At 34.5% G+C, this 72,089-nt stretch overlaps 2 protein-coding genes across 2 annotated transcripts in view; both read right to left on the bottom strand.

Annotated features, from left to right (window-relative positions):
• Positions 1-33,853: 33,853 nt before the first annotated feature.
• LOC131621151 (F-box protein At3g58530-like) lies at positions 33,854-37,190 on the bottom strand. Its single transcript, XM_058892340.1, has 12 exons — positions 36,911-37,190; positions 36,762-36,821; positions 36,605-36,688; positions 36,389-36,519; positions 36,226-36,301; positions 35,767-35,837; positions 34,823-34,909; positions 34,676-34,748; positions 34,527-34,594; positions 34,379-34,447; positions 34,180-34,285; positions 33,854-34,082 (listed from the first exon to the last, which is right to left on the bottom strand). The coding sequence occupies exons 1-12, from the start codon at positions 37,103-37,105 to the stop codon at positions 34,017-34,019; spliced, it is 1,086 nt and encodes a 361-aa protein (XP_058748323.1). The 5' UTR covers positions 37,106-37,190; the 3' UTR covers positions 33,854-34,016.
• Positions 37,191-69,398: 32,208 nt separating this feature from the next.
• The window catches only part of LOC131644736 (DEAD-box ATP-dependent RNA helicase 37-like), a 5,331-nt gene continuing 2,640 nt past the window's right edge, over positions 69,399-72,089 (bottom strand). Inside the window, exons 4-7 of the mRNA XM_058915310.1 lie at positions 71,757-71,999; positions 70,806-70,973; positions 70,504-70,617; positions 69,399-70,141 (exon numbers count right to left, since the gene is read on the bottom strand). Of these exons, the coding sequence (XP_058771293.1) occupies positions 69,659-70,141; positions 70,504-70,617; positions 70,806-70,973; positions 71,757-71,999 (1,008 nt within the window). The 3' untranslated portion in view covers positions 69,399-69,658. The remainder of the gene's footprint in view (positions 70,142-70,503; positions 70,618-70,805; positions 70,974-71,756; positions 72,000-72,089) is intronic.

The raw sequence follows: 72,089 nt of genomic DNA, 5'->3' as shown, positions 1-72,089 counted from the left end.
TGTACTTTGTGGTACTTCAATTTCATATTTGACTTAGAAGCCAGAAGATTAAACTCATTTTAAAACTGATTGACCACTGTTTAATAGCATTGTTATCTAGCTGAAACTACTTTTTCAAAGCAGCAGTATATCTTCAAAGCACTGTTATCTAGCTGATACTACTTTTTCAAAGCAGCATTATATTTTGCATGAAGAGTTTAAAAGGTAGAATCAATCAATACTAAGTTTGTCCATAATTGATGCAGAAAATGTGACAGGAAAATAACAGAGTTATATAGATGTATAGATGTAACTAAGCATTTGGCAAAGCTGATTAGAAGGTGTTGACAACCATTATATAATAGTAGTTCAATAAAATTCCATGAATTAAATATGGCATAAAGTACAGTAGTTGAAATCCACTAAGAATTATTTGTTTTGAACCATACAGTAGTTGAAATAGAGAAGACTTTTATACAAAAACATCATATTACCAATATTGACTATTAAAGTCAAGTAGTATAAGGATTAACTATACATTACAAAAAAAAATTATATTCAGTTATCGTAGGAGGGATTGTGTGAATCTGCAATATTGAGTTTACATTGTTAGTTGGAATAGTATGACATAAACAAAAGATGAGTAAGCTCAACAACTCAAATACTCTATTTTCAATTGAATCAAATCTTATTTTCTTTAAATCAAATGAAACATATCAACTATATTTTTCTTCATTTTTTCTTATCCCATCTAATTCAAAATACTTCTCACATCTTATTTGCAACAACTAAAAATGATGCTTTGTAAGGATAAACTATAGCATGATACTATGTTAAATAATTGCAGTAGAAAACTATAATTACAACCTTAATATTGAGTTTGGGAGCTCATCATAATTATATCACGGCCATTATGCCAACAGCATTTGTCCACAATTATTTGCATTTTTGGTATTTGCAAAGTAACTACAGTTGCAACTGGAACCTAAAATTTGTTTGAGTTCAGCAACCTAGTCTGGTGTATCTTAACTTATGCCATAGTTTATTTGCATCAAAATAACTTAAGTATATAACCAGAAAAATGGACTTGCATCAAAACAACTTAAGAGTACAACTGAAAACAACTTAACAGCTGGTTCTCAAAACAGTTCCAAAATAGTTCAAAAAAACTGGAGCTGTTATCATAAAACACCAGAAAATTGCAATTTTAGGTACCTGAACATTGATAAGCACTTCATCTTCAAACCCAAAAAGTTCAGTCACTTTTCTGGAGTCGAAGGATTACTTCAATATTCACATTCATCATACAATTTAGCTTTCATTTTGTCCAAAAGCTTATACAAATAAGTGAGAAAAAATGGTGAGATTAGCAGATAGGGAATTATATAAAAAATAACCTAACGATTTTGAAGATGACATTGAATGATGCATCTCTCTATTACATCATCACCACCATCGCTTGGCTGTGTTTGTCCCAACAGATCTCTCTCTGTCCTCAGCAATTTCTCTTCTTTTCTAGTCCATTTCGTTCGATCTCAGGCTTCAAGTTCACAATTTGTATTCATCACACTCTTTTACTCTTTGTATTCATTTTTAGCCCTAGATCTGCAAGATTCAAAGAAATCAAACTTAGCGAAGAAAAGGAAGATACCTAAGACAAGTTGTGGCCCTTTTTTGAAACTGACAAGTTGTAAACGGAAACTTGGCACATACCTAAGACAAGCATGTTTGAAACGGCATAGAAACAACATCAATAAAAAAATGAAAGACTACGACTACAACATAAAGGGTTTCTGGAAAAACAATAGATTACCTTAGTGCAAGGATGTTGAAAGCAGACGAGAAAGCTTGAAGGACAAAGTTTGGTTTCTTGTGGAGAGAGAACGAATAGCTGTGACAAGGAAACGAAAATGATTTTCATGTTTCAATCTCAGTGAAAACATATGCGGACAAGAATAATGAAACGAAAACAAAAACTACAACCATGAGAAAGAAAAACGAAAACGAAATACAAAATATTAGAAGAAGAAGATGAGAGAACTTACCTGTGAATCGTGCGAAACTTCGGAGACGGGAGAGCTAGGTACCGTCGGAGGAGGGAGAAGAGAGAATGAGTAAGAAGTGGAAACAAGTGGGCTGAATAATGAGAGGGAAAGATGAGATATAGTACAAAAAGCATTTGAAAGGAAAACTGAATTGTCTACCGTGTAAAAATGAGTTCCCAAAAGTTTCAATTGAAAATGTATGCCACTTGTATGATTGGATGAATGTCATTGGCCAGACTAAATTGAATTAGCAAATTACATATAAGGGCTTTCTTAAGGGTAATTTAATTTTGACATGAAGGGTAAATTAGGGTGTTAATAGGCATGTTTCAATCTTAGTTAGGTAGTTGATGTTTCTTTTGCTTTCTTGTGCGGGTGTGCTTCCTCATGCATACAAACTTATCTTTTAGCTATTTTTTCAAACAACTGGTACGAGAGCAAATGTTTTAATTAATAGAGGAATGAAGAAAAACAAAAGTTCTTATCAAGGGATGAAGGAAGAGAGACGTAAGTGCTTATCAAATGAAGAAAAGAAATAATGTTTATTGATTTGATTTGTGTCATTCATTTGAAGAGATGTTAACTACCATCTTATTTGTATTTTTCTTTGATAGTATTATGGATACGTTGAATTCAAATATTATTTTGTTTGATGGGACAATAAAATTCTTATGAAGTTATGATAATGTACATGTATAATATTAATGGAAGAGTACTCATTTTACATATGTGGTTAGTCGTGAGAATACTCTTTTATTTTTCGAAGATGAAGCAAAGAAATGTGAGACTTTAGTCGAAGGGAGTATGTGTTGTGCCAAAGTGGAAGTATGTGTGTTTCAATTTGTCAACAGATAAAAAATTAAAATTCCTACCACAGGTTTTACATCTTGATCGATCCTCTAACCACTGTATAATATTACCCTTAGTAGGTTTACGATTGAATGAACGACTTCTATACCTGGTGATAGCCTCAACCCTTATTCGTCTATAATGTTCCCTATAACACCCCAAATCTACCCAACGAATATTTAATAAAATCAGAGTGCGGAAATTCAATATACAATTGGGATGTCAAACAACAAACAACTTAATCACATATATCATAGATACATAGCACATAACTCGGATGAACCGATAAAACCTGTTTACTCTTTTAAAAAATAAAACAACTTTTATTAATAATAATAATAATAATATCAATTATTCAACTTCACTTTACATAATATTTTTATTAAACTAAAACGACTTCACCAACATCATATTACTTCATAAATTCCACTTAAAAGTTAACAACTTATAGTTATAACTACAATTAAAAGACAATCGTTCATCCCCCCGAGTGCTACATACCAGAGCAAGACCCAACTTGAACTAACAGTAACTAAAGACTTCTTAAAGTCACTTCAAACTTCCACCGCTATCTTGAGTACCTGTCCATTTCCCATGGAAGGGAAACATCATTCAGAAGGGTGAGATATCTAACAATATAAACAAGCGTATGATAAATAATATATTAAGATTAGATCATACAATTTCACCACTTCATACTTATTAAAACAACAGTTATAATAACAAATAGCAACAACGGTTATAATAATTATTTACCAACAATAACTATAATAACAATTATCAGCAACAAGTATAACAACAACAACTTATAACAACAACAACAACGTAATAACAACAACCACGTAATAACAGCAACAACTTCAAATGCGACTCAACTGTGCAAATGCATGTGGTACCATTGGAGCAGAACTCCCAACTTAAACATATGCCAAGTTATCGAGGCATTTCAACTTAAACAGGTGCAATCAAGGCCAACTTAAACAGGTGCCGTCAAGGCCAACTTAAACATTTTGCCAATTCAGGCCAACGTAATATGCAAATGTATGCATGAAACAATAACAACAACTACAACGTCACAACACAACAATGCAACAACCGCAAACAACTTAATCAACCTTGGTCATAAGACCTGCAACTTAATCAACGAATCATCAATAACTTAAACAACATTGGTCATAATACCTGCAACTTAATCAGCGTATCAACAACAACAACCAGAACAACAGCAACGAAAACAACAACTTAAATATGCATCAATTACATCAACTTAATCATTACAAAACAACCCCTAAACATCTAGGTACTAATTCTTCAATTTATTAATTAATCTACTACCAACAATTCTTATCATTCTAATTCCAATTCTACTATTCGTTAATTCTATTATTAATTCTAATTATGCTACTAATTCAGCCTGCTACATATATCATCGTTATTACTACTGCTATTTCTTCTTCACACCAATTCCATCTTTATACAACTTAATCCATTAACTACATATCTCATCACTAAGAATCATCACTATAATTTCTACTAATTACATTAATCAATTCCAACGGTAAAATATTCTAATTAATTTAAACCAATTTCTTCACTAATAATAATTATAATTCTTCTCAAGTTAATCCTACTAAGGCTTGATCCCAACAACCAACATAAAACATCAACAGCCAGAAATCAAAACATATTTCTAAAACTCGTATAGCACGCGCCGCGAACCTCTCTTTGCGCCGCGAACACCACAGAAGCCTTCAGTTCACGCCGCGTCCAAACCTTGACGCTTACCTGCGTTGACAGCATCTTCCAACAAAATTAAAACTCAATTTTCTTCCTTCGATTCCAGTACAATTCAATTTCGACCATCACAGGAACATAGCAATATTATAGTTATACTCCACCAACATCTAGCAATTTTCTACAACTAATTCCTCAATAATAATAATTATAAACTCTAAGTTAATTTCCCACAACCATTGATTGAACTTTTATAACCTTATTCACAGACGTCATTCAATTTCAACATTCAACAATACAATCACAACACACAAAACAGAGGCAATCATACAACCATAACCCCACATATCATTCATCATAATCCCGTTTATAGAGCTAGAACCCCACCCTTTTCTTGGATATGAGATTGCTCTACTCTCCCGGTTTCCATAGCTTATGCCGCCGCTTCCAACTTTTCTTCAAAAATCTTTTCAACGTGCAGAGACGCACCAAAAACATGTTCGGAAATCGCTTTGTCAGACGGACTTAAAATCATCAAAACAAAAATCGCTCCGGTCAGAAGTTACCTCTACAAGTCTGGAACGTTGTGTCCAAGAACCGCGACGATCCAACGGTTGAATGGGGAGAAACGTCCGTTTTACTAAGGTGTCTCACTGCAGAAACTTGATGCGAAAATTGGACTTCCTCTAGCTTTTCTCTTCTGTCATGGCTCTCTTCTTCACCTCTCCTCCAAACCCTATTCCTCTTTGTGTTATGATAGCTCTTCCTTTTCCCAATTCTAAATCCAACATAGTAAGGTTATTTTATTTAATCACTTAAATAACTTAATTGGGCCTAAGTGACATACCCCCTCCTTACTTCACAACAACTCAAATTAAACCCAAAGTTATTTTTAAGCTCATTAATAAAATAACACTTCAACTTTATTTCACCAAATTAATCCGATTAATTACCATGCCAACTTAATAAAATAATTCCGACGTCGTCGATAAAATTAGAATTAAATACAAATAGTCCAATATTAATAATAATATTATTTCTACTATTATTTCTTCAAGGAAATCAACTTTATTAATTCTCCGACTAACAGAATAAAATCCGACGTTAACTTAATAATCCAAATACGCTTCCCAAAATAATACCGACACTTCTGATTGATCCACGAACTTCGATTAAATCCAATGATTAAATTCTCAAATAATTTAATTAACTAATTAATTAAATTCGGGGCGTTATATTCCCAACAGGCACTAGAGGAGCCATTTGAAATTTGCCGAAGGTAAACTCCTAACCAACCTTCATCATCTCTATCATATTGGGGGCATGTTCCCTAATGTTTAGGTTAAACAATCTTGGATTTCCAACCTCTAGTTTGGTCACCTCTGATTCAATCACCTCCATCTCAGTTTGAGATGATGCTTCACTAATTTCTATATCACTACTTATAGGAATAATGGAATACATACTTCTGGGTTTCCTGAATGGGGCATTACTGAAGACATAATGAAAATTATAGAAGAATAAGAGATAAGAAATCATGCATCTTTTACTTTAGTGCAAGTTCTGGTGATTCTAGAAGAACGCAACCCGATTTAAGGCAAATGGTGCAAAACCTAGGAAATCTTCAACATAAATGGCAAAAATCAAAAAAACAAAGAAGGAAGTGATATCGCTCAAAAACAAAGAAAATCAAAAAGTAAAACTCGGTCTCAAAACTTCTAATTTATAAGCATTTAAGAGCCCTAAGACCAACAACCACGATTCAACAGAACATCAAAACCCACATCAACAGTCAAGATAGAGCCCTTCTTATTCAACAACACTCAAGTGATCCTAGGCGCATCATCTTCCTACCCTAGGTGTGTAAACATACATGAAAGCCTTCCCAGAGACAACATTTAGGCTACACAGTATACATTAAATGAACAAGTTCTCAATGCCACCGAATCTCACACAACCCAACAATAGAGCTTCTTTCCTACCTGAGACATCTCTTTATCCGACCTACTTCCTCAATGGAACATGTGCTTGGATCGGTCTAAAAAATACCACTTCAACACTCATCACTTCATCCCTGATATTGAAGACTTGAAGGGAAGCTGATATGGATCAATCAAAGGCCTAATAAGACTGGCCCAATACAACACCCAATCCATCCAAAGCTCTATACTAACTAGCGAACTGTGGACCTCCACTTTGGAGCTTTGCATATGAGCACATTTCCCATGCTCACCTCTATCTTTGATTCACATTCAATGATCTGCCGTATCTCATGCCAAATAAACGAGGATGATTCTAACCTTTACCCCTATATAAGTGTGAGTATGAGTCACACTTAATTATTCTTTACATTTGGACTTGCATATTTTGGCTAAATACCTTTATTGTCTTTTATCGTTAGCTCGGGGTCCAGTTTGATCCCTTAATTTTTTAAAAGTGCAAATAGTTCCCTTAACTTTTTAAAATGGAGCACGTTAATCCTTCTGTCAACATCCGTTAGTTGATTTGTGTATTTATTATCCACATGTGTTATTAGGATGATGAAGTGGACATCATGTGTCATAAGACTCAGTTACACTCATAAAACCTCACAACTTAAGATAACACTTTCTACAAACACCACAAAACGCCTAGGGAGGCAAAGATCGAAGATCCAACCAGACAGTGTACATGCGACATTGAAGGAGGTTTCCAGTGAAGATTCACGATTGATTTCACATCTGCTCTCAGGTATGTCAGTTTTAGACCTAGTCCCTCTGATGCTTGAAGTTATGATTTAGGGTTTTTAGATGTTTCTCAGTATTTTTAGGGTTTTTATGATTAAGTTTTATGATTTAGGGTTTTTCAGCATGTTTCTCAGTAATTTTTTGTGATTTAGGGTTTTTATAGTATGTTTCTTATTTAGTTTAGGGTTTCTTATGATTTAGGTGTAATGAACGAGTATCTGAATTTAACAATTCATCGTAGTGGTGAATTTGTTGATGGTGATAATAATGTGTATGAAGGAGGAGATATTTATGACTTGAGAATAGATGCATACACTTGGGGATATTTTGAGTTTGTTGGTGTTCTTAAGGAGTTAGGCTATAGGGAGTTTGAGAAAATCTGGTACAAAGATCCTACATTGAGCATGTCTGAACTGGTTGATGATAAAGGAGCCTTAGAAATAGTTGATATTTATAGGGTGCATCAAGAATGTGACATTTATATTCAACACAAGATAACTGAACCAGTTTATTGTGACTTTCTTATAGAAGCAGAGCCTTATTTGGAACCTGATAATGTTGTAGAAGACAATGTTGAGGAAGATGTTTATGGAGTGAGTGGTAATGTTGTGGCTGACAATGTTGAGGGAGACGTTAATGGAGTGGGTGGTAATGTTGTAAAAGACAATGTTGAGGAAGATGTTAATGGAGTGGGTGATAATGTTGTGGCTGACAATGTTGAGGAAGATGTCAATGTTGAGGAAGATGTTAATTGAGGAATATGCTAAAGGAAAGGCTGCTCAACAACCAACTATAGGAAAGTCAAAGAAGCTGGGAGTCATAAGGTTACCAGCTCCATGGGTACAATCTGGACCTACAACCAGATTAAGTTCATCCAAAAATGTGATTGGCCCAACAACAACGAGCATTACACCAACAAAAAGATCCACACCCAAGAAGAATGCTTAGATTGTGACGTTTATTTGTATTTTGAGTTTATTTTCTCTTGTCTGTTTAATGGACCACTGTTGGCATGTGGGACATCTGATTACTATTTATTTTGTCTTGTCTTTTTAAATGACCACTATTGACATCTTAGATTTGGAACCACTATTGGGTTTAAGTACAATATTTTGAACATGTCAATCAATGTCATTTGCTGTGTTGTTTATGTTGTTTCTAATATCTCAAATATACTGTCTTGTATTATCAATTGCATAACATGTAACGCCCCATATTTTCCATTTATTAATTTAATTAGAATTTAAATTAATTATTTGGATTATTCGGCATTTTATTGGATTTAATTGGATTAAATTGAGAAATAGAGCTATTGGGCCACGTGTGATGTTAGTAGGAAAGGGGTGTTATGTTAGTAAAGCCCTTTACTAACTAGTCGGAGACCCGTGCTTCCGCACGGGTGATTTTTTTCCTGGTGTAGTATTTTTGTAATGATATGAATAATATAAATAAAAGGAATTATAAGCAATATGCATAATTAAAATGAATTGTTTTATTTGAATAGAGTTAGAGTTTTATTGATTGCTCTGTTATACTCTCAATTCTTTGAAAACCTAATATCCATAGGAATCGTTTTGAAATTTGAAAATAAATACTTTAGTTTTCAAATAAAAGTCATTATTGTTTAAAATAAAATAGGCATTGTATTGAAATTTGCCCTTAAGATTAAACATTATTATCTTATTCATGTGCTAATTTTGTGTGTAATAAAGAACCATATAAAAAAGGACATGTGAGTTGGAGAAAAAATAAAATTTTAACAAATGCAAATGTAAAATTTTTAATATAAATGAAAAATATGAAATAATTTACTTAATTGTAAATTTAACAATAATTATATAGAAAACAATGATCCACAAAAAAATGTTTAAGATAGGTTAAGAACACAATAGCAAAATTGGGTCAGATAATTTAATAATTGACGGTCCAACAACAATTAAAAGAAAATGATATAGATCACTATGGTTTAATTATAAATGAAAAATGATCATATAAATTCAATTATATTAAATAATCATTTATATACTATAAGATGGAGATAATATAAATGAAATATTAACATTTAAAAATAAAAATTATCTCTCAATTAATAGTAATTGTTGATTAAAATAAAATAGTTACTATGTTGATAATGACCTGTGAAATAAAAAAATAATTTGATGCGATATAAAATATATTTAAAAACAAATATAAAATAAACAATAATCATGGAAATTTAATTGTATTAAATAATGATAAAAAATCATGAGATGGAGAAAAAATAAAAATAAAGATATTATCTCTCAAATAAAGACAATGATTGATTAAAATAAAATAGACATTATGTTGATAGTGACCCGTGAAATAATAAATAAATAAATAGAGAAAAAAATTAAAATGAAAGTAAGAAAGTGTGAAAAAATGTGAGAGAAATTTGAAATTTTAATTAAGATAGAGAAAATGTGTAATGATCGATTAAAAAAAATTAAATATTGAGTTGATAATGACCCGTGAAATAATTAAATATTTTTGGGTAATAATAATTAAATGATCGATTATTAATATTTTTTGCGATAATAGATAAATGTTGAAAAATTAAAATGAAAGTATGGAAAAATGAAATGCGAAAGAAATTTGAAATTTTTAGTAAGATTAAAATTTAAAAATAGATTATTAATATTTTTTGTGATAATAAATAAATTAAGAAAAATTAAAATGAAAGTAAGAAAGTGTGGGAAAATGAAATGTAAAAGAAATTTAAATATGACTTCCATCATCCATGGCTTACATGTGATGTCATCATTCATGCAATAAAGTTGTAGGGAAAATGTTATTTAATTCGACCAATGAAAAGCTAACACTTGGGGCATCCATTCAATAAAGTTGAAAGAGTGAATACTTAATTTGTTAGTTACAAAAATGACCTTTTATTAGTGCAAATAAATTTTGGTGAAAGGTTAATTTAGGCAATTTGGTCAATCTATTATTAATGAATAGATAGTAGATTATAATGTTATTTTCATAAAATAAGAAGGAAGTTGGAAAAGAGAAAAGAGGAAAGAGGGATTCATTTTGTACGATCAAAGTTCCAGAGAAGAGAAGAGAAAGATACGTGAAAGAGGAGAAGAAGAGGAAGAAGAGAACCTTCAAAAGCTCCGATCAAAGGTAAGGGGGGACTCTTCGGGTTAGTGATTATTATGCAATCAAGGGTAGTAGAATGGATTAGAATTGTTGTTTGGTTCAATTGTATGTTCCGGGTTTTTGGGGTTGTTAGGTTTTGAGTAATCTTATAACTTTTATGTGAATTTGATGAAATTTGATGATAATGTTCATGTCTGTTGTTGATTGATATTTGAAGCATGTTAGAATTGTGTTATAACATGTAATTTGGTGTTATTTTGGTGTAATATCGTAATGGTACGAAATTGGATTAATAGAGAAGCTGAATTGCTGTCAAAAATGGATTTTAGGGTTACGGGTACAACGTAACCGGTTACTGGGGTTTCGGTAATCGGTTACCACAGATGTCTGGGAGGCAGTAACCGGATACTGAAATGGCAGTAACCGGTTACCGCTGTTCGTTTTTGAAAAACAATTATTTTCTAAAGTTCGTATCTTTTAAACCGTTTGTCCGATTTAGGTGCCGTTTTGGGCGTTGCGAAGCTGATTAAGAGCTTTATATGATGAATTGATGAAATGGGCAGTGGCCCTATTTTATTTTAAATGTTGATTTAATTTAGTTGATGGATTGTAGCATTGTGTACATATATGTGTGAATGTAACTATGTGTTGTTATGGTGATGTAACCACTTTGAATTCATTGTGATTGGGTGGTGTTTTGACATGAATATATGTGATATAATTTAATAATGATGATGCTAGAATTGAATACATGTTGATATGATCATGTGTGATATAATTGTGGATGGTGTTGAAACTGAATATATCGTTTGATGTTGCTTTTGGGTGAGTTATTGGTGATGACCTTGTTCATTTTGTTGAGATAATGAATTGTGATGGATGTGTGTTTACGTGATATGGTGATGACATAACTCTTTGTATTGTTGTGTTGGTTTGTTGTACTTGGTACTCGATTGTGGATTGTGTGATTGTCATTATGCTGTGTGATGAGTTGTATTATGACAATGTTATGCATATGATTAAATTGGTGATTTGCATATGATAGATGAGGCATGCATTTGTTTGAATCATATATTGACTGTATCCAGATGGAGAGAGATCAGTGGTAGCTAATTCCCATTGTGTGGAATTAGTGAGAGAAGTAGTCGTATCCTTGATGATGGTGGATCGGTGAGATGGGTTAATCCCATGATTGGTACCACATGCATGTAGTTGCATTGCATTAGGTGTATGATTGATTATAACATGAATGGAAGGTTGTCCAATGTTATAATGTTGTGTGTTTGATTAACTGTTGTGTATCTGAAATACATGTTATAATTGGGTGAATAATAATTGTATGATATTTTTCTGCTGATGAATGTATAATACTTATTAATTTCGAATGAGACTCACCCTTACATGTTTATATTTTCAGATTGAGGAGTAGTGGCCTATTGATCGGTGAGGATAGCTTATAGAGCTCATCCAGTAGTTCAATGTCGTGTCAGTCATGCTCTGATAGTGTAACAATGGGGAACGATTTAGTTAGAGTTTGAGTTGTGTACTTTGTTTTGGTGGTTTTGGTTTTATTCCATTACTTTAATTTGGTGATGTATACTTTTCGCTGTGTTAAACTTGATGTGGTTTAATTGATGAATCGTTTCTAATAAGGCATGAGAATTGACACATGTTTGGTTTAAATTTATTGTGGCACCCTTGATTATATGTTTTTACTCTGATTATTTTATAAATTATCGCGGGGTTTAGAAGGGTGTTACAAAAGTGGTATCAATGCATAATCGGTCGTTGTAACTAGAGTCTTATTGTTAATTATTCCTTTGGTATGTGACATGTGTGCGAAACACTGTCGGTACCCGGGTGTTCCTAGTTGTTTGCCTGCAGAGATGAGCTTGAAAGAAGTGGGGGAGAAGTTCCGCTTCTCGGTTATTTTTTAGTTGTAAGATGATTGGTTCAGAAGGCTGTTGTTGGCAACAGTGCAAGTGTTGTTGGAGTTTGTTGTTTCCCGAATCGAAGGTGACTTGGAATTAAGACTTGACTGGTAATTAAGTTGGAGTATCTTGAGGGAGGATTATTAGATGTAATTGATGATCATTTGTAGGAGAGGGAAATTAGAAGGTTGCAATGTATCAGCTCTGCTGGTGGACTGCAAAGTTGACAGTTGAGTAACCTTGCTTCTCGGAAGAGGTTCAGTTGCAAGTTGCAAGTTGCAAAGAGGAGTGCTGTCGTGATGTTTCAAAAATCGAACTCCGGCGATGGAATGTGTTGCTCAAGTTATAAGAATATTTGGGAGCGAAGAGATATGATAAGAGGCTGTATAGAATGTGATTGATTTGAAGAGGATGAGTTTTGGAGCGAAAATTTTGTAAGTAAAACGCAGGAAAATTGCTGAATTGTTATGAAACTTCGAAAATTCATATATGGAGTTCTGGACATCCGATTTGAGTTTCGTTTGAAGCGTCGGAAAGCTAACAAGATGAAATTTGTTATGAAAATGGTTTCAGCAACTGTAACATATTTAATCGTGAAAGGATGATGTGGGAAAGAGGTGAAGTCGCGGTTACACTTGTTCTTAGGACTAGACTTGTTTGTTGGTACTACACGGATGGCAGTGTCAGAGTTGAACGAATTGAAGGGATAATTAAAAGGTTTGTTGAGAAGCAATTTTAGAAATTAAGTGTACCATTTGAGGGGTTTTGGAGATATCGTTTAGAGTGTCGCGACATGGTGTTGATGTTGCATTTTCGAATAACGATCGGAAAATTCATATCTTGAGTTCCGAGTGTCGGATTACTGTGCTGTTTGAACCTATGAAAAGGAGATATGATGTTCTACCTTACGGGAGAGTTATAAATACAGTATAGTGATCCTATGAGAAGATATTCTGAAGTCGGTTAAGGAAGCGTGAAGCTTGTTGAATAGGAATGGTTACTATCGCGATTGATAAAAAACGAAGCTGAGTAGGACATGTTGTTGATGAATAAGTTGATGAGATGTTCGGTCATGGAGATGATTTGAGTGCCGATGGATTTTTGTGAGGAGTGAATTAGTAGTAAAGGTGAAATACACCTTAGAACATTTGAAGTCGTATTTGTGATGCCAAAGTAATGACAAGTATAAAAGAAGAATTGTAGAGAATTTTAAACACCTATTGATGTGAGCAAGACTTTGTTGAGATTCTGAGTGAAATAATATTGGGATGCGAAAGACGTCATGGGATTGGGAGTAAAACCATGAGTTATGAATGTTGTCATGGTCTTTTGCTACGATGAGTATTTTTATTTGGAACAAGATGAATAGTAATGTACAGGTATATTAGTGATTCTAAAGTTGAGAAGTACTTAATAAGTGTGAGATGCTAAGTGTCTATGAAGCAGATTGTGTAGTATGTTTGGATGTCGGTGTCTCACCGACAAGATCAAAGGAGAGGGAGGTGTGTGAGTTGTAAAGACTCAAAGTGAATTATTGAACTATGACGATGTTAATGAGTTTGGGTGCAAACTCAGAAAGGACACTATTATGTAGTAACGACAGTTTATGCTTAAATATGGTTGTCGGCTATCTATTGACAAATTGAGGACTTGATCACCCTTAATCTCTTGTTGATATTAGACGGAATCATATAGATGGGATGAGCTTGTTTGTTACCTTAATGGTATAAGATATGGTGAATACTAAGCCGTGAGAATAATCACTCACCATGTTGTGGGAACATATGAAGGAGTGAGTATGAAAGAGTGCAACATGATGGACAAATGACTTAAGACGGGTAATCAGATTCGCACAGCAAAAGTGTGATGTGGAGTAGTGTTATGAGTACTACTCGTGGGCAGTGAGGAATTAATATGTCGGAAGCCTACGTAGAGAATATGTGTTGATCTATATGTTGGATTTAGAATCTAGTGGATGTAAGGATGCCGTGCTAGAGAATTAGAACTCTTTTGAATAATTTTCGAGATGATGAGCATGTTATTGTGGTTGTACGTGGTTGACGAGTATGTATTCGGCGAAGTTAAGACGATGAGTTGATACTATATGATGCTATAATAATTTTGTGTTATTGTAAGGTGTTATTATAGATTTCCAGATATAATGAGGAATTATACTCTATGAAGGACGAAGTTGATTTAATTCTTAGAGAAGAGTGAGACTTAGTTTGAGCTATCTTGTAAGCAATTGTATATTGAGGCTGATGAGTGTGATTATAACTACTTGTGTGTACTCGTTCCGATGGTTGGAATGTTTTAATATATGAAGTAAATATGGAATTTGTTTTTGAGTGCGTGTAAGTATTGCTAAGTGGTAAATTAGTACCATGTATGGTAAAGGAGGATTTTAAACGAATGAGTATAGAGAGTCCGAATCGGGTAAAACTAAGAAGCCTATTTGGTGATGATGATTGTAATGAGTAATCAAAATGGTGCAAAAAAAGCGGAATGTAACGTGTTGGATAATTGCTGGTGTGACTTATTCAATGGTATAGGAATATTATTATTGAGTTTCTTGAAGGAAGCAGTTGGTGAAAAGTGTAAGTTTTATTTTATCGCTCAGATGGAAAAGTGTGTCTAAGGTTGGTACGTTCAGTAGATGGAATGCATTACTGCAGTATTGATCAGGTGTGACCATACCATGGATTGTGTAATTATATTATTCAGTAATTGGGCGCATTGTGTAGGTTGTACCTCAATTGTTCCATTGTTGTTAGCCTTTTTGGAGGTATAACGAGTGGTACACCTTTGGATGGTCAAATGAGACGTAAGAGTTGAGATTTTAAATGCATGAGACATGATTTCTATTGGTTACTTCAAATGAAATTTTGAGGACCGGTTGATGGAAGTGTTACCTTGAGACTGGAGAGTCAGATGAAGGACTCCTATTCGGAACTCTTCACTTGAGGCATGTTTTCGAGGACGAAAACTCTTTTAGTGGGGGAGAGTTGTAACGCCCCATATTTTCCATTTATTAATTTAATTAGAATTTAAATTAATTATTTGGATTATTCGGCATTTTATTGGATTAAATTTGATTAAATTGAGAAATAGAGCTATTGGGCCACGTGTGATGTTAGTAGGAAGGGGGTGTTATGTTAGTAAAGCCCTTTACTAATTATAATGTTATTTTCATAAAATAAGAAGGAAGTTGGAAAAGAGAAAAGAGGAAAGAGGGATTCATTTTGTGCGATCAAAGTTCCAGAGAAGAGAAGAGAAAGATATGTGAAAGAGGAGAAGAAGAGGAAGAAGAGAACCTTCAAAAGCTCCGATCAAAGGTAAGGGGGGACTCTTCGGGTTAGTGATTATTATGCAATCAAGGGTAGTAGAATGGATTAGAATTGTTGTTTGATTCAATTGTATGTGTTGGGTTTTTGGGGTTGTTAGGTTTTGAGTAATCTTATAACTTGTATGTGAATTTGATGAAATTGGATGATAATGTTCATGTCTGTTGTTGATTGATATTTGAAGCATGTTAGAATAGTGTTATAACATGTAATTTGGTGTTGTTTTGGTGTAATATCGTAATGGTACGAAATTGGATTAATAGAGAAGCTGAATTGCTGTCAAAAATGGATTTTGGGGTTACATGTACGAAGTAACCGGTTACTGGGGTTTCGGTAATCGGTTACCACAGATGTCTGGGAGGCAGTAACCGGTTACCGCTGTTCGTTTTTAAAAAATAATTATTTTCTAAAGTTCGTATCTTTTAAACCGTTTGTCCGATTTATGTGCTGTTTTAGGCGTTGCGAAGCTGATTAAGAGCTTTATATGATGAATTGATGAAATGGGCAGTGGCCCTATTTTATTTTAAATGTTGATTTAATTTAGTTGATGGATTGTAGCATTGTGTACATATATGTGTGAATGTAACTGTGTGTTGTTATGGTGATGTAACCACTTCGAATTCATTGTGATTGGGTGGTGTTTTGACATGAATATATGTGATATAATTTAATAATGATGATGCTAGAATTGAATACATGTTGATAATGATGAGTTGTATTATGACAATGTTATGCATATGATTAAATTGGTGATTTGCATATGATAGATGAGGCATGCATTTGTTTGAATCATATGTTGACTGTATCCAGATGGAGAGGGATCAGTGGTAGCTAATTCCCATTATGTGGAATTAGTGAGAGAAGTAGCCGTATCCTTGATGATGGTGGACCGGTGAGATGGGTTAATCCCATGATTGGTACCACATGCATGTAGTTGCATTGCATTAGGTGTATGATTGATTATAACATGAATGGAAGGTTGTCCAATGTTATAATGTTGTGTGTTTGATTAACTGTTGTGTATCTGAAATACATGTTATAATTGGGTGAATAATAATTGTATGATGTTTTGCTGCTGATGAATGTATAATACTTATTAATTTCGAATGAGACTCACCCTTACATGTTGATATTTTCAAATTGAGGTGTAGTGGCCTATTGATTGGTGAGGATAGCTTATAGAGCTCATCTAGTAGTTCGATGTCGTGTCAGTCATGCACTGATAGTGTAACAATGGGGAATGATTTAGTTAGAGTTTGAGTTGTGTACTTTGTTTTGGTGGTTTTGGTTTTATTCCATTACTTTAATTTGGTGATGTATACTTTTCGCTGTGTTAAACCTGATGTGGTTTAGTTGATGAATCATTTCTAATAAGGCATGACAATTGACACATGTTTGGTTTAAATTAATTGTGGCACCCTTGATTATATGTTTTTACTCTGATTATTTTATAAATTATCGCGGGGTTTAGAAGGGTGTTACATAACACATTAATCAAACAAGATACTCAAGAAAATGGTGCTCATGATATAACATAATAACTGGTACACAATAATAATTGCATTCAAATGGTACACAATAACTGATACATCATAAATCAATAAAATATTGCATACAAATGGTGAAGAATTACTGATACAACATAATATTCAACATAACTAACACATAACCATGACTAACTCAGAAGAACCTAATAAATGATAAAACCCATAACTAAGAACATTACAAAAATCATCATAATCAAATATTTTTCTAGCTTGATCATCTTGTTCTACTGTCTCTTGCACTGATCTATCTCTCTCCTTGTTTCTTCACATGACACTTTAACATTGAAAAACTCCACCTACAAGTCTTCCATTTTCTTAGCAAGCTTTTCCAACCTAGACATCACAACTTGCCCCTTATTATCTTCAGTTTCCTCATGAAACCATTCGAAAAACCCACATTCGGGTTGCTCAGATCTCTGCAAATCACATAGAATGTTGTTCAACTTCTTAAACCTTACAACTAACTTTCAATGAATAAATAAATTACCTTATAATGCAGACATCCCCAAAAATGTTTCCCAAAACTCTTAACTATCGTCGCCCTTCATAGAATCTCCTTATCTCCATAGTAGCAAACTGGTTTCCATGGCATGTTCAAGCTTTCATGGCTTCTTTGTATCATAGAGGACGAACAACTCGAAGATTACATGGAGATGTCGTTCACTTTCTGGAAATGGATTTTTTTTCCAGAAAACAAACCCTAAATCGATTTCATGTTTGTAGAGAATATGTATGGCTTAACAAGGAAGAAAAACCTAACTGTCCAAGTCATGCGCCATACAAGCTTTAATAAACGTCCGTTTCCATAAAATAGACGGAAAGGACCATCCTGCTCCATTTTAAAAATTTAAGGGAGCTATTTGCATTTTTTAAAAATTAAGGGACCAAAATGGACACCGAGTTAAAGATAAAGGATGAAAAGGAGTATTTAGCCGCATAGTTTTATCTATCTGAAACATTGACTTGTGAGTTAGAGTAATAACCTTGCACATACCCCTTCCAATATGATTATCGGTCAACCACTGTACTAGAAACATTTCCATGATAGTCATCTTCTACATCTCACACATTCTATATTCCAATACAAAATAACAAAAAAATATGAGTTACAAAATGATTGTGTGTCTGGGGAATATCAAATATTTAACAAGATAGAGAAGTGTGTTTGAATTCAAGAGTGGTGTAAGAAGTAATGTTAGTAAAAATTATTGTTGAAGCATATAACTCATAAACATGAAAAATGTCTGTCACTAACAATTAAGCTTGTTATTTTATATTTTTTAAAAATAATAGTATAAGTAAATATAATGGATTATAACTATTATAATTATTTATCATAAAATTAGTATTTTTTTAATATATTTTGTTATCATTTACTTAAGATACATAACATTGAGCTATTCAATTTAAATACGAGGAATTTTCATCACATTCCTTAATTTTTCACAATCTCTGTGAAACTTTGAAAATGTCTTCATTCGAATGTTATATTCAGAACACATATGTTACTCTATTATTAATTTTCCCACTTAGTAAAAGTTACATGGGTGTGTTTGAAAGATAATTTCCGACACAACCCTTCAAACCTAGTTATTTTGCCTCACTTTGTGAAAGTTACAGGGATGTGTTCAAAACATAACATCTGGTCGCACCATTTTTAGATTTTATCCTCCCAAGCGTATGTTAATAATATACGACTCAATTTATCCATCGCTCATTTAGTAAATTAAAAAAACACAAAACACTAGAAACCTCATTTATATACTAAAGAAATAGAAAATGATCCCTTTGGCCACTCTCACACCTTCATCCACCATCTTTATCACTCTCATCCCTTACTCCAATGTCTTTTACTTGCAAATTTAACTCTTCCACGCTCATGTTGCATTCTATTATCTCCATTCCAATCCTTTCTCACATTGTATTGTTGGATTTGACAAATAAGAAATGACCATCCTCACTTATGTTATCTTCGTTGTCTTCCTTATACATGATTAGCAACTAACTCCTATCTTTTTTTAATTTAAATTTATTAGATTTATTTTCTCGGGTAGATTTGTATTGTTAGATTTGGGGTTACGTCTCTCTTAGAACATAAGTTTGGTTCTAATTTTATCTTAGTGTTTTGATGTTAACTATTAAATAAATTTTGTATAAGTAAATATGATACTCTAATTATATATCTCTTGTTTCAGAAGAAGTTATAAACATATGCTGAAGTTCAAGCAAAACAAGTACCATCAGAACTTCGAATACATACAAATGCTGAAAGACAGTCACGCTAAAGTCTAAAGAAGTTCTAATGAAGAAACTTCTTAAAAGCACCAACCGCTGAAGCATAATTCTGATAGACGTTATCTCTACAAAGTCAGAAAGAAGTTTTCTTGAAGAAATACAAAGATAAAATACTCTGACAGAAGAAAGATTACTGTTAGAGACATAATGATTATTAACAACTAAAAGCAGATTTAGTAACAAGTCTCAAGAAGCGTGGAAAGCAAGTTTATCCAAGATAACACACAAACATGAAAGGCTAAGCTAGCCTATTATCCAGGATCGGGCGAAATCTTCAAACGCTATAAATAGAAGATCATTTGAAAAAGAAAAAAAATACAAGAGAGCTCATACATGATATAAACAACACAAGCGAGATACAAATTAGCACGCTCAAAGAAAATATCTCATACTTGAACACTTATACTGAAATAAAATTTTATTGTTCAAAGTATCAGTTTAAAGTTCATCTTCATTGTACTAAACTTAGTGAAAAATCACAGTTGTGATACAGCTTAGATTAAGAAGCACTTAAGATCACTTGTTAGAAAGTTTGTCTGTAATTGTTTCTTGAGTAACCAAGTTGTGGTTAGGATTCTCAAGAAGTCAAAGTGTGTATTCCTTGAGTAACCAAGTTGTGGTTAAGATTCTCAAGAAGACGTTGGTTGTTGCCTTCGTGGATTTTTGTAATCAGTTTTTGATTACTGGATTAAGTCCTCGAATGAGAGAGGCGAAATTGTTAGAACAAGATTGAGAATCTATGTTCAGAATCTAGTTTTGATGATAACAAGCATGTATTTTGTGAGTAACAATTTTATTACTAATGGTTTCATTTAGTGTGTAGATATTATGTTATAAATCTTATACAGGATTCATCAGAAAAAGAGTACAACAACTACATCAGAAACTGTCTCAGATATGAAATCAAACATCCAGAAGACTGACGAAGCCAAACATCATTCATCAGATGTTCCGATTAAGAACGCGTCAAAGAAGCCAAAGACAACAGATCAGAAGCAAGAGAGGCAACAATCAGAGACAAGACTACTCAGAAGAACAAGAAATATCAATGCTTACATACAACAAGTCTTAATCAGAAAGTACATTAGAAGCTGCAAGGAAATGAACAAGAAAGATCATTACAAGAAGCTTTGCAAACATCAGAAGATCAAGCAAGTATGAAGATCATAATTTCCGAAGACACAAGGCAGCGATACTCAAAATGCAAACAACAAAAGAGTCATGTATAAGCCAATGAAGAATCTACAGCTCAACATACAAAATTGAATAAAATACAAAGAGCCTAGAATCAAAGGGAGAGTCGTTAGAAACATCATCACGTGTAAAACGGTTACAACATTTAAAAGGAACAACTCCCAAGGTTGAAAGAAGAATCAAGCTACATGCAACACATTGAAGAAAGAAAAACCAGAATAGTACGCCAACTGACATCAGGATAAGGTTCTGTCATGGACACATGCAGCCAATCAATACGAAGCATTCAAATCCATACTCAACCAGATTATAAAGGCTACATTCCAACGATAACCACTCATCAAGCGATAAATAGAACCAATATTCAAACTTGAAGTGTATGGAGTGACCAAAGCATATGGAATCCATCGATCCTACTCAGAGTGAAAATTCAATTTATCCAGAATGAAGAGTGGAGTGATCATCCATCCCTTGTATGGATCTAGAGAGAAAAAGAGAATATCCAGTGAGGATCATCCATGGATAAAGGATCAAGAGTGCAACCAAAGAAATATTCTGCACAATAGAAGAGAATAAATTTACAGAATGCATCTGTGCATTTGTAGATGAAGCAGCTTAGCATGAACACCTAATTGAAGAAATATGAAGACATGCATCAGAAGATTTACAAGAGGTAACACATACTCTGTATGTGCAGAAATAAGCTATAGCATTGTCATACATTAATCATATGCCTACATAAAGACAGAAAGAGAAAACATGTGCAGACACATCAGAAGTTACACAAGAGGCAACTTACACGAAGTGGATGATGAATCAAATACACATCACATGCCTACGAGAAGTATCTCAGAAGATGAAGAAGAAGAAAATCTGCTGTTAAGCAGTATCCTCCAGTGGAGTTAAAGTATATCCAAGAATACTTGATCATGTGGTTAAATGATCATATTGAAAGACAAATGGAAAAGAAGACACTGAGTTGTTGCTCGTAGAAGTGTTTCATGTTTTCCGACGTTTATCAATGTGTCATCAGCTGTAATGGGCTTTAAGATCAGTATTGAAGAAGGAGAAGCTGAAGATCAATATGAAGAAGAAAATCACTAGTGCTGCTTTCCTAATTGTACTTTCAGAAGATCATTTGAAGAAGCAACTCAAAACAGAGCTGATACTCTGAAGCTGCTTAAGAAGAAGCTAAGGATCAAATCAGAAGCAATCAACAATAGAGCTGTTGCTCTAAATCAGCTTAAGAAGATTTGAAGAAGAAGATCAAGATAGAAACATCCAACATAAGAGCTATTGCTCTTCATCTGCTTTCAGAAGAAGAAGATCTCACACAGAAGTTGAAGACAAGAAGACTACAAGGAAGTTTGGTTCATGTATTTAAATGTAAAAAAATATAGTGTTGTTGCTCGCAATGTGTTATATATTAGGAACTTTTGATAGACTATTTAGGCACCAGAAGTGACTTTAAGTCAGTGTGTCATAAACATATGTATTGAGAATAGGAGACCATCTGCTTAATTAAGAAGCACACCTGTAATCTCCAGAAGATTGATGAACGTTATATCTCGCTGAGATCACTGAACGGTTCATCATCTGCAGTAAGTCAAGAGCAGCTGGCTTGTGCAGGGTACCTGAGTCAATGGACGTTATATCTCGCGGAGATCAGTGAACGGGTCATTATCCAGACGGTTAACCACAGCAGTTGGCTGTGCAAGATGGTTAGTCACGACGGAGGATCGTGCAGTTGTAATCAGGATTGGTTATAGTGGATTAAGACCTTTGTTGAGAGGCAAATCACCTGAAGAAGGTGGACTGGAGGTATCCTTAGTTAGAAGGTGAACCAGGATAAAAATAAACGTGTCTTTTACTTTTTGCACAATTCAATTAACTCTGCTCAAGTCATGCAAACATATTCAGAACTGTACTGAGCTAGTCAGAAGTTCTGATAATATGTAAAGAAGTTAAATTGAATGTCTCATTGGGTATGCAACTTTATTCCAAGCATGCTTCCGCAACATCTAAGCATAATCCAATAGACGACTAAGTGAAAGAAAAGACGTTAAAGAAAAAGAAAGGGAATTTTAATTGATAAAGAACACAATTCAATCCCCCCTTGTATTTTTCTCCACCTTCAGAAATCACCTTGGCGGGTGGACTGGAGTAGTTGAGTTATAACGAACCAGGATAAAAATATTGTGTCATATTTTATTGCAAAAAGAAACCACTTATTCAAACCCCCTCTTTCTAAATGTTTTCATACCCTTCCGTCTCAAACCATAAACCCCAAATTTGCTTGATTTTCATTTAACGAACTAAGGAAGTAACACATATAGTGGTGATTGAGGATGATAATGTGTTATCTGATATTAGAATATTGAGATTTTTATTAGTGCTTGTGCACGTTTGAATGATAAGTTTTAAAGACACCCTCCGGATGCTTACTTTCAGATCATGACAGAACGTTAGATTTTTTTGGTTCTATTCTTGGTTTGCTTGCATATTTGGCACCTAATTAGTTGTTTATTAGCATATAACTATAGAAAAGTGGATGATGAACAAGAAATTTAAATGCATGGCATAATATCATAACATGCCTCAATATCTAGAGAGAAAAGTAATCCGCACAAGGCCTAAAGTAAATAGTTTGATGTCGGGCAGGCATCTGACGCTGCTGAAGGACCTTCATCCCATAATTAGGGTTCAAGGTTTCATGGAAGGCACCTAGCTTATGCTCATCTCCAGACACATGCTCACGCACAAGATCCTGTATCTTCTCCCATGTCTAGAATATTTTTTAGTGGGCCATCTGACATATAATTTCTTCTTCTATATGTAAACCATAATGATCTTCACATATGGAACAGATAGGTAAATATTATATTTAATTACTATTCATCATATATGTATTGATATTAACCACAAATTCATTTTGTAGTTCTGTGAGACACTATAGTATATCACCTATGATAGGAAGATTGTGGGGATGATTCAACTTGATGCTCCATGATTGTATGAAGTATTAGTAGCATCCTAACTAAATGATATTGGCAAGACTTGTTTTAACTTCATCCATCATTGACTACTATTTGCTTTTGTTAAGAGATGAGACTTAGAGGCATCATCCTTTCATCTGCCCATTGATGAGATGAGCATCACTTTGGACAATGTATCTTGTCTTTTCCATCTGCCTACCAGAGACTAATTATTGGACCACTCTTCCATTTAGAGAGTCGAAGCACTACAAATAATGGTTTAACACTTAGAGAGTCCATGCATGATTTGGATATCTGAATACCACATACGAGCTCCAGTTGATTTTCATTGTTTCCTATTCTAGTAATGATGCATTGAATAATTATCACAAACAATGTGCGCTGATGATCCATTTCTCGTGCCTTGTTGGAAAAATAATTATTGTGGATAAAAGTACAACATATGTGGATACTATATATGTTTGTTACTTCAAAGACTTTGAGAGGATTCATGAGTTTAATCGGCAAGTTTCATGTTTGATTTGCTTGTACTTAAAGTTGGATGAAGCAAGTAAGTTTAAGACAAAACAAATGATAGAAAACAATTCTCTCTTTCAGGTAATATAGATGTAGCTTATTAATTTTATATGAATAATTCTTATATAATTACTAATATTTTTATTAGAACTATTTCATTCCTGAGTCCTCCAACATTTTCCTTCTAATGGCTAGTGCAAATTTTTCTTTGATCACAGTGAAGATTTGCCTTGTGTTTGCTTCATTTATCCATATAGGGGGATTCATAAATAAATACTTACATGCATTGTATTGACCATATTCTAGTAAAAGATGTCATTTTTACTTCATACGATGAGCACCATCAGACACAACTTTTAGAAGATATCTGTTGGTACTCTGGGTGGTTGGCACATGTATATCGATTCATGTTCCTTCATATTCGAGGGCGTGTATTGAGGAAGTCCAGGTATATGGAAACTATCTATATGGATCCCACAGTTGGTAAGCCTCCTACAATGTATCTTAAGATATTGATGTTGTCATACCCCAAAATTTGCCCTCCTCTGTTCATCTTCAATGGCTCAAGGTTCAAGGGTTTATTCAAGCAACATTCTCCTAATCGAGGGCCTCTCAAAATTAGGGTTTGCACTTCATCAAAAGAATTTGAATCTCTAAGGCCCCAAATGGATCTGAAGGTGTCTCATATATCTCAAGGTATCCCCATGTCAATTATCAAGGTTCAATCCCAAGGATTTCTCATTCAAATGCTCAGGTGATCCACAGTCGACTAGTTTGACCTAAAAGTCAACTATGATCAAAGTACAGTCCAAACTCCTGATTTTTGGTAAACATCAAGTATTTGAGGCTATATCCATCATTTGATCAAAGGTTGATCATGATCCGTTAGTAAAGACTCGAAAATGAACAAAGTCAAAAGGTTCAAATTAAGGGTTTTTTATAGGAAAAGTCAACTCAACTTTGACTGGTCATAACTTCCACATGGAGTATCATAAATTTCTCACTCAAAGCCTATTCTGAAGGAAATTGGATTCTCTACAACTTTGTCTCTCACAAGCCAAGGCCATAAATGCACCATTTGAGAGATATGGTACAAAAGATTACAGGTCCTTTTCAAAAAGTCAACCGAAAGCAGTTTTTTGTCAAAGGCCATATCATCAGGATAAAATCTCCAAATGAAAAATATGTTCCAAAGTGGCTTATAGAGGACATCTTGAGGTTTCCAGAAAGTCCTAGAACTCTCTCATATCTTAAAAATTGAGGGAGATATGCCTCGTCAAAGTTGGTCGATTTTGGATGGAAAATGTGAAACAAATGAGGTTCAAAATGGATATCTTTACAAATGGGCCTGACTTTTTATAATCCAAACATACTTATGAGGTCACCAAGAATGCCCAAGACCAATGCCACGATTATTTGATGTTTATTATATTTTTAGTGAATTTTATTCATTTAAAATGCCATTTAAATCAAATAATTAAAGAAAAATACAAGAGATTTGATTTGGTTTAACTTTCAATCATAATAAATCCTCAAAATATGCATTATATCATACCAAATTCGTGCACATGAAGATTGGAGAGAAATATACAATAATTGGCCAGGTTTAGTAAGATTTGCATAAAAAATATTCCTCCTTCAATCAAGGAACCAATTAACCAAATCATTGGGTTTTCTTCAAGAATGGTTGACCTAATTTAGCCTCACATATATACTGAACAAGTGGAGATGCCAAGGATAGGTTTTTTTCTGCCTCCAAGAGCCATAGCCGAGCTCTAAAACTTGAAGAAAAAATTAAAAATTGAATTCAGATTTGAGGGCGATTAAAGGAGTTTGAAGGATTCTAATATGTCCCTGGGGGTGTTCTGAAGCAATTCCACACATCACCCACGATCAGAGCGTTCAAAATCACCGCTCAGGAGCCCACGGTTTGACATTTTTATTTTGAATCGATTCGTACAATTTATGAATCATAATCATGTTTTGAACACATATCTTGGTTTGTTATGATGTTCTGAATCTTTCTGGGCCGTTAATTTGTTCGTTGCGTGTGTATGCCGTGATTCACCATATTAGGGTTCATAACTCACATTTTGGGGTTTCTCGATTAAGCCAAAATCAGAGCCTAAAACAGGTGTTATTGAAGTCGTGTGGTTAAGACGAAACCAACCATGGTTTTAATTGTGATTTCTATGCGTATATGAGGAATTTGGCAAGGGGTAGGTGTAATAGGTGTGTGTTTTTACAACTTACCTACAAAAAGCGGTGTAAAAGCAGTGTTGCAGGTTTTTCACGAAGAAGAAGATAACGTGGCATGCTGCTATTCAGTCATTTAAATCCGCGCGCCTTTTTTTCCATTTATTTATCACGTTTCAATATTATAACTCGTTTGCGCATTGTTAACACTTGAAAGGCGCGTTGGCAATGGTAAGGATGCTGGCATATGAAGATAGGGGCATGGGTTCGACCCTTTGCCCAGACATATATTTTTGTTAAATTAACTCACTTGCAGATCCCATGTGCGCTGCCAGAAGGAGCTTACGGTACACTCTCATACAACAACCCTTGGATCCATCAAACAGCAAATCCAACGCATAAGAAACTGAGGGAACACCATGGACCTCTCAAACACAGCTGCACAGGAGTGAAGCCAGGTTCTTCTATATTAATATTTCATTTATTATTTATTTAGATTAAATATTAGATAATTAGGTTTAATTTAACTAATGTCTTTTAGGATTAGGTATAAATTAGGGTTAAGCTTTTAACTAGGGTTTAGGATTTTCTCCCGATTATTTCGATTATGTTGATTTAATTTATTTAATCATTTTAATTGTTAAAAATCATAAAAACCCTAGGAAGGTTATATGCATTAGGGTTTGCCCAATCCTACTGCCCATTTGGCAAAACATTAACTCTTAATTAATTTTCTCCTCGATCCGACTATATCTATTGGTCGCATTGACGAGAAATAAATTTAATCTAATTTAATTAAGTCATTCGTTAATATTATTCTTAATTCAACTAATCCTTATCTAATTCTCTCCTCGACCCGACTAAATCTATCAGTCGCATTGGCGAGAGATAAAATAATAAAACGTAAATAACTGAATTCGTTGTCATGTAATAACTGAACCTATTGGTTATGAGAGGCAATGATAAAACTCATCATTTAATTACAAGATTAAAATACACCTCATTTGCTGTCCGTGACGATCGAATCTATCGATCAGAATAACCAGCAATACCTCAGATAATTCGTTAATCATAATGATCAAATCTATTGATCATCGCACCTAACGGAAACACATCAAACCAAGATTGTACGCCCAAATCTAAAACATTCCAAACACTTCAAATCAAACTACGGATTTTCATCCTTTTCGACAAGGCAACTCAAAATGCCTTTCAGACCACAAAACTCAAAACTACGATAGGCCATTCAAAAAGCCTTCAAACCATATCATATCAAATTCAAAGGCGTACGACCCTGTGCCCGAACTACATTGACTCTGATTCTCCCTAAGGAGATACGTAGGCACTTGGATAACCAAGGCGAGTCCCCTTCCTCAAAATTCTAATCAAGTTTAAATCTTGTCATTTACCCTATTAACTTTCTGTCACCTTTCTTTATGTTTAGCCACAAACCTTTACTTTAAGATGCAAACCTTAGGAAAGGGTTGAGGGTGCCTAACACCTTCCCTCGACCTGATTATAATAATCTTACCCCGAATCTCATAACTGCGTAGGGTTTCCTATTCGCCCTGGTAGAATAGGTGGCGACTCTAAATCTTTTATTTTTAGGGCAGGTTGCTACAGATGTGATGTTTGAGAACTATCTTAAGAATTTGGTACTTGAGAATGCACGGAGTATATCAGTTTATAGGCCATGGACTATTACATACAATTACATCCAATGATATTATAGAGCTTTGCATATTTACATGTCACCACCTCTAGAAGGACATCCCCCTAGGATAGTTCATCAGATCCTAGAGGAGAAACATACTAGGGCGGACCATGTTGTAAATGGCTTTTGTAGATATTGTTGTATTTTCACTTTACTTAAGCTTTCCATCAATAAAGGGGAGTTTTAGGAAGTCATCCCTTCAAGGGAGATGGTACAAGTGATATTATTAGAGACACGAGGTGTAATTCATTATAGAGAAAATACCCTTTTTTTGTCCCTTAACTTTACCTTGGAGTCCATTATGGTCCCTTAATTTTTAAAAAGTTCAAATTAATCCCTTAAGTCTTAAAAATAGAGCACATATGTCTCTTCCGTCCATTTAGTGCAAACGGCCGTTTGAATCTGCAGACGTGGCAGATGACATGGCTCGTCTCTTTCCTTCTCCCTTGTGTATTTGTCCAAAATGTCTTCCCTTGTGCTATTTATACGCATTCCTATTTTGATTTAGGGTTAATATGATTTTATTTCCAAAAATTGAAGACTAGGGTTCATCCTTCATCCTCCATGAAATCATGTTTCCATTCGTCACCCATGAAACATATAAGTCAAGAAAGTATGAACTCCAGTGTGTTCACGATCTCGAATCTTCCATGGAAACCGGGTTGCCACTATGAAGATATATCTATTCTTCGCAGTTCTTCAACGGCGAAGAGTTATGGAAAACATTTTTGGGGTTGTTCTCATTTTAAGGTATGTTTTTTATATGTACAAGCTTTTTATCTCCATTGTTACAGTTTGAATCTTTGAAGCTTTTTATCTCCATTGTTACAGTTTGACGCTTTTTATCTCCTCCATTGTTGCAGGGAACAAGGCAACCTATGTGTGGGTTTTTTGAATGGTTGTATGAGGAAGTTCAAGATGAAAAATGGAAAATCATAATGTCTAGATTGGAAAAGTTATCAAAGAAATTGGATGATCCAACAATGGAGATTGAAAAAGTTAAGTTGACAAATGAAGAATTAAGGAAGGAGATAAACAAGATTCCGAAGTTGAAAAAATACTGGATGATGTTTGTTATTTTAGGTGCACCATTTGTGATTTTGTTTATGATAAATTCAAATGTTTAAGTTGTATTGTAATGGGATCCTATTGTAATGTTTAAGTTCTGATTAAGTTCTAATGAAATGGGAATTTTTGTTAATTTCAGTTGATTTTTATAACATTGTTCAGTTGTTCAATTAAATGAGTTCAATTTTATCAGATCAATTGTTAATTTGTTCAATTGTTGTAACATTGCAACACTTAATTTCAATAAAACACATAAACTTGTAATGAACAGAATTTCAAGATAACACATAATTGGCATTAGCATAAACTTGTTCAACATGACTTTCATATCCAGCATACAAAATGACATTAATTCAAACTAAGATACATAAGCATAACACAAAATAACAGTAGATGGTTCAAAATATCAGTTAATACCATTACACAAAATGATAACAAATTCAAAATGACATCCTACATAGTCCTAAGTTTTTTTCTTGGGTGTTGTCCTCTTTGTTGGTGTTGTCCTCCTTGTAGTTGGGCCAATCACATTCTTGGCAGCACTTAGTCTTATAGTTGGTCCAGGGGGAACAAAAGGTGTTGATGGCCTCCTAATACCCAGCTTACTTAGCTTCATAGCACTTGAAGTTGTCTTCTTTGAACCCTGGGTAGATTTCTTGGACCCTTGTGCAGATGGAGTTGGTTGAGACAGGTTCACAACATGTTGAGAAGATGGTGTTTGTTGAGTAACTCGAGTAGCTGGTGTTTGTTGAGTAAGGCTGACATCATGTTGAGTATCTTGAGTACCTTGGGTACCTTGAATAATCTTACATGTTGATTTGTTGTGTCCCGAATGCTTGCACCTTGAACACCTGATTCCAAAACCTGTTCTCCTCATTTTTTTGTTAGACCCATGTAGCTCCCCTTGCTCCATATTTTTTCTTTTCTTTGGTATTCTAGGCATCCTCCTATACTTAGGAGGTTGGACATCTGGAAATTTAGTTCTGACCCAGAGATTGGATCCATTCACAGGATAAATGACAGATGAATATACCTTCATGTACATTGACTTTCTATAATAAATAGGGATGTAATCCTCAACCTTGAAGTTCCTACTTTTAATGCTAGATAATGCATGAACACAAGGTAGTCCAGTTAATTCCCACTTTCTACAAGAGCACACACATTCCTTTAAATTCACAACAAATTTATCACCAGGATTTTCTATATGATGAACCTCAAATATGTGTTCAGCAGACATCCTACACAATAAAGCTAATATAAGAGACATAATTCAAAGCATATGTTTAAGATGCATATTACAAAGCATAATGCATACCTCACAATCCATGAATTTGTGTAAGCACTTATTTTATCAACTTTCTTTCTCATGTTAGGCAAGACATCATCATCATCATCATCCAGTTTCTGAAACCTCATTCTATTTGTTGCCCATTTTTCCATACAATATGTCCTGATCTCCTCCACCATGGTCACTAAAGGTTTGGACTTTGACTCAAGAATAACATTGTTGAAAGACTCAGACATGTTATTCACTACAACATCACATTTATTAGTCCCTCTAAAATAAGATCTACTCCAAAATCTTGGAGGTGTCTTCATCATATGGATATATACTTCTTCATTTATCAGCCTCATTCTCTTCATCTCCCTTTCCCAGGATTGTGCATAAGTAGCCTTAGCAGCCTTCCAAATTATTTCCCTCAGCATCTTCCCAGGATATCTTTTCCTGAAATTGTTGTACAAGTGTCTGACACAGAACCTTTACTCAACATTAGGCAAAAGTTCTCCATGGCTGGTAGTAATCCCTGCAACACAGCAAACCGAATTACATCAATTCAATAGAAACCAATAGAAATTAATAGAAATAAAAGACTTATGTTCACATACCTTTTGCTGATCTGACATGAAGGTATAAGTGAGGCACTCATTTTTTCCACCAAGGTCATCAATCAACAACTCCAAGAATCATGTCCAACTGTCCCTATTTTCTCCTCCTACCATTGCAAATGCTATAGGTAGCATTTGATCATTTGGATCCCTACCTATAGCAACCAGTATTTTCCCTCCACATACCTTAAAAAAACAACCATCCAGCCCTATTACATGCCTAGAAAACTTGAAGCTTTGCTTACATGCTGCAAGGCATATATACAACCTTTTAAAATATGGCATATGAACTTCTGAACCTTCTTGAGATGGTTCAATAACAACCTTCATTGTGGAACCTGGATTTGATCTTAACAACTCATGATAGTAATCCTTGATTCTAGTGTAATCCCCTAGGAATGATTCATCAACCATATCTCTAGCTTTAAACTTTCCCCTAATTGCCTTGGTTTTGTTCACACCAACATTCCATTTCTTTTGTGCTTTTGCCTTTATATCTTTGATTTTCATCCTAGGATTGGTTTGTAAGGAGTTTTATATCCTCTTGCTCAGCCACTTGGTAGTCATCATTTTCACATTATAACCCTTGTTGCAACTATATACATCATCCACCTTCCTTAATTGCCAAGTTGTTTCATTTGAAAATTTGGCACAATAGGCTTCCCAATCACATCCATCCTTACATTTTACCCTCACCCTTACCTTGTCATTTTTGGTGAACTTAAGTTTTCTACCACTATGGACAACATATGATGTGATTGCCTCCTTGAAATCATCTTTTAAACAAAAGTAGGAACCCATCTCCCATTTGAAATCAGCCGTATTCTTTTGGATCTTAAACATAGGGATATTCTTTTTTTTAACACCACAACTATCATCACCGTCACACCCACTCACCAGACCTTCACTTTCACTATCACTCCCATTTTTTCACCCTCATCTCTTTCTTCATGTTGTTCAATTAGATTGTCCAATTCATCTTCATCTATACCTTCATATCCATTAGAAGAATCATTAAAATCTACACCTAGAGTACTGTCATATTTGAACCCACTATCATCACTACTTATGCCATCATTCACCTCACCGCTTTCCATGCCATCTTTCTCATTATCCATACAATCTTTCTCACCACTTTCCATGCCATCTTTCTCATTATCTATACAATTCTCACCACTTTCCATGCCATCTTTCTCATTATCCATACAATCCAACACAACCTTCTCAGCCTCCAACAAAACATGTTCAGCATGTTCAGCCTCCATACCTAATTTCTCAGCCTCCAATACAACCTTCTCAACTTCCAACTCAGCTTCATTAGACTTATCATTATCATTGACCGCTTCTTCATACAACTTAGAAAACATTTCTTCAACTACATCATGCTCATTGACAACATGCTCATCATTGACATCATGCTCCTCATTGACATTGTCAACATTTTCTCACTCTCCATATATAAACCCAGGCTGCCCAATTGTGTGTTTAATATAAATGTCTAGACCTAAGTGAACCTTATAAATATCAGCAATTGCTAATGCTCTTGCATCATCAATCAATATTTGCACCCCAAAAGTTGGGTCTCTGCAATAGATTTTCTCAAAATTCCTATAACCTAAACACTTAATTGAACTTGTCAGCTCAAAGTAACTTCATGTTTCAACATCTGTTTTCGTCTCAACAACTTCCTCTCCTTCATACACCCTAAGATCACCATCAACAAATTCACCACTATGGTGAATTCTATACTATATACTCGTCCATTTCACCTAGTCAATTCAAAACATGCAAAACCCTAATTACTTGGATTAAAAACATAAAAACAAACGATTTACAAGAAAACCATAATTTATCATATGGCAAAACATGGATTTGACGGATTTAGCAAAAAACCCCTCATTTCTAAGACTGAAATCATGCAAAAATCCTAATTTCTACTACAATCAGAACTGATACATTTCATGAAGTTTCTAACCTGTTAGCAAATGCTTCGAGGTTCGCCTTCAATGTTCTTCACTGCACGATGATGTTCGCTTCAATGTTCTCTCACTGCACTAGGTCTTCCTTCACAAAAGATAGTTCTTCACTTATGAATGAGGGCTTTGTTCACAAATGTTAAGGATATAACATTTGAATGCCACATAAGATATCAACCATGCTACATATACATTCAATCTGAACCCTCATTAACGGAGACAGACGGAAGGACAAACGTGCTCCGTTTTTAAGACTTAAGGGATTGATTTGAACTTTTAAAAGTTAAGAGACCAAAATAGACACCGAAGCAAAGTTAAATGACGAAAAAGAGTATTTTCCCTTCATTATAGAAGGACAATGAATGGAAAAACTGTGTGATATATTCAATAGAGACTATTTTACATTATTTGTTAATCATTTGCTTCTTAGACAATTATTGAAAATTTTAATGACTTTATACTTTTTGAGTTGTAAGTTATGACAATTATTTTTCGAGTTTTATTTATGATTTTTAAATTTTTTGACTGCAACATTTATGGCTACAATATATGTACTCCAAATGTTATTATATAGGTTAGTTAACACATTTTTTCAAAAGTGAACATATCTTTGGGACTCCCGCTTTATACCTCGTCATTCAACCTGTGAAATCCCTCTTTAATGGTAGTATTCTTTTTTGAATGGTTTAGCTAATGAGAGCAGTTTTGTTTACTTCACAAATAATATGATTTGAAAAAAAAAATGTATAATTCAATGTAAGTACATGTGTTGTACCGAATGTGTATTCAATCTGAAGTGTCCGTGTTACATAGATTAAAAATAACAGCTTTAGAGATTAACTTGCTCCGTTAAAAAAATAGTCTACTTTTGTTACCAAAGTTTTAGTAACCACAGATTAACTATGCACTTTAAAGCATTTCAAGTATGGAAACAACTGAAGCAACTCTGCGCGGCTTCGTTTCTGCAAGAAGAAAACTGCGAATTGTTAGAAAAATGGTTAAGTTAAAACTTGTTATTGGTTATATATAGTATAGAGCTTCTTTGAAATAGGAATTTGCCTTAATGCCAATACATCCGTTCACATCGAGGGTAGTAATGCTGTTGGAACATGACTTCGAGAGTGCTTCCAGACATTTATCGGTCACGCCAACTATTCCAAATAAGCTGCAAATAAGGCCATCCAATACATCAGGCAAAAAAGTGATTCTAGGATATTAATTATCCAAGCGCCATAAGCTTCTCAAAATATGACATTACCTTAGAAACTCAAGAGAGGTGCAACTATGTGCAAGGGCTATAACCCCCTTGTCGGTCACACGTACACACCTATTGCGTAAAATCAGATAAATCTCGATTAGTTTCATAAAATGAGATAGACGGATATTCAAGTTGATCATGAGTTTACCAAGTCAGATTGAGGGATACAAGGTTCTTGCATTTCGAAATACATTCAAGTCCTTCGTCCGAAAGATTCTGCAAGGCAAACTTATTTCTATTAGCAGTTTGCGTTAGATAGGGTTGTGCAGAGAAATCTTCAACAACTAAAGATTTTACCTGGGCACCACAGAGATCCAAAAACGTGAGACGTGTCAGAAGGCTGATTTTCCTGTAAGCTTCATCTGTGAAACTGAATAAGAGTAACGCGGTGAATTTTCAGGGAAAGTCAAATTGAACTTCCATAGGTTGAGTTTCAATTCCTACCTAGACACTGCATAGAGATTCAAACTCTGAAGGGATAGGCATTTCTGCAACAACTGCTTCAGCCCTTCGTCGGTTAACTTGACGCACCTAGGTGTCAAATTATGAGATGTATATATACATTACGAACCCAGAAGAAATAGATAATTGAAAGAAATGGATATTTCAGGAAAACAATTGCATCTTACATAGGACTAGGAAAAAAAACTAGAAACAATACAATTGATCCACTCCTTTATACTAGTCATAAATAGTAGCATGGCAATCGAACTCTTGAAAAAGGAACTAGAATTGATTTGAATGACTGGAGAGATTAACTCTCAATGTATTTATTTATGCAACTCAATATGTACAATCATATCCCTTGAGTCCTTGACTATGGGTGATCAGCATCAAATCAAATCTAAATCTATAACATAATTTCAAACTTCTCAACACTCCCTCTCAAGTTGGTGAGTATCTGTCGTATACATCTAGCTAGTTCCAACCTCACTTGCGTGGTTACTCATTAGTCCAATGTGACGATCTACCCCGATGTTTTGGACTTCTACTGAAGTTCTAACAAAGGTATCAAAGTATAGTTTGACTCGGTGGGGGTCTGGGAGAGCGGAAGTGGTTCCTGGTGTTGTATCAAGGATACCTACAATCTTTTAAAAGGGACTAGAATTGATTTGAAGGATGATAGCAACCAAAACACAAGACTAAGGAACTAAAGGATCTGAATAAAGGGAAAGTACCGAATAACTCTCATTGTGTTTAATTACACTTTATACTAATTAATATAAACAATCAAATCCCTTGATTAGGGGTTAAGATCAGCATCGAATCATCTAAATCAATAACATAATTTCAGAAATCTCAACACAAACAATTACAGACAGCTAATGCACAAGGGTAAAAAAACGCACATAACTCATCATTTGAGTAATGATATTTACAATCTATACCTTGTCAAGTTTAGTGACTCTAGTTTTGGGTAATTGTCAGCAACAAATTGTACACCTCGGTCTGAAATATTCTGCAATTATCATATCAAACCACTTATTTCAGAAGACACAAGTACCAAATTTTAACAAACAGTTATTTTCTAACAAGATGATTCAGAAACTTGATTTTCTGGTGCATACAACATACTTCCCGGTCACAAACTTGATTTTCAAAATTGATTTTAGTTGAAATGTGCATGCATACACACAAACACAAACACAAACACATACACAGACACACACAGACACAAACACAGACATGGACACAGGCACACACGCAGCGCACACACACGCACACGCTGCAGGCATGCATTTCTTTATGTACGTGCAATAATAATATTAACAATAAAACTTTATAAAATAACAATCAATAGTAATGTGATATAAAATCACAACTCTAAGGTATCATCAATCATGTACCTTACAGCCACTTATATTCAAATCAACAATATGTTGGCAGTTCCTCACTATATGCACGAGTCCAATATCAGTTACCCTGAAATAACACTCAAATTCAAATCCAAACCGATATTCTCAACTCCTAAATCAAACATTGCGCGTTAAGAAAAAAAATTAACCACACCTCACATTCCAGTAAATGGAAAAGTTTTTCAGCCGAGGACAACAACTGGTTATCGCTTCAATTCCAGTATCCGATATTTTTTGGCAGACGTTCAGATTTAAAGTCTCCAAGCTTTGAAGACAATCAAAACACTAGAAAAACGCTTAAAATAATTCAGCCAGAAAATCACATTCAATCAACATTCTACATTTCTACATCATTGTCAAGTATGGTTACCTTTTGTTTAATAAGTATGAGATGTGTGTCTTCAATATCTCTAGCAAATTCAAGGTTAATCTCCTTCACGTGACTATATCTAGGCTACAAGAAGAAACAATCAAACTCCATACCAAAACAGCATCAAATTTCACATAAATTGAATGAAAATTGATACCAGAGAAAGAGCAGCTATGAGGCGATTTCCGGCATTATTCAACTCACGAAAATTGAGTAACTGATAGTTACAAGGAGAAGATGAATTGATTAGTAATGGAAGAATGAAGGGAAAGGGAAAGTGAAGATTGATTGGTGTTGAAGACTTACTTGCCAAAGGGGTTGAGAAGAGAGAAGGGTGCGATAGAGGAAGGGGTTGACGAGGAGGAGAGAAACTAGGTCAGTGTGAGTGAGAGAAGAAGTGGAGGAAGAAACGAGTTTGAAAACCTTGGGGACTGTGTCTTTGGACCAAACATCATCGTCTTTTGTTGTCTCTGTTGCAGTGGATGTTGCTCTTTCCTCCATTGTTTGTTTCCGCCCCCAAAACTTGCTAGGGACCGCTTTTACACTGCTGCCATTTTTCCTCTATATTTTTTCAGTAAAGTTTTAAGTAAATGACTTAATTAAGAGTCAAGACTTGGGGGCTACGTACATATGCTAAAAATAAGTTTTATTGAAAAGATTAAAATTATTATATTGAAATTATTAGAAAAATCTATTTAAATGAACTATTTAAATTGGATACATGTACTTTTAATGCAAACTATTCTAAAATTTTAATTTATTTTAAAATAAAATGAATAAAAAATGAGGTTGCTATAAAATTAACGAAAGATGAAGGAGATAAATTAGTATTCTATTATTTTTTCAATGAGTTCTCTTTACATTGCAAAGTGATATTTATTTATAGGACATTAGTAAGGTGAAAAATCATAACCTTACTATACTACTTAATAGGAAATATGAAGATGAAGATGAAAGATAAGAATATATATGGACATCCACAATAATATTTATTCATAACACTCCCCCTTGGTTGTCCATTGAGGATATGTCTCGCTAAAATCTTACTAGAAAAACCCAATGGAAAAAAACCACGGTGAAGGGAAAAAAAGTGCAGAAAATATTTATTTCTCCCCTCATGCATACATTTATATGTGAGATGATATTCTTTATAGTACTTGCTAAAAATTTCTTCTTCGAAGTTACTTCATGTAGTGCTAATAGTTATGCAGAATTTGATGAAGTTGTTGCCATGATTTGTTTCATAGATCTCCGTAAAATGGTTATACCATCACATGTAAATAAATAACCTCTTTCTGATCTATCATTGTGAGAATCTGACGAGTAACCTGGATCTCTAAGATAACGAAGTATATGTTTGACTTCATTCCAATGTCTTCGTGTAGGTGAATATTTCTATCTTACTTATAAATTGACCGCAAATGATATATCAAGATATGTATAATTAGCAAGGTGCATTAGTACTCCAATTGCACTGAGATATGGCACTTCAGGACCAAGCAATTTTCATCCTTTTCTTGAGGCCTAATAAGATCTTTCTCCACATCTAATGAACTAACAACCATATTGGAGTAGACAACATGTGACATTTGTCCATATAGAAGCATTTCAACACTTTTCTATATAGCCTTCTAGATGTACCAATGTTCCTTTGTCCAAATGCTCAATTTGCAGACCTATATTTTGTCTTTTCTAGGTCATTTATCTCAAACTATTTATTTAAGAAATTTATAGATTTTGGAAGCTCTTCAGGAGTTCAAATAATACTTATGTCATCCACATAGACAACTATTATTGCAAATCCTTTTCCACATCATTTTATTAAAATACAAGGGCAAATTGAGTTATTTGTATATCCATCCTTTAGTAAATATTCACTGGGGGTAATTATACCACATGTGTCCAGATTGTTTCAACCTATAGAGAAACTTGTTCAATTTGATGGAGTAGTTTTCTCGAGATCCAAAATTACGTGTGTAACATCTCGAATTTTATTAGTTATTTTATTAATTATTTTATTTTGTGTTTTATTAATTATTTATTTGTTTAATTATTATATGATATAATTATTTGGTTATGCGTATATTTGTGCTATTTGGGTTAATTATGAGATATGATTAGTTGGGCCTAAATGGTAGAAATAGAATATGAGGTGAGTTTGTGGGTTAAGCCCAATATGAGAGAACACTAATTGATAGGGTTTTAAAGTAGTAAGAGATATACTATCATTTGAGGGAAAAGAAGAAAGGAAGAGAAAAGAGGGATCAAGAGAATGAGAAGGCATTGGGGGAATCTAGAAGAAGAGGGACTTTAATCTAAGGTAAGGGGGAGAATCTTCATTATCTTGAATATATATGTATGCAATGGGTAGTAGCATGATAGGATATTCATCCCTCTATTTTCATAGATTTTACATGTTAGGGTTTATATTAAATCCATGAGATTTTGTGAATTAATCATGTTTAATGATGTTTATATGTTGACCCATGGTTAGAAACATGATTAGTAACCTTATATGTGTGTTAAATTTCTATGTGAATGAGTTTTGGTTGGTTGAAATCGAATTTGGTGTGGATGATTCGAATTGTGCGAATTATTGAGATATGCTTGGATGATTAAGGTTGTGTGATAATCTTAATTGCATATGTTGTGGACATTGTTGTACATGCATTCATGGGGAGATTGTACTCCGGTTGGCTTTGATCCTTGTGTGGAAACATAAGCGGCTTTGTTCCTTTTGTGGATTCGGAAGCGCTGAACTATATGTTCATATTTTGAGGGCTTTGATCTTGTCCGGATCTGAAGCGTGGCTTTGGTTTTTAATCGGGAGCGGTGAGCTTGATACTCACATGGTACCACATGTATGAGTCACATTAATTAGCATTTCGAGTCACTTATTGATATGTGAATGTTTGAATTGATGTACTTGCTTGTGTGATAATTGTATTTGTGATATGTGCAATACTTATGAAACTTGTTCAAATTATGAAGTGTGATGAATGATTATTCTATGGTATGCTATATTCATTGTACATATATTATGTATTCATTATTATGTGAATTCTCACCCTTCTGCTTGAATGATGTTCATTGTGACATCGTGCAGGTTCCGACGAGTAGCGTGCTTGCACGAGGATTTAGCTGAGGAGTCTTTCGGTTTTTATCGTTTTGATTAGGTAGTGAGTCAAATGCTCTGATCATGTAACACTGGGGGTTTTGAACTCATGTTTTTAATGTTTGGATATTGTTATCTTTATGGTGTTTAACTTTATATTTTGGATATAATGCGTAGATGGCTATATTGCCAAATGTTGATTCATATGACATGTATATATATGAGTTGATTATGTTATATGATTTGGTAGATGGATATAGTATGAGATATATTCATTGAAATTACTTGAGATTTGTTATTGCGCGTGCGATATGCATAATGTATGAAAGCATGAAGTTTCAAATTGTGTTATAAGGTGATTAGTGCATGTTTGTATGATTTGTTTTGGATTTTCATTGCTATGGAAACAACATGTGACGCCCTTTGGTTTATGCATTTCATTTACTATGTGAATATATCTATATATATTGAATGATTTTGGGTTAGAAAAGAGGTGTTACAACGTGCCTCTAGTATATTGAACCCTTCAGGAAGTTTCATGTGAATGTCACTGTTGAATGAACCATATAAATAATATGTAATAACATTCATCATGTTCAAATTAAGCCCTTCATGTGCTACAAGGCTAATTAAATATCAAAAATCGATTGAATCCACTACAGGTGGATATGTTTTATCAAAATCAATCTTAGGTCTTTGTGAAAATCATTGAGCAATAAATCAAGGCTTATACCATTCTTATTTTTTTTCACAAAAACTCATTTACATTCAATTGGTTTCACACCTTGGGGTATTCGAACTACAGGTCCAAAAGTGAGTCACTTATAAAGTGAGTTTAATTCTTCTTCAATTGAATATATTCATTTTGGCCAATTTTCACTTAGTCTACAATCTTTAATAGACTTTAACTCGTGATCCTCGTTATCATTGATCACTTTTAGAGCTATATTGTATACAAAGACATTGTCAATATTGACTTTATTTGGTTATCTCAATTTCGGTTCCATTCCATTTCATTCATGACATAATTTATCGAGATCTCTTTATTTCATATTCCAAGTACTTGGTTTTTTCTTCTAGAACTGAAAATAAAATTATGTCAAAGTGCTCTTAGAATTTTCATATCCTCACTTGGGTCATCTTTAACTTTAGTTTCTTTTTTTGGTAGAGGACTTTTAACATTGAAACTGACTTTTCTACCATGCTTCATGCACGATTTCAATTCATTTGCAATATTAGATTATCCAACAGGAGAATTCACTTCAATTGTAGTATTAGCAGCTATAATTAGTTGTATAAAATTTGCAAATGAATAAGATTTCAAATATCTGGTTCATATTGGTTTGTACGAGGATCAAGACATAAAATTGTTCATTGAACTTCTTGTTCATGATTTCAGCTGCTTATTCTCTTCCCCTAATATTGAAAAAAATTAATTTATTAAGTGATAATTAGCCTACTGGGCCGTAATCAAGTATTTTATTATTTGCTCAAATTATATCCTCAAAATTGGGATTCATATCAATTATATTTTTTCAATATTCTTTCATGACTCATCTTAATGTATTATATTGGAGCAATTGGAATATACCCAACACATCCAAAGATTCACTTAGATGAAAAGTATTAAAATAAATTAGGGAGGACTAAGATATAGTATCTTGTTGACTTGATGCAAATAAATATTTTAATGTACTTGATTGCATGTTTCTAAATCATAATTTAGAAGTTATAATCTCATAAGTATCAATCATACAACTAACTTTAGACGTCTAAAGAATGAATCTTCAAGTCCATTTTTTCTTTCATATGAACATATGCTACAAGATTTTCAATACCAATTTTTAACAATATGTGTGATGATACTTATCAAGAAAGTTCTGGAAAGAAAAAATTCAAAAAATGAGATCGTTGTTTGAGAAAACAATTTCACAAATTTCTGGTTGTGAGTAGACAATAAATATTTTGCATGATATTTTAGTCGATGCAACAATTAATGTCATGAAAAATTCAATTTCTCTGATTTTTAATTTCCTTTAGAAACACACAAAAATCTCTGGATTGAAGAAACTTCGGGTTCTTCAATACTAATTATTCGCATCATATTATATCCGAGATGACCCAACCGATTTTACCAACGACATATTTAAGTGTAATTTCTAAACTTCTGGCTTACAATGGTATGTGTTTCAATTGTACTAATATAAGTGTATTACAAGCCCGAGGAAAAAGACGATAGCTTTTTTATTACACATTTTATGTCCAAATTATATTGTGTAATACAAAGATATTCGATACCTCCAATATAATTCAAAACCAATATAATAGTATCTCATGATTAAACACTTTAATCATACACATGCATATGAACATATTATCATATAATTATCAAACAATTATCCCTTATAAAATTAAACATATTTATTCTTACAAAATCATATCACTAAAATTATATCGTCATGTAATTAATTTGTTTTACTATCCTTCAGGCATGCTTGTTAAGTTCTTCAAGAACTATAGAAATAATTTGTTTTGTTATCCTTCAGGGATGCTTGATAAGTTCTTCGGGAACTATATAAATAATTTGTTTTAAATAATTATCTAAAAAATATAATCATCATTATGGGATGCATTAAAATTATGTGTGTCATTCTTCTAGAATGACAATATTTTAATGGGCATATTAAAAACTATAAATTTTTAGGTCAGAACAAAAATTAAGATGAATTACATTAGTGATTTGAAAGTAAAATAATTTCTCTTAGCCAATGACATCTAAATCTTTAACTATGACAATTAGAGCAGCCAAAATTTTCATGTAATATCTATTGGGAGAAAGAGAATATCTAAATAACATAGGGGACGTGACATTTGGGATTTCACAATATAACACAAAATTTTTTATAATCATTGACATGAAAAATATTAAACCATGACATATAAAAATCCAGACAATAATTAAAAAAAGAAATGTTAGACATTATCAATAAGACGAAATATATAGATTTATAATTCTAATTATGAAATAATTTATACTCTAACAAATTTAATAAGTTTTTAACATAGCAAAATGCTAGAAAATTACAATAATTTAAAAATATAGTTATCCTTCTGGGATGTGTTAGAGTCATCATGTCATTCTTCTGAAATGGCAAATATTTTATGAGTATATTACAAGTTTTCTTTTACATGGAAATACAAAAATTTCTTTGTGAAATCCTTCTAGAATACTTCACTAATATTGATCCAATCCATCTAGAATTTGATAATATAGCTGATGCAATCATTTTTCAAATTTTTAACATAACAGGCGCAATCCTTCTGGGATATGTTATTAGTATAGCTGCAATCCTTCTGGGATTCATTAATATCATGATGAAATTCTTCTAATATTATAGATAAAACATTTTAAGGTGTGAGAAATCCTTATTTTAAAACTTTAGCTTCTCGGGAATTCTATATCACAAATGATCTTTGTAGTGATAAAAAGAAACAATTATTTGCACAATCCTTCTAGGAAGCTCGAAAAAAACCCTTCAATGTCATGTTACAAATAGTCAAATCGATTAAGAAAAAAATTATTTAAGCAATCCTCCTGAAATATCTTAACATTAGTCATGTAATCCTTCTGGGATGCACGTTATTCATGCAATTCTTCAGGGATGCATGAAAATTACAATTGATATTTTCATAAAAATTGAACAATCATTCTTTGAGCAATCCTCCAGGGATGCTTCAAGAACTCATCGAGGATAGACAACTTTAAAAATATAATTGCGTTAACTAAAAAAATTTCCAATAGAATTTTATACAAATTGATCATAAAATCGCTCACACAGTAGAGTTTCGTGTTGATAACGTGTTATAAAATTAACGAAAACAACATAGAGATGAAAGAGAGAAAGTATGAAAGAAAGTCGTATTCTATTATCTGAAGGTGGAGAAAAACACAAGAAAGGGGGGGTTGAATTGTGTTCTTCAATATTTATTTCCCTTTCTATAAATCTTTTCCTTCTTCTAATATCTCATCATTTTGGATATGCTTTAGATAATATTGCGGAAGCATAACAATGTATAACCAACGAGATATACATTCATTTAGTTTCTTTTCTTCCCCAGAACTTCTGACTTTGTTAAGCACCATTCTGAATAGGGACTGCGTGGAAATTCTGGGTTAAATGAAAGTTCAGAAAGTAAAAGACACATTCATTTTTATCCTGGTTCACCTTCTCAACAAGGCTACCTCCAGTCCACCCTCCTCAGGTGATTTTTCCTCTTTCCATAGAGGACTTAATCCACTATAATAAATCTTGATTATAACTGCACAACCAACTATCGTGACTAACAATACAACTGCACAAGCTACCCGCAAGTGACTGACCCTAGATGATGAATCGTTTAGTGATCTCAGCAAGATATAACGTTCATCAACCTAGAAACTCCTACACAAGCTATCCGCAAGTGACTAACCCTAAACAATGAATCGTTCAGTGATCTCAGGAAGATATAAAGTTCATTGACCTAGACACCTCCAATAGTCTAACTAGACCTCTTGGACATCTCAAGTATCTGAATCAGAAGGATACTCAAGGAACACCAATTCAAACTAGAATTGTTCTTTTGGAGATTACAAATGTGCTTCTTATCAAGCAGATTTTCTCCTATTCTAATTGCATATTATTTATGACACACTGACTAGAAGTCACTTCTGATGCCTAAACAATTTATCAGAAGATTCCTAAGGAATAACACAATACGAGCAACAACTCTTGTATTTTACATATTATTACAAGAATTAAAAATATCTTGTAGTCTTCTTGGTTTTGTCTTCTGGTTGAGATCTTTTCTTCTTGATAAGAAGAATGTTGGCTTCTCGTGCATTGATCTTCATATTCTTCTTCAAAACTGATCATGGGGCTTTTTACAGCTAGTAACACATTAATGAACTTAAGTACACATGAACCACTATAGAGCAACAACTCAGTGTATTAAATTTTCTTTAGTCATTCAATGTGAAGATTATTTGGACTGATCATGTATTTGTGGATCTCTCTCAGATGTATTTTTAACTCTTATTACTCCATTGGAGCATACAGCATAATATGCATACTTTTCTATTTCTCACTTAAGATTTTCTTCTCATAGGCTTATATTGTGTATGATCGCACACTTTGTGTATGTTGCCTCTTATGGTGCAGGTATTTTTCTTACACTTTCATGCTTTGCACACCCTTACACTCTTTAAGGTTATGGTCTTTATATAGAATTCTGGTATATTACCGTTGGAGCATAACCGTTGGAGCATAACCGTTGAACCATATTTGAACATAGCATTTAATGCTTGGTAGAGTTTGAATCATGAAATACCTATTTCCAAGGCGAATCTTATATTGGTGTTGATGGCGCGTCTTCTTCAATTTTCTTCTTCCAAGATAGTAGACCAAAATAGATGTCATAATTTTGTCCTAATTTTGAGTATCATGATTTCTTGCATGTGACTTGATTGGAGCAATTTACGATGTTCTTAGAAGTTTCTAATCACTAGGTCAGAACATCTTTTGTTGGAATTTGCTTGTGAACGTTGATTCTTCTGAGGAAAGCTTATTTTTCTTTGTAATATCGAGCTTTGTTTCTTTGATGCCCTTCGATCTTCTGACTCTGATTGTTGAACTTGCTTTCAATCAGAACATATGATTATTCAACAATGTTTCATTTCTGTGATCTTCTTGTTATTTTGAGACTTCATGCATTTGATATTTCTGGTTTATTCCTTTGAGCTTTTCTGATACTCTTTTTGATATGTTTCATTCCTCAGTCTTTAAGCTAGTTTCTGATACAGTCAATATGCTTGTTTCTGATGAATGTCGTATAATGGCTTTAGCTTAACATCTGCACACTCAATGAAATCATTAGTAATAAAATTGTTACTAACAAAATATATGTTTGTTATCATCAAAATCAGATTCTGAACATAGATCTCAATCTTGTTCTAACATTATCTTCTTCAAGGAGTTCTCTTTACATTGCTAAGTGATCTTTATTTATAGGACATTGGTAAGGTGAAAAATCATAACCTTACTATACCACTTAATAAGGAATATGAAGATGAAAAGATAAGAATATATATGGACATTCATAATAATATTTATTCATAACACATGTGAAATTATAGGTTTAAATAGTCCTTTAATCTCAATAAATTAGTTTGGTTTTGCTCAAAAGTTACGTTACAAAAAATCTGAGATGGTCGATATTGCTTATATGACCGTCATTTTTTAAATGTTAAAATAGAAAAAGTGGATTTTGGCACTTTATGGTAAGAAAGTATCCTATATTCATTGGGTCAAGCTTTCTATATGTTATTAGAGTATTTCTCAATAGACGTTATAGGTCTCTCACGCACCATCGAATTGGTAAAATTGCTCTCGTGCTTCCGTATATGCATCTCCGGAAGCACATTTTTTTTGTTTAACGTTGTTTTATTCCATAGATGCACATACAGAATCTTCCGTAGATGCATCTACGGAAGCCTTAAATATATTAATTGGGAAAATCTCAAATCAATTAAGTTCATGAAATATTCCGTTGATGTATTTATGGAAGGGGTTGGAAATAGAGTATTATGGAGATGTATCTACGAAACATTCTGATTTTATCAATTAATTGGTAAAATCTCAAGTTCCACTATGTTTTAACGCTCCCGTAAATGCATCTACAGAAAAAACCAATTTTTTTTAAAAAGGCTGCTTTCGAAGATGCATCTACGGAAGTTGGGGGCATTTTTGAAATTTTGCACGGGGGCATTCAGAAACTGTCATGTTATTATATTCCAACAATAATATATATTACATAAATATTTGAGTATTTAATATATTATTTAATATTTCAACTAATAATAATTAATTAGTTTATTAAAAACTAAATAATTATTAGACAAATTTGACATTTTTATTAATTTATTTATGGTTGAAATATTAAATAATTAAAATATTTAATAATATTTAAATTATTTCACCATATTAATAAAATTGAAATTAAAATATAATATGAAATAATTATTAAATAGTATGAAATAAAAATTACTTTATTAAATAATATTAAGTATTTAGTTTATTAAATAATTATATAATTAAATATTTCAACTATTTAATGTTTCAATCATAATTAAATTAAATAGTTTATTTCAATTATTTAGTCTATTAGATTTTTTTTAATATTTCAACTACTTAATACTTCAACTTTAAATAACCATTAATAGTTAAAAAAGATATTTAATAACTATATTCAAATATTTAATAACTATATTTAAATATTTAATATTGAAGCACTGATGTAACATTTATTATTGTTGCAATGTATTAAAAAAATATAAAACTTGGCCTAGTGGATAGAAAATACTTTCTTACCCTAAAGTGCATGGGTTTAACCCTTCATGGCACCAAAATATTAAAAAACAAGTCAGCTTTATTGTAACGAAACTTTGACGTCAATGACCATAATCAACAAAAAAGTGACATATAGGGACTTGGACAAAAAAAATTTAGGGATTAAAATCAAAAATTCGCTAACTTACAGTGACCAAAGATTGATTGAAGATACTAGTACCCAACTAAATTCAAAGGTATTGAAATCTTCACCTTAAAATAATTACTATTAGTTTATTCTTTACAAGTGAAAAACCAAAATTGCTCTTAGAATTCAAAAATGCATCTTTGGGCGCGCCCCAAACACACACAATCCATCCTTTTGTGAGTCACGCCCCAAATATTTGACTGAATTTAATCCATAAATTCAAGAAGGTAAACATTTGTTCTGCTATATGCAAACCATAATGCTTCTCACATATGGAACATAAAGGTAAATATTTTATTTAATTATGGTTTATCATATTTGTATTGATATTAAACATATTTATTAATTACATCCACAAATTCATTTTTGTAGTTCAGTGGGACATTATAGTGTATCACCCATGGTAGGAAGATAATGGGGTTGATGATCCATGGTTGTAGGAAGTATTGGTAGCATTTGAACTAAAAGATATTGGTAGGACTAGTTTTGACTTTATCCACCATGGACTTCAATTTCCTTTATTGAGAGATGAGACTCGGAGTCATCATGCTTTCATCTATCCTTTGATGAAATGAGCATCACTTTGGATAATGTGTCTTGTCTTTTCCATTTTCCTATCAGAGACAAATTATTCGATCACTCTTCCATTAAAAGAGTATAATCACTAACATTAATGGTTCAACACTTAGGAGACGATATTGGAAAGGTCGGTCTTGAGATTTCACAGACGCGAGAAACCCATACATAATTTGGATATCTGAAGACCACATACGAGCTCTATTTTATTGTCGTTGTTTCCTATTCTAGTAATGATGCACAGGATAATTATAAGAAACATTATGTATTTTGGATCCATTTCTCGTGCTTGGTTAGAAAAACCATTTTTGTGGATAAAAATGCAACATATGTGGATATTGTATATGTTTGTTACTTCATAGACTTTCAGAGGATTCATGAATTTAATTGGCAAGTTTCATGTTTGATTTACTTGTACTTAAAGTTTGATGAAACAAGTAAGTTCAAGACAAAACAAATGATAGAAAACAATTGTCTCATTTGGATAATATTAATATACATGTAACTTATTAATTTTATATTGTATTAATTATGAATAATTCTAGTATAATTACTAATATTTGTTATTTGAACTATTTGAGTCCTAGATCCTCCAACATTTTCCTTCTAACAACACATGGAAATTTTTTGTTGACTACAATGAAGAGCCGCCTCATGTTTTGTTCATTTATCCATATAAAAGGGATTCATCAATAGATACTTACATGCAAATACGTCTCATTTTTTAGAGGTCTTGTGTCTGTTAGTCATAGTTTAACCATGACGAAATAATATAGGTCTTGTTTGATCAAAATTTAACCTGGCAAATATTTTATGAGACTCTATTTAGCTATAGTTTAACTCTGATAATTTTGAGGTCTTATGTGGTAGCTCGCCTTCCACACCCTCAAAGAAGGCCCTGCTTACATGCATTACATTGACCATATTCTAGCAGAAGATATCATTTTAAATTCATACGGCAAACACCATCAAAGTTTAAACACAACTTCTAGAGGATATATGTTGGTACTCTAGGAGGTTGTATTGAGGAAGCTCGAATATATGAAGACTATCCATAGGGATCCCACATATTCTCAGCCTCCTACATTGTATCTTAAAGATGTTGATGCAGTGTTTGAGTACTATCTTGAGTATTTTATACTAGAAAATGCACAGAATATGCTAATTGATAGGCCACGGGCTATTGCATACATTTACATTCAATGATATTATAAAGTTTTTCATATTTACATGTCACCACTGCAAGACGGAAATCCCCCTGGGATAATTCATCAGGAGATCCTAAAGGAGGAACAGACTAGGGGGCCATGTTGTGGATGTGTTTTTTAGATATCATTGTATTGTCACTTTACTTAAGGTTTCCATCAATAAAAAAGAGTATTAGGAAGTCACCTCTTTAGAGGACATGATACAATTTAACTATCAGAGACACGAGGTACAATTCATTATAGAAGGCAAATGAAAGGCAAGACTGTGTGATATACTCAATAGATAGACTATTTTAAATTATTTGTTTATCATTTACTTCTTAGACAATTACTTAAATTTTTAACGACTTTGTACTATTTAAGTTGTAAGTTATGACAATTATTTGCCAAGTTTTATTTATGATTTCTAAGTTGTATGATTGCAACATTTATGACTACAATATAGGTAATCTAAATGTTATTATATAGTTAGTAAACACACATTTTTTTCAAAAGTTTCAGGTGTGTGTTTGGGACATATATTTCGGACACCCACTTTATACCTCGTTATTTAACTTGCCTCAATTTGCAAAATTTTCAAGGGCGTGTCCAAAGATATCTTCCAAATACACCATTTTATACCATGTTATTCATTTGGCCTCATTTAGTAAAAGTTTAAGGAGCGTGTCCTGAATGTATCTTTCGAAGACACCCTTTATAGTCATACCTCATTATCCATTTTACCCCATTTTTCAAACACACCACTTTATACCACATATTAGAATGTCTAAAGTTATTATATCTATCATATTCATTAGGCTTTAATTGTATTAATTAGTTATCATTATATTTATTAACCATTATTAGTATCCATATAAGATTTGACAAGAATTGTATATAATTCACAAATTGTATCAATGAAAGGCAGAAAATTATATTCTTACATGGTATCAACTTTCTGATTCCTAAAATTTTAAACCCTTAGCACCTCCCCCTACTCACCACCTCCATGGTGGAAATATATTTCCCCCATAAACCACGTTGATGACACTTCGTCAACGACAAATCAAAATCCACTAACGATGAAAACTAAATTTCATCATGCTTTCATTATCAACAATGTAAAAACCATCATTCAGGTAGCGTTGGAAAATGACTCTAATATTTATCGCTTGTGATCGGCTGTATTTAATTATTAATGTTGCCAAAATGTTCCTTCTTTCACTAATTAATAAAAGTCTATCAAATTAAATAAGAATTAAGCTCAATTGTATTCACTAATTACTCTATTTGTCCCAACTGACAAGTAATAGAGCATATAGGAATTCAGTTGGTCTCAACTGACTAAGGTATGAGTGCTTAAGAGGATACGAGATATTACATCCTCCCCCTTAAATAAAAATTTGTCCTCAAATTTTAAAGATTGCCTGAAAGAGACGAGGATAAGCGTATGCATCTCAAACTTTAGTTTCCAAGTAGCTTTGCCAGGACATGATTCATCCCACAAAACTTTAATAAGAGAAATCTCCTTGTGTAACACCCCGATAATTAGATTTAGTTATTTAATCTATTATTTGATGTTTTGACGTGAGTATATGAGACAATACGAATTACCTGTGATGTTGTGTGGCGTATGATGCTGAGTGTGATGGGTGTGAGGTAGTAGAATTAAGATGTTAGTTAGAATAATAAAATAATATAGTTTTAATTATCATTATTATTTAATTAAAAGAAAATAAGGAGATAATATGAGAAGAGTTAGTAAGGGCATATTAGGAAGTTCATAATAAAGGTACTAAGGCTAACTAAGTAAATAGAAGAAAGAAGGAGAATTTTCATTATCGTGGAATTTAGAGAAAACGTGAAAGAAAAGGAGAGCCAGGGCAAGAAGAGGAAGAGAGGAATCGACCATAGAATTCGAGAAGGGAATCAGGCTAGCTACCAATCTAAGGTAAGGGGGTTACCCTAATTATTATATTTAATTTAAGGGGTTGATAATTGTATGTTGGGGTTTTGTGATACCTTTGATGATTTCGATGGGATTATAATGATGGTTTATGTGGATTGTATTGTTTATATGATGTATGTTGTTGATAATGTTGTATTGATGGATAATAACTTAATCTAGAGTCAAAGCTACCATTCTTATGAATTTGAAGGTTTAGGGTTTGACAAAGATTATTGGAATTGTGATGCATATTTGTGATATGATGTTTAAAATAAAGTATGCATGTTAGAACAAGGTTAGTAGACCTTAAATCGCAGAAAAATTGTGATTAAAACATGGTTTTGGGTGAAATATTCGGACTAGTTTGATGCAGATCGCGCAGGGTTTTCTGCAGACCCCGCTTAGCGCGCTTTTGGAAATAAGACAAGACTCATTACATTAGGTATCGCGCTTACTGCAACATGGAGCCCGCTTAGCGCAGAAGTCTGGGACGAAAATTTATATTTTTGAAAAATGATTTCAGAATATGGAAGCTTATATTTTACTCTAAATTTTGAGAATTTTCTGGAATTTTCTGTGCACGTTTGGGTAGGTTCATAGGGCAATTTGTACAGAACTTGATTTTTTGAATCATTGTATTTCTATACTTGATTGTGAGGAATGTTGTTGTGTTGATTGATGACAACATAATTGATGATTATGTGTTGAGTTGACCAAGATGTTTATGAAGTTTGTGTGTATGAATAATGATGTGATTTTGATGAATAAATGAATGATGATGCCATTTTGACTACCGTGGTCGTTGATTTTGTGACGTTGACCATCATGCATTCATAGCATATTTGTAGGATGATAGTCCAGTGATGTTTGTAAGACCATTGGTCCAGTGAAGGCCCTTATTCCCACTGTGCGGATTGAGTGCAATATTGTGAAGTGCTCCGGGTTCCAAGCGGGAATCAATCCTATGATGAAGATATTTGGAGAACGATGATTGAGTCATCAGTGAAGTGTTGGTACCACATGCATGAGTCCATTGGTGTTACATTGCATTGATTGTGATAATGCATGATTGAGAGATGTTTTATTATTCATGACGTCAATGATTTAAATGATGGTTGTGATTTAATTGTGTGATGATGTTATGAATATACGATGATGTGCAGGTGTGAGTAAGTATGTGACGCATGAGGTTATGTTGTATCGATATATGTGTGGTTGTTGATTATTTGAATACCACTACTATATTTATTCCTTATATCTTATATAATAATTATGAGATACTCACCCTTTTTGTTTGAATGTTGCCTCCACGTGGGTAACGAGCAAGTATTCAGGAGTAGTCCACTGAAGTTAGAGGATAGCTTCGTGGAGTCCTTTTTATCGTTTATTTATAATAAAGGGAGTCTTGCTCTGATACGTAACATCAGGGTCGGGATCATTGTGTTTGGAACTATTATGTTCACTTTTTTATTTGAATTTGATGAATTACCTTTCATGGGATTATGATGTTTTGAGTTATGACTCATGAAGTACGAAGTTCGATTGATGTTTTATGCATTTTAATGAAGATGTTTTAAATTATGAAATTCTGATGCAAAATATCATGGTTTGTTTTATGATGTTAATGAATTATAGTTTTAAATAAATTTTGAGAACCCGTGTTACGGAGCAGAACATTCAATTGTAAAGTTTTTATGAGGATGTGGCACCCTTGTCGGTGGTTTTAAATTGATTTAATTCGTATTATATTACGAATATTCCTTATGGGTTAGAAGGATGTTACACCTTGTTCCTTAATATCTTAGCCTCACAAGCTACAATACGACTCAGCTGAGGTTTGGAAGAAAGATCTGCTTCTAGTTCACCTAGCGTTTTGTTGTCTCAGAACCCTAAAATTAGTCTTTCAGTTTTGAGTTCCCCTTGTTCATTTACAATCCTAAGGAATTCCTTTTCATAGATCCCCTTACTCATCTCTTTCTTTTTAGATGATCCTCTGATGATTGATGAAATGACAAGGTTTACTAAAAAAATTGAGATTGAAGTTTGAATGACAATTCTTGTGATGGGATCAGAGGTCTCCATCATCCAAGAATGATATTGTCTCTAAAATGGCATGACGTTAGGGATTTTACCAATTTGATGTGGAAGTTTGTGATAACAAAAGTTGTCTCCCACAGATTGTCCTAATGTTTGGTTGTGGAACGAGAGATCGATAATGCGATAGAAATAATCCTATCTAGTGCGGTGGTATGAGCCTCTGGTACAATGGAGGGGGGGTGGACTTGCAAAATTATCACTCCATCGTCCAACTCAGTGAGGTCAAAAAGATGTAACTTGTTAGAGTGAGAATAAATGAATATTTGTTATAAAGCACGACATGTTTATATATGGTGAGTCATTAAAAGTGTTCTCGTTTGATCCGATGTGGGTTGCAAAAAACTGGGTGATCATATCTCACGGTGTCTCATGAACCAGTAACTAGGATCTAGTATGGGGCTTTCTTAAGAGACATCACATGTTCGTCTTCTTTTAGCAAAGATACTTTGAGTTGGGCCTTTAGAGTTTGGCCAGTCTTGTTGGGCCTTTGATTGGCCTAGAACAAAACCCATAAGAAGGACATGATAAAATTACATTAATATATACCGAGTTTCAAAGAAAAGAAATCAAGACAAAGAAGAAGAACGAAACTTGTATATTCCATGCTCTAGCATGATAATCCTACATGGAGTGTTGGTGGAAGCCATAAAATGCATCTACGATCAATTAAATATATTAAATTTAAGGTTAATTAGGTGGCTATGATTTTTTATATGATCCAACCACCAAGGATCACTCCTTCAGCCAACACCAATGCCAACTCCATTCTAACCAACGCCAACCACCATTGCGACCACCACCAATCACCACTGCCAACCATCATTACAATCACATATAATCACCAGATCCATATAAAATATCCAATCTAACCACCACTCTAACCACATCGACCACCACATATTATCACTCCGATCACATTGTCCACTACTTTGACAATTGTTGATCACCCTTCATACATATATGATCATCAATCTGACCATGAGACTCTCACTAACTACACTACAAGTATAATCACTATTCTGACAATTGTAAAGTACCACTATGAACATCATCGATCACCACGACTATTACTCTAACCACTGAAAACCACCACTCTCAACCGCTATTTTTAACCAACATTATTCAAATTACTATAAAACAAAGATATTATATATTTATAAGGGTTAAGTATGTTTTTGGTCCCTATAAATATCTCAAATTTCATTTTTAGTCCCTATTAAAAAAATGATATATTTTGGTCCTCACAAAATTATTATGCATGTAGTTTTAGTCCCTACTGTTAAAGTATTTTTGATTGATTATTTTACCGACATGTTTAGAACGTTGTAAAAAGTTTCTCGAAAAAAAACTTAAAATTTAATTTTTAAGTCAAGATTCGCATTACTTTTATCATTATCTTTTGAAATTTAAAAAATTCATATTTAATTCTTCTCATTTTAAAAAATTCTATAATTTGGTAAAGAAATATTTTATTATATTCTAAACACGTATGAAAATAATTATTCAAAAATTTAAAATTTTAAAGGTAATTAAACAGTTTTCAAAATTTTAAAAAATAGCAGGGACTAAAACTGCATGCATAAAAATTTTATAGGGACTAAAATATATTATTTTTTAATAGGGACTAAAAATGAAATTTGAGATATTTATAGGGACCAAAAATATACTTAACCCTATTTATAATAATAATTTTTAATTATTTTGAAATTTTAATGATACAAATTATTTAATTTGAAATATGTTCTGGTCTGGGCCGAGCAGGCCCAACACTTGTGTCAGTACCGAGTAGGTCCAATCCATGAGCTAGGGCCGAACAGGCCTGATCCTGTTCCAGGCCCAATAAGCGCATATGCTAGCCGTTATAGCGTCAAACCCACGTGCCTGCTAAAGAGCACGTGATCCAATCCACTAGCGAAGGATTCTGGCAACTCACTCCGAACCCCACGCTCTATCCACTCAAAATGTGAGTCATTTGCTGACTCAGCCTTACCCCGTAAGATTCTGGCAGTTTCCTAGCACGTGGGCCTCCAATGGATTTGGCCCAATTAGGAAATCTTGGTCCAGCGTCAGAGGCGATAAATGCCCTCTTTCACTAGATGGTCAGATATTCCATATTCATTCGCTTCACCTTTTTTGGACTTGCTCTCCTTGCTCTCAAACTTACTTTGGCACCGAAGTACCTTACAGGTACACCCCCCGTTCATAGAAGTCCAACACGTTGCAGACCTTGACGATCATTCTGATCATATGATAAATATTTATTTTTATATCATATTTAAAACTCATTTTACTTTTTTTTTTTAATTTTAAAACATAAAACAAAAAACAAACCTAAGCGTGATCTTATTTTAAAAAATTTACTAAAATTGAAATTATAAAGTCTAATATTTTTATATTAAAACAAAGTACCCACCAACATTTCACATATTTAATATGTTGGACATTACTGTTTAGTGATGGATGTTAGATTTTTTATAATAAAAATTTATAAATAGTTTTTGGTGAGATTATAAGATATCTTGAAAAGTTGATATTATCAAATGATTAAAATGTTGTTTTTAATACACTATGAAAAACATTTCCCTAAATATTTAGTATCATTAAAAACAGTTTTTACAAATAACGATGGGTTTAAATCAATTTCTTTTGAGAATTTCTTTATTGACCCCCTATGGGGGTGACTCCCGCGAAATTCCCAAGTTGCCTCTGCTTTGGAGATGTATCTCCGAAGTATTTTTTTTTAAATTTTTCCAGACTTCGGAAGTGCACTTCGAAAACACCAAATGGGGGATGTTTTCGGAAATGCACTTCCAAAGATACCTTTTTCACATTTTTGGGGGTTTTCGGAAATGCACTTCCGAATTATGCAGAAATTGTATTTTTTTTTAATGTTTTTCTTAACAGTCACATATTTTTAATTAAACGAAAACGCCGAATAAAATAAATGATATATCAACATAAAATACTAATATAGTAAATACAATCCGAATAATATATACAAGCCGAATACAATAGTAATAGTGTGCGAAATACAAGCCGAATACAAGAAAAATAATCCGAAACCCCTATTGTGTATGCCTAACCCTCTCTCCCTGGGACCTCCTCTGCCTCCTATATACCGCCGCATCACCGACCATCCTCTCCACCACGGCGACTGCCTCTGGACCGCCCTGATCAATGATACCTCGCTCCAACGCGTCCCGCCCAAGCATCTCTATCCGTTGGCATATCGGCAGGAGATCAAGGGCATGGTCATCCTTGGCCTGCTGGTTTTCTAGGAGCTCCTCGTATGCTGGCCTAGGAGCGTCGGGAGCGTCGGCTATCATCAGAGGATGTGACACCCGATAGAACCATGTGACGTACCCCTCTACACAATGCCAGTCCTGGGTGGCCTGCATGCGACGATACTCCTCCGGGACCACATGACGGTCCTAGTCTACAAAAATGGCAGTGAGCTCCACTCGGGTAACTGTATCGGGAGCAACCTCAAACGGCGACCTCGGTATCATCTGCACATGTCCAAACTGTCGCATGCACCGCTCAGGGAGATACCTCACCATGGTGTTGGTCCCGCATGCCAACCAGCCAGAATATAACGCGATGCGGTCAAAGGCGACAACAACAGTGTAGTCACTGAATGGCCTCCAACGAATGTTATCGTGAACTGTGCGGTCGAGGTACCCACGATATGGTCCCACTGCATTGTTCTCCCTTTGGAGAACGTATCAGGCGGCCCTAGGCATTGCGTCCTCGTACGCAGGATCAATGGTGAAGCCGTGGATGCAAGGGAAGTAGGAGATGATCCAGCCCTGAAACACAAACACGATAATGTATTAAAAATAAATACGAACCATAAATAAATGTGAAACAATCAACACAATGATTTTTATCCTGGTTCGTTGTTAACCAAACTACTCCAGTCCACCCCTTTAGAGTGATTTACCTCAACTGAGGATTTAATCCACTAATCCAACTGATTGCAATGGTTTTCCACTTAGATACCCTCTAAGTCTTCTAGAGTCTACATATCACAACTTGATCACTCTAGGAATCCTTTTACAATCAATGTAAAATAAAGTTTACAAGAGTTTGAATGCTTCTAATAAAGCTGTAATCACAACTGTGATATTTCTCTTAAGTTCTAAACTTAACACTCACTAAATATTACAAGAGTTTGTGAGGTTGAAGATGAAGTTCGGAAGCTTTTTGAATTTGACAAAGTTTCTGTATATCTTTCTCAAGTGTTATATTTAGCTTCTGGACAAAACTTCTATTTATAGGCGCTTAGAAGAAATGACCGTTGGAATGCATTTAATGCTTTGCGTGAATAGTACAACGCTGCATTTAATGTTTCACACTTTTGTCAACTACCTCGAGCCTTGCTTTTGCTGCTTTTACTGACTTTGCCTTTTGTAGCTTCTAACGTTCCTTTTGTCAGTCAGAGATTAGATGTTTCAGCCTTTCATCTTGTACTTTCTTTTTGGACTCAGATTTTGTAGATAACAACGCTTGAATATCAGAGCCATCAACTTTGGTGCAGAGTATCTTCTGTCTTCTGACTTTGAAGAGCTTTGAGCGTGATACCATCAGAACTTTAGAGCTTGTTCTTCTGACTTCCAATCTTCTGATGCTTTCCAGTTCATGTTCTGATTCTGCGTGACCATCTTCTGATGTCTTGCCAGAGCATGTTCTGATGAAGCCATCCAGAACTTTCTGAGTCAGTTGCTTCTGAACGCTGATTTGTGCATACTCTTTATATATTTCCTGAAATGGAAAATGCAAAGGATTAGAGTACCACATTATCTTATACAAAATTCATACATAATGTTATCATCAAAACAAAGAATATTTATCAGAACATTTCTTGTTCTAACAATCTCTCCCTTTTTGATGATGACAAAAACATATATAATTGATATGAATTTGTATCCAGAATATCAGATGTACAAAGACAATTTCACAGTTATAGCATAAGCATATAATCAGAGTGTGTGAATATGGCTCCCTCTGAGATTAACAATCTCCCCCTGAAGTTAATACTAGAAGAATTTATAAATAAAAGACTTCCCTGAGTATTTTTCCATTTCAGTTGAGACTTTCACGTTGAATAGAACTTCAGAACATTCAAAGCTTCTCTTCAGAGCTTCCATTTGACAGCTGCAGAGCTTTGAATTTCTCTTTGTGATCACTTATATCAGAACTCTTATGTCTTGAGTCTTCTATTTATCTGATCCATCAGAACTTTGAGACTTCTTGTATTAGAGCTTCTGGGTTTGATAACAGCATTTCTTGGTTCTGGACTTGAAGCTTCAGAGCACTCAGCTTGCTTCAAATCTTTAAGAGCTTTAGAATTGCTTTTCCCCATGTATTTGCTTCTCATATTGAGTTTTGTCTAGAATATCTCATTCCTGCAAAAAACTATCAAAGATAGAAAACTTGCAATGATTGTTAGGAATGTTGAGACTTAAGCCCAGCAACTGATATTATAAATCAATTCAATTATCACATTTCTCCCCCTTTTTGTCATAACATCAAAAAGCATAAAAGATTCAGATGAAGAGACACACAGAGTGAAGAAAGAAAAAGATATTTCATTGATTAATCATCAGAAGAAAAACAATACAGAAGCAGATGCAAGCAAACAGATGCAGAAACAAGGAAAACAAACTAAGGCACAAGACAGACTACGACTGGCTAAACTTAGAAGCTAAGACGGCCAGAAGGTTCTTAATCTCAGAAGTGTCCGCAACTTGCTTCTTAGTAGCTTCTTCTTGAGTCTTCATCCAAGATCTGATCTCAGCGTTGGTGTTATCTTGCTTGTCCAGACGACTAGCCAAGGTAGCTTGATTCTGTTGGAGCTCCTTCATAGTGTTCATCAGAACAGAAACAAAAGAACCAGTAGAAGCAACATCAAAGTTGTTATCCAGAACAGGATGGCTAGCATCAGCTTCAACCATTTGAACATCTTCATGATTTTCCTCAACAGGAATATCTTCAGCAGGATGCTCTAGTCCTTGAAGAATTTTAGCCAGATTCTTTGGAGCAGTAGGAGTCTCAGGTTCTGGAGGATACTCAACTTCTGGGTATACCATTTTAGGAGCCTTTTCCATAGGATTCTCCCTGAACCAGTTGAACAAAGCCTGAAAATCTCCAGTCAGAACTTTGTATGGATGTGGCTTCCACACAACAATTGCCAAAGGATTTTCTTCTTCAAGTTCATCAACAAACTGCTTCTCTTCCAGAGGCTTCCAGTTGGTGATGGGATGATAGTACTTGCCATCATCATACTGCAAAAAGAATCCAAAAGGACCGGGAGCAGCAGCCAAACACTCTTTTTGAAGATCCAGAAAGTCAGCCTGAATCTCTCTTCCAAAAGCTCTCTAGAGCTTCCCAGCAGCTACATGATCCGGCTTGGAGTCATGAACAACCTTCAGAGCATCCAACCCTGTTCGTACCTTATACTTTAACAATTCAAAACGAATATCAACAGAGGATTTATGAGGGTTGATTTTGAGACGGGTATAAGTTTGCATGAGGTTGGTGAAAGAATCAGAATGAGAGGATTCTGATGAGGTGAAATTGCAGAACACAACAGTGTCTACATGAGCATAGTTGGAATGTGGAGGAGGTTGAGAAGTGGATATAGTGGCGTGAGGAGGAATGATAGTGTTTAGAGGTGTGGCTTCAAAGATAGGTTCAGAAACAGGGATAGGCGATTTGCCTTTAGACTTGGGTGAAGTAGGAGGGGTAGGAACTTTGGTGGTTGGAGGTGGTTTAGCAAGGGCTTTTTCTGGTGGAATTTCTGGGGTAGCTTCTGTTGATACAAAATTTGAATTTAAAACAAGAGCAGAACCAAGTTCAGAAATTACAATACCTGAAGGTCGTTTCTTCTTCCTAGCAGGTCCTTCTCCAACAGTTTTCCTTTTCTTCTCCTTCTGCTTCTCCTTCTGTTCAACAATCTTCTTTCCTTTCAAGTCTTCCTTCTTCTTTTCCATTTCCACTTCTTTCTTCTCTAATTTCTTTTCTTCTTTCTTTTCTTCCTCTTTCTTTTTCTTATCTTCTTTCTTCTCTTGACTCTTATCTTTCTTCTTTTCTTTCTTCTCTTGACTATTTTCTTCACTTATTGCTGGAAGATCTAGCTTTCTTTTTGTTCTTCTTTCTTTCTCTTGAACTTCTTCTGGAACTTGAGTAGCAGTAGTAGCAAGTTTGTGCTTGCTTATCCAAATAGGATCACACATAGAACCTACTTCCTTGTGCATAGCAATGTATTGAACAATCACTTCTGGAAGTTTGTTTCTGAAGAACAGCTCAAAGTCAGCCAGAGCATGACCTCTCTTGGACCTTACTTCAGTGTTCACTTGAGGAGAAGTACCAATAGATTCAATTAATCCCATCTTCTTGAGAGTACGAGCATTTATGGTGCTTCCAAAAATTGTATGAGAAGATGAACCAATTTGAGTCTTTGACGAAGAAGCCACTGAAGCACTACTAAGATTACTAGGTTTCTTTTTAGGGTTTTTGAATAGAGAGAAGAAGAGGCAGAAATGCATAAACAAGAAACTGATGAATGCGTGAAAAGAGGGAAAATGAATATGAGATGTGTTTAAATAGCCACGGACGCGAAACAAAATGCAATTAAATTCTGAGAATGAACAGTTACAGAATGCAAAGAATCAATTGCATTTAATGTTGAATGACGTTAGGAGAGATAACGTGAGATTTGAAATGATTTGCACAGTTACCTAGGGCGGCGTCTCATCAACTGCACGCATGCTTGTCCCTTCAAAATGAACACGTGTTCATCATCTGGAATAGCTGGTGACAGCTGTTTTGCTTTAATAGAAATTCTGAATCAACTTAGACAAATGAAACGTTAGCAATAACAGAATCAGAATATCTAAATGAACAATATATCCAGAACATCTGATAAGAAAATAAATAAGCATTTCAAATCTAATCCATATACCAGATCTTCTCATCCTTTCATTCTGGGCATAAATCCATACTGATATTCTTCAGAATGAACTTAAACCTATCTTCAGCAAGGGGTTTTGTGAAGATATCAGCCCATTGATGTTCTGTATCCACAAAGTTTAAAGAAAGAACACCCTTCTGAACATAGTCCCTAATGAAGTGATGTTTAATCTCAATATGTTTAGCTTTGGAATGTAAGATAGGATTCTTAGATAAACAAATAGCAGAAGTATTATCACAGAATATAGGAATGTTACTCTCATATATCTGATAATCTTCTAGCTGACTCTTCATCCAGAACATCTGTGTACTACATCCAGCAGCAGCAACATATTCTGCTTCTGTTGTAGAGAGGGCAATTATGGTTTTCTTCTTGCTGTACCAAGAGATCAGATGACTTCCTAGAAACTGACAGCTTCCAGAAGTACTTTTCCTTTCAACTCTATCTCCAGCGTAATCAGCATCACAATATCCTACTAAGTTGTATTCTTCAAATCTTCTGTAGACTAAACCAACATTAGTAGTACCTTTCAGATACCTCAGAATTCTCTTAACAGTAGTTAAGTGAGATTCTCTAGGATCTGATTGGAATCTAGCACACAGGCATACAATGAATAAAATACCAGGTCTAGAAGCAGTAAGATATAGAAGAGATCCAATCATACCTCTGTAGAGCTTCTGATCTACCTTTTTACTTACCTCATCCTTACCTAATACACACGTTGGATGCATATGAGTCTTTGCTTCTTTGCTTTCTGAAAGATTAAACTTCTTCAGAAGTTCTTTCACATACTTGGTCTGATGAACATAAGTTCCTTCAGAAGTTTGATTGATCTGGATCCCAGTTCTCCCATCATGCTCATTTCAAACTCTGCCTGCATAGACTTAGCAAACTCCTTTCCAAGTGTAGCATTAGATGTTCCAAATATGATATCATCAACATATATTTGACAACTTAAAATATCCTTTTTAAAAGTTTTACAGAAGAGAGTTGTATCCACTTGTCCTCTAGTGAAACCATTATTCAGAAGGAAAGAACTTAATCTTTCATACCAAGCTCTGGGAGCTTGCTTCAGACCATATAATGATTTCTTTAATTTGAAAACATGTTCTTGAGACTTAGAGTCTTCAAAACCAGGAGGTTGGTGGACATATACTTCTTCATCTATATAACCATTTAAGAAGGCACTCTTATTATCCATCTGATATAGAGTGATGTTATTCTGAGTGGCAAATGAAATTAATAAGCGAATAGATTCTAATCTGGTCACTGGTGCAAAGGTTTCTGTATAGTCAATGCCTTCTTGCTGACTATAGCCCTGAGCAACCAGTCTGGCTTTGTTTCTTACAACTTCTCCTTTCTCGCTTGGCTTGTTTCTGAAGACCCACTTTGTTCCAATGATGTTAAATCCTTTTGGTCTTGGAACCAGATCCCAAACATCATTCCTTGTAAACTGATTTAGTTCTTCTTGCATGGCAATTATCCAGTCAGCATCTTCCAGAGCTTGATCAACAGAAGTTGGCTCGATCAGAGATACTAGACCAAATTGACATTCTGCATTGTTCTTAAGGAATGCTCTTGTTCTGATGGGATCATCTTTCTTTCCAATGATAACATCTTCTGGATGAGCAGAGTTGAGTCTAGAAGATCTTCTGGGTGTTGGCTCTTCAGATATTCTGAGATTCTCCAAAGAGGCTGCAACTTGATCTTCTGAAACTTTGCTTCTGGGTTCTTCTTGATCTGAGTTAGAGATTTCTATATCTGCAAAATTCTCAAACTGCTTTGGCTTTTCAAGACCAAGCTTATCATCAAATCTGATATTGATTGATTCTTCAACTACAAGAGTTTCAGTATTGTATACTCTGTAGCCTTTTGAGCGTTCAGAATACCCAAGTAGAAAACACTTCTGAGCTTTAGAATCAAACTTATGCAGATGATCTTTAATATTCAGAATATAGCATACACATCCAAATGGATGGAAATAAGAAATATTGGGCTTTCTGTTCTTCCACAATTCATAAGGAGTCTTATTTAGAATAGGTCTTATGGAGATTCTATTATGAATATAACATGCAGTGTTAATTGCTTCTGCCCAGAAATGCTTAGCCATATTGGTTTCATTGATCATGGTTCTGGCCATTTCTTGTAGAGTCCTATTCTTTCGTTCTACAACTCCATTTTGCTGTGGAGTTCTATGACAAGAGAAATCATGGGCAATACCATTTTCTTTGAAATAAATTTCAAAGAATCTGTTCTCAAATTCACCCCCATGATCACTTCTAACCTTTATGATTTTGCATTCCTTCTCAGATTGAATCTAAGTGCAGAAGTAAAAGAACACAATATGTGACTCATCCTTGTGTTTCAAGAACTTTACCCATGTCCATCTGCTATAGTCGTCTACGATGACTAATCCATATTTCTTCCCTCTGATTGATGTGTTTTGACTGGGCCAAAAAGATCAATGTGCAGAAGTTCTAGCGGCCTAGAGGAAGACACAACATTTTTAGACTTGAATGCAGGTTTTGAAAACTTCCCTTTCTGACATACTTCGCAAAGAGCATCTGATTTATATTTCAGATTAGGGAGTCCTCTGACCAGATTAAGTTTGTTAATATGAGAAATCTTTCTCAAACTAGCATGACCTAATCTTCTGTGCCAGACCCACTGCTCTTCACTAGCAGACATAAGGCAAGTAACATTTTGATTCTTAAAATCAGAAAGATCAATCTTATAAATGTTGTTCTTTCTCCTGCCTGTAAATAGGATTGAGCCATCCTTCTGACTAATAGCTTTACAAGACTTTTGATTGAAGATAATGTCATAACCATTGTCACTTAATTGACTTATGGAAATAAGTTATGAGCTAATCCATCTACTAAAAGAACATTAGTTATAGAGGGAGAGTTACCAATGCATATGGTTCCAGAGCCAATGATCTTGCCCTTCTGGTTCCCTCCAAACTTAACTTCTCCAGCAGATTTAAGCTCCAGGTCTTGGAACATAAACCTTCTTCCCGTCATGTGTCGTGAGCACCCAGAGTCCAGGTACCATGACATGTTTGCCTTTGTCTTTTGAGCCTTGAAGGAGATTTGCAACAGGAATTATCTTTTCCTTAGGCACCCACATTATTTTGGGTCCTTTTGGGTTAGTCCTTCTCAAGTTCTGATTGAACTGAGATTTAGCATGAGTTTTAACATAAGATTTTCTAGATTGTGTAGCAACCTGTTTCTTGGTGTGTGTTATGTGAAAACTCTTAGCATGTGATGTGTGCCTAATATCATGAGAATGGCCATACTTGAACTGATCATACAGAGGTTTGTACGTGTTAACCATCTCATCAACAGGTTCAAGTTTATATGGGGTTTCACCCTCAAAGCCTATGCCTATTCTCTTGTTTCCACTTACACCATATATCATAGAGGCTAGCTGACTTCTTCCTATACCTCTAGATAGAAATTTTCTGAAACTCAAGTGATATTCCTTAAGAATATTGTTCACACTTGGAATAAACTTTTCTAAACTTGAAGATGATTCAGCATCTTTAGATTGTTTTAAGACTTTTTCTTTCTGTTCAGAATTTTCTAATTCAAGTCTCTTAGTTTCAGATGCAAAGAGCTTTTTCAGCTTTTTGTATTTGATACTAAGTTTAGCCTTGATTTCCAGAAGTTCAGTTAAGCTGGAAACTAACTCATCTCTAGAAAGTTCAGAAAATACCTCTTCAGAATCTAAGTCTGATGTAGATTCTGATTCTTCATCAACGGTGGCCATCAGTGCTATGTTTGCTTGCTCATCTTCAGAGTCTGACTCTGGATCAGAAGAATCCGAGTCATCCCAAGTAGCCATAAGACCTTTCTTCTTTTCAAATCTTTTCTTGGGCTTTTCCCTCTGAAGCTTTGGATATTCATTCTTGTAGTGTCCAGACTCTTTACATTCATAGCACGTTACCTTCTTCTTGTCAAATCTTCTGTGTCCAGAAGATTCTCCTTTTTCAGGCCTTTTGAAGTTCTTGAAGTTCTTGAACTTTCTCTGCTTGCTTTTCCAGAGTTGATTTACTCTTCTGGATATTAGAGATAGTTCATCTTCTTCTTCTTCTTCTTCTTCTTCTGATTCTGACTCTTCAGAATCTTCTTCTTCAGCCTGAAAAGCGTTAGTGCATTTTTTACTATTAGATTTTAATGCAATGGACTTACCTTTCTTCTGAGGTTCATTAGCATCCAGCTCAATTTCATGACTCCTCAGGGCACTGATCAGCTCCTCAAGAGACACTTCATTCAGATTCTTGGCAATCTTGAATGCAGTCACCATGGGTCCCCATCTTCTGGGTAAGCTTCTGATGATCTTCTTTACATGATCAGCTTTGGTGTAGCCTTTATCTAGCACTCTCAATCCAGCAGTCAGAGTCTGGAATCTTGAGAACATTGCTTCAATATTTTCATCTTCCTCCATCTTGAATGCTTCATACTTCTGGATTAGAGCTAAGGCCTTTGTCTCATTTACTTGAGCATTACCCTCACGAGTCATCTTTAAGGATTCAAAGATATCATGAGCTGTTTCTTTGTTTGTTATCTTCTCATACTCAGCATGAGAGATAACATTTAGCAATATGGTTCTAGACTTGTGATAATTCTTGAAGTCTTTCTTTTGAGCACCACTCATGGCTTGTCTAGAAATCTTGACACCTTGAGCATTCACAAGATGTGTGTAACCATCCAGTACTAGATCCCATAAGTCACCATCTTGACAAAGAAAGTAACTTTTGAGTCTATCTTTCCAATACTCAAAGTTTTCACCATCAAAAACTGGTGGTCTATTGTAGCCATTGAAACTATTACTTCCATTACCATTGTTGTTTTGTTCAGGAGTAGGAGTAGATGAAGTTGTTTCAACCATTTTAACTTAGTGTTTTTCTCCCTGACTCTTTTGTCTAACACGGTTAAGTACTTGCACCTAGAATCGGCGCTCTGATGCCAATTGAAGGATAGAAAAACACTTAGAAAGGGAGGGGATTGAATAAGTGTAACTCAAAAACTTGGAAGATAAAAACAATCAACACAATGATTTTTATCCTGGTTCGTTGTTAACCAAACTATTCCAGTCCACCCCTTTAGAGTGATTTACCTCAACTGAGGATTTAATCCACTAATCCAACTGATTACAATGGTTTCCCACTTAGATACCCTCTAAGTCTTCTAGAGTCTACAGATCATGACTTGATCACTCTAGGAATCCTTTTACAATCAATGTAAAATAAAATTTACAAGAGTTTGAATGCTTCTAATAAAGTTGTAATCACAACTGTGATATTTCTCTTAAGTTCTAAACTTAACACTCACTAAATACTACAAGAGTTTGTGAGGTTGAAGATGAAGTTTGTAAGCTTTTGAAGTTGACAGCGTTTCTGTATATTTTTCTCAAGTGTTATATTCAGCTTCTGGACAGAACTTCTATTTATAGGCGCTGAGAGGAAATGACCGTTGGAATGTATTTAATGCTTTGCGTGAATAGTACAGCGCTGCATTTAATGTTTCACACTTTTGTCAACTACCTCGAGCCTTGCTTTTGCTGCTTTTACTGACTTTGCCTTTTGTAGCTTCTAACGTTCCTTTTGTCAGTCATAGATTAGACGTTCCAGCCTTTCATCTTGTACTTTCTTTCTGGACTCATATTTTGTAGATAACAATGTTTGAATATCAGAGCCATCAGCTTTGGTGCAGAGCATCTTCTGTCTTCTGACTTTGAAGAGCTTTGAGCGTGATACCATCAGAACTTCAAAGCTTGTTCTTCTGACTTCCAATCTTATGATGCTTTCCAGTTCATGTTCTGATTCTGCATGACCATCTTCTGATGTCTTGCCAGAGCATGTTCTGATGAAGCCATCCAGAACTTTCTGAGTCAGTTGCTTCTGAACGCTGATTTGTGCATACTCTTTATATATTTCTTGAAATGGAAAATGCAAAGGATTAGAGTACCACATTGTCTTATACAAAATTCATACATAATGTTATCATCAAAATAAAGAATATTGATCAGAACATTTCTTGTTCTAACAATACCGTCAGGAGTGTGGCGGATCCGGTCAACTGTTTGGTCCTCCAATTGGAGGCCTCATTCAGCTTCTGGTATAGGTATACCAGAATAGCTGACCCCCAGTTCCACTGGTGAATGGTAGTCAAGTCCATGAAGTAGCGGAGGTAGGTCACGTCGACGTATCTTGCACTCTTGTCCACAAATAGTGCAGTGCCTACCAAAAACATGAACCAACACCGGAGAGCGCAGGCACGGTGATACTCCATAAATAGGGCATTATCCGCCTCCTCGGATTCGGCCTCCGCGACCAAGTGGTGCTCATAATAATCGCTCAATGTGGAGAACCGGATATGAGGCCCATTTGTCGTTCGACACTCAAAATCAGCCATATATGGGTCCATACCCAGATAGATCGCCATCTAGTCGATCGCATCGACCCTCTGGATCCGGGAATGGTTCAGCAGCATCCCCCTAATCGGCAAGTGGAGAAGACAGTGCACATCGTGCAAGGTGATAGTCATCTCCCCAACCGGTAAGTGGAAAGAAGACGTCTCCCTATGCCACCGCTCCACAAAGGCCCCCTACATGCCGTGGCGGATAGTGGTATACCCGGTCATGCACAACTCACCAAGCCCGGAAGCAGTCACCGCATCATTAAACCACTGCGCCTCTGGTTTAAAGAGACCAAAAATCTTTCGCGCGTGGTTCACCATTCTTTAAGTCGGCCTTTCCTGTTACAACAAAAACAAAAACAAAAAACATTGTTAATTAGACCGTTAAGAAAATGTGGAATAAAAATCTAAATAAATAAAGGTTAAATAATAAAGTCGGATAAATTATAAAAAATACCTCTCCATCCCAGACACGTCGAGCGACGTGCTCGTGGTAGGAAATCAGCACGGACGAGTCCCTAGGCTCTCCCGGGTAGCCCTCCTCCCCGTGTGGAGGATCAGCATCAGGTATCTCCTCCTCCACCTCCTAGTATGTCACCTCCTTCTCCTCCTCCTGACGGGAAGAAGATACCTGAGCCAGCCGACTCCTCGATCCAGACGAGGAACCAGGCTCATCTGTCATAACGGGTGCTCGTACTCCACCCTGTCCCCGCGTCGATGCAAGCTGCGCCGCACGCTCGCGTCTAGCCGACGCTGTTTGTGTCTCTCTCCCCTGTCTGATACGTGTTGGGTTGCCTTCCATATTCCTGAAACAATTGAAATCCATAAGAATGCGAAACAATTAAAAAACAAAAAAAAAACACTTCTGGACACTTTTCGGAAGTTCATTTCCGAAACTAGTTAGGGAGGTGTTTTCGGAAATGAACTTCCGAAACACCCCTACGAACACCATTTCTGTAGGTTTCATGGCAAACCCCAAAACACACTTCAAAATCAGTTTTTAGGCTTCTAAACAACCCTAAAGACTACTAACAACCTACCCCTATATCATTTTTCTAATTTCTAACAACCCTAACATGCATTTCAATCATAGATCTAAAGCTTTAGAAACTTACAAATTGAAGATGATTGAGATGCTTTCGAATGTAGTAGAACAAGTAGATAGAGCCTTTAATGTAGCCTTGGAAGTTGGTTTGCAAAAAATTTGAGGTTGAGTTTGAAATTGGTTTAGGATAAATGATTTGGGGGGGGGGGGGGGGGGGGGGGGGGAGGGGCTGTTTTGTTTAAACTGCAAAACACGCAGTATTTCGGAAATGCACTTCCGAAATGGTATTTTCGGAAATACATTTCCGAAATAAGAAAAAATTTGAAAAAAAAGTGTTTTCGGAGATGCATCTCCGAAAACACTTTTTTTTTTGTACTTTGAAAATGCATTTCCGAAGTAAAGGGGCAGTTGTAGAATTTCGCTGGAGGTCACCAAGAAGATAGGGAGGTGGATAAAGAGGGTTTTTTTCCCTCTCCTTTTGCATACAATATATTGAAGAGCTTTTTTTTTAATCAATGTGAAGTTAAAAAAGTAGGACAGAAAACAAAAAGAAAGGAAGAAGAGCTTTATTCTTATCCAATGAAGGTATTTCTAACTTAATGTACTTATAATAATTTTTTAGATACCCTTAAGTTTTGAGGAGTACCTGAACCTAAATTGATTTTAAAATGTAATTTATTTAAATTTTTAATATAAATATATGACATAAAATAAAATGGTTGGGTGATGAATAAATAACTCCAAGAGCCCATCGTGTTCACCTATATTTAATCCTATTCATAAGTGATTTTTATAATTAAAAAAATTCCACGGCTTCATTACTATATTAGGTAATTATTAAGTGCAAAGGTGAACAGTTAACAGAAAAATCAAATCAATAATATCTGCATGCTAATTAGAGTTAACTCCTGACTTACATTTCCTAACAGACTCTATGTGCCTAAGCAGCAAAAGTAAGCCAATCATAGATCTTTCTGATGACAAAATATTTCTTCTAGTACGAAATGCATAGATTTAGACAAACTACGGTTGAGAAGATACAACTTTACAAAATCAAAGTCTGAAATTTATATACACTCACTCAACATGAGAAATGAATCAACAATATCACACTAACCTAATCCCAAGCACTTGTTACACCTTGACCATACCCTCCACCATAGCTCGCAGGAACCCCATAACCAGCACCAGCTCCACCGCCGTAGTAATCGGTTCCTTTATTATATGAGGTTTCCTTCCTAACATCGCGACCACCAAAACGGGCTCCTCCACTTCGCTTATTTCTACTGCCACCATAAGGAGTCTTTGCTGCAAAACGGGTGAGCCAAGCAGGTACTTCTTGATTTGCCTCTTGCATCAGATCAGCCAATGGTTTAGCCATTGACAAATTACTGTCATTGAAGAAAGCTGTTGCTAATCCCATTTTACCAGCTCGGCCTGTTCTTCCTATCCGGTGCACATAATCATCAATGTCATTGGGAAGATCAAAATTTACCACATGTGCTACCCGTGGAATATCAAGACCACGTGCTGCAACATCTGTTGCCACTAGAATTGGAGTATTTCCAGTCTTGAATGATCTCAATGCTTGTTCTCTTTCCTGCATACAGAAACATTGCATTGTACACATTTATTTTCAGGAATACACAGAAGAACAACTTTTTAGTTCAGAAGTTCTAACGTAATATCTGGGAAAACGTGAGGAGAAAATAGATTTTTATGATAGAAGAGACTAACAATAATGGGAGTTTTTAAAATTTGAACATTCAGACCATTTTCAAATAAAAATGGAGCTGCTCAAATTTTATAACCTCTCATTGAGAATGTAGAACTTCAAAACACAAGGAAAATTTTGTTTTAGTTAAGAGAAACAATAAAGAAATACAAAACAAATCAAGAAAATATGTAAATATTTTAACGTAATATGATAAATGCTGACAGTTCACAATTAAAAAGACTCACTTGCTGTGTTCTGTCACCATGAATGCAAGTTGCAGGAAATCCGTTAACACACAAGCAGTGTTCCAACGCGTCAGCTCCTTTCTTTGTTTCCACAAAAACTAAAGTCAGACCTTGCTGCAAAAACCACCAAAATATCGTTAAAACTGTGAATATGACAAATCAAAGTTTCCAACTCTTAAACAAAAGGCTCGTCCAGTGCGGCATAGTTTTTGAAAACTAGTGAAATTTTGCTAACAAAATGAAAACTATGGCAACCAATGTACAAACCTAAATGGCAGTAGAATGCAGTGATGAGAGATTACCTTTCCATTCACATCATTTTCTCTCTGAGCATGAAGAAGGTCCATGAGGTGGCTTCTTTTGTCTGACTCAAGCACATATTCTACTCGTTGAGAAATTAGATCGGTACTTGAACCAACCCTTCCTACAGCCAGAAATATGTAACTTGCAAGAAAATCTGACGCAAGTCTCTGCAGTGCATTTAGATGAAGAGACATCATAAATATTTTTATATCAATCATGCCACTAAGACAAATTAGATCTAGCTGATTACAACAGGTTTGCCACTTATCATTAACCCCCGCTCTATCAATTAGAATTTCTATCTCACATACAAAGCATAATCTTAAGCAAACAGTTTAATCCTGACTAGATGAAACCATCGCCATCAAAACTCAACATATCTCCAAAACTACATCACCGTCATTTAATCCTGACTATAACTATTGCGCATACAATCGCCACCATACAATCTATATAATATTTCCTGTCAACTGTCGACAAGTAACAAATTAAGCAGTGCCATTGTTTGCATCTGCCGCTGCCAAGTGAATGCAGCTTGATTATAGGCATCAATATGGTGGTTTTCAAAATCAAGCGACACTCGCAATAGTATAAATTTTAAAACAGCTGGGATGAAAAAACATATTAGTCTACATAACAGATACTGTTGGCATATGGCATAGCACCATAATGAGAGGAATTTTGAAAATGGGCTTTTCTCCACAAAAAAATGTACTATTTTTCAACTGTTAGAATTCATTGCAGCTCATAAAAATAAAATATTCAAAAGCTAGCAAAAGATAAGTTGTTCAAACACCTAAATCATGGCAATCTCAATTTTCATGAGTGCAAAAGTGAACTTAAAAACACTAAATATAAAATTTTAAATTGAAGAACCAATTAGTAGTAAAAAATAGAAATGCCAGAAAAGTATAATCAAGCTGACAATCTGAGTACACGTCACAAGATACCTGTATCTCTTTGGGAAATGTTGCACTAAACAGCAGTGTCTGTCTCATGCCTGGAGGAGGCATGTCCATTTGTTCAACTATCTTTCTTATTTGAGGCTCAAAACCCATATCCAGCATCCGATCTGCCTCGTCAAGAGCCAAATATCTTATCATCTGCAATGACACCCTAGCCCTCTCAAGCAAATCAACTAGTCGTCCTGGAGTTGCCACCAGAATATCAACTCCTCTCTCAAGCTCCCGCAACTGAACAATGCAACACAATATTATTGTCTAATTAAAGTAGTGTGCCTCCAAAAAACAACTGATAATACATAAAGCCAGAAAGACATATAA

This window comes from Vicia villosa, linkage group LG1 (genome assembly GCF_029867415.1).
Source record: "Vicia villosa cultivar HV-30 ecotype Madison, WI linkage group LG1, Vvil1.0, whole genome shotgun sequence".
Classification (NCBI taxonomy): domain Eukaryota; kingdom Viridiplantae; phylum Streptophyta; class Magnoliopsida; order Fabales; family Fabaceae; genus Vicia; species Vicia villosa.
This window is presented reverse-complemented; position numbering and strand designations above follow the sequence as displayed.

What these genes read in the sequence shown, in the direction of transcription:
- LOC131621151 (XM_058892340.1), bottom strand. Translation starts at nt 37,105, where the DNA reads ATGGAGGAAAGAGCAACATCCACTGCAACAGAGACAACAAAAGACGAT. An exon ending in TCCATTTACTGGAATGTGAG is followed by an intron (nt 36,302 to 36,388) that starts GTGTGGTTAATT and finishes GTGTTATTTCAG; the next exon opens with GGTAACTGATATTGGACTCG. An exon ending in TGGATCTCTGTGGTGCCCAG is followed by an intron (nt 34,595 to 34,675) that starts GTAAAATCTTTA and finishes TTTGCCTTGCAG; the next exon opens with AATCTTTCGGACGAAGGACT.